The sequence below is a fragment of the Thamnophis sirtalis genome, unplaced genomic scaffold (assembly GCF_051295495.1).
Source record: "Thamnophis sirtalis isolate CommonGarterSnake01/CBP01778 unplaced genomic scaffold, rThaSir2_p1.2 scaffold_10, whole genome shotgun sequence".
NCBI classification, from domain to species: Eukaryota; Metazoa; Chordata; class Lepidosauria; order Squamata; family Natricidae; genus Thamnophis; species Thamnophis sirtalis.
The window spans coordinates 46,729,752-46,783,265 of record NW_028261390.1 but is presented as its reverse complement, the minus strand read 5'-3'; the positions used below and the strand labels follow the sequence as shown (position 1 = coordinate 46,783,265).

The 53,514-nt window shown below is 39.8% G+C and overlaps 1 protein-coding gene across 5 annotated transcripts; it reads right to left on the bottom strand.

The window, feature by feature from the left end:
• Positions 1–2,892: 2,892 nt before the first annotated feature.
• Positions 2,893–45,922, bottom strand: IRF2 (interferon regulatory factor 2). Of its 5 annotated transcripts, XM_014054753.2 has the most exons (10): positions 45,680–45,922; positions 40,632–40,727; positions 20,207–20,301; positions 18,794–18,893; positions 14,945–15,121; positions 13,537–13,583; positions 11,468–11,582; positions 10,210–10,374; positions 9,129–9,178; positions 2,893–4,224 (listed from the first exon to the last, which is right to left on the bottom strand). In XM_014054753.2, the coding sequence occupies exons 3-10, from the start codon at positions 20,291–20,293 to the stop codon at positions 3,922–3,924; spliced, it is 1,044 nt and encodes a 347-aa protein (XP_013910228.1). In that variant the 5' UTR covers positions 20,294–20,301; positions 40,632–40,727; positions 45,680–45,922; the 3' UTR covers positions 2,893–3,921. The 5 variants fall into 5 exon arrangements, with proteins under 5 accessions (XP_013910228.1, XP_087580659.1, XP_087580661.1 ...); XM_087724533.1 differs by lacking the exon at positions 40,632–40,727 and having other exon boundaries at positions 45,675–45,922; XM_087724535.1 differs by lacking the exon at positions 40,632–40,727 and having other exon boundaries at positions 9,129–9,175; positions 45,680–45,918.
• Positions 45,923–53,514: the final 7,592 nt, after the last annotated feature.

Below are 53,514 nucleotides of genomic sequence, written 5' to 3'. Positions count from 1 at the left end.
GCGTCACAGCTGATCATCGGAAATACCGGTTCACCTGAACTGGTAGCATTTGTTTTACTACTGGTTTGGGCAAACCGGTCCAAACCAGTAGCATTTCACCCCAGCAATGACTATGTAATGGTCATCAATAAAGACTGCTACCCAGTCTGTGCTTCCTCATTCAGGGCCACTGTCACTGCATCCACCATGGCCCACTGGCTGGGGTATAGGTGTGCATAGCAGTTCATGTGACTAACGACCTGGCATACAAACAGAGCCAAGCAGGGTCCCTGTCATATGTGGCCCTCAGGTGTGGTGAGTGCCTGGCCCATGGCTTCAGCTGCCAATAGTCTAGAGAGGCCCCTTCTCCCAAGGAGGCTACCAGTGATGGGTTCCGGATCCCGGGGCAACCGGTATGGTGCAACAGGACTGGGCATTCACCACATGTGCGTGCGCAGCACACGCATATGTATTCACTGCCTGTGACGCTCCAACTGCTTGGCGGAGCATTGCGCAGGCACTGTACGCATGCACGGATGCCCCGATCGGCTCAAATACAGGTAAGGATGGTGGGCGGGTGGGTGGGCTCTCCAGAGTAGTACCTGGTGCTCCCAGCAGGCACCAGTATGCCCGTACCGGGGCGTACCAGTCATATCCCACCACCGGAGGTTACTCCATTATATAACTTCTTATATTGGTGACTGCTGCCACTTTTGGCAATAACTAGCAAAATAATTAGGAATGAAATATCTCTGCATTCAGGAAAGTTTCCTTTATGTTTTCTACATATTAAGGAACACCAGTCTATTTCGCTTAGGATAAATTGTTCCATTGAATAAACGTCTTTAAATTCCCAGAACTGCTTTAATATATATTTTATATTACTAATTAAAAACAAATCACTGGCATAATAATACCCATTCCATCTCAACAGTATTTTAAGAAATTTGGAAGTGCAAGAATGTGTTGGCTAAAATCATGTGATCTATTAAACAACTTGATTTTGGCTGAGCATATGAATGACACAGCATGGCACATGCATCAGGTTCCTATTTTGTTTTAGCTGTATATTAGATGGAAACACTTATCTATGGTACCAACACTTATGGCCAGATGTTGTCTGCAAAGGAAGACTTACTTTCCAATTTCTTACTTATTTGTATTTTATTTTTTGAGTACACCAGTTTTTAATCTATCAACAGATAATTAATGCAAATGATAGCAAATCAAACTGAATTTCTTAAACCAACCATGCTTATTTTACTACTTTAAAAAACAAAATTTTATTTCAACATTCCCATTTGGGGAGCGTTAAAAACTATACCTTGAAATTTACACACAAAACAATCTGCAACCAGGTTTAATGTTTTATAGGAACATAGGAATTGACTTTGAGCCCTGATGCAAGTAGATTGTTCGGGTTAAAATGAATAGAAAAAAATTAGAAAAACATTTGAAACAATTGTTTTGTTGATATTTTTTACATTTGAATTAAAAATTGGTTTATGTAAAAACATATGTATTCAAAGAGCAATTCTTAGCCTTTGCATTTATGTAGATTTGCTACATCAGTATTAGGTTTTGAGGATTGAATAAGCCAGGGAAGACCGCATGATGACTGTGGACATCACAGCAAATGTGAAATCTTTAATTATTTTTAGAGAAGCATAGTTATTGATCTCATCGTCATTGAATCACACAGAATTTTGGTATTCTTAGTTGAAATATTGCAAGGTTTGGGGCAAGTATGGTCAAATCACATGAGATTTCAAACAAGAATGTTACATTGTGAAATTTTTGATACCCAGACTAAGAACAATCTTTGTAAACCACCAGACATTGTCAGGCCGCATTTGGGAACCATTTCATGTGAAAAATATTTCTGTGCATAGTCAAAAGCCAACACAGACTTCAAGTAACTATTTTAAAGAATTACCATATATTATTATATACAATAATAATAATAATCCTAACTTAGGTTTAAGCACAAGGTAGATCTGTTGCTAAATCTCTTGATGTGCACTAAGCAGAGAGATTTTTCAAAAGTAGTTATTGAATGGGAGATGTCCAATACTGTGTGAGCAAGCGTCTGGTTATCCTACTTTGCTACACACAGCCATGCTTTTTCCAAATTGGCCCTGGAAGTAACATCTGTTCCACCACCGATGCCCATTCATCCCAATAACCAGACAAAACCCCTTGCATGTTTTCAGTATTTCTAGGCTAAATATCTTTTCATAAAATGCATTTTCTATATTTGTCTCAAGTTTTTAATAGTCTTAAAAAATAAACCAAGTATAATCTTCAAGTTTGAAGGTGTTTTATGTCTGGTCTAATTTGTTCCTATTCTTGTATCTTTTAAAACATTTTCCGCTGTAAATGCCTGACATTTGTTTGCTGGTGTTATATGCTGTTAACTCCATTCTTTGATTAATCTCTTAATCCGGTTGTAGAGGATAAATGGAAATCATAACCAGCACCTTAACCGTATGGAACCTTTATGTTTTATTACAATTCAGAATTAAAGCTACCACGTTGTCTACCAGTTAGACATTAAAGTTGCTCTAACAACTGTCTAACAACCCTCAGTGTATGTATTTGAAATTCTGGAAGAAAATAATACATTGCCTACTTTTAGTAATGAATGAATTAAATATGAAGTATTTTATTTGAAAGTAGGCTGGTGAGGCCATTTAACATGTTTCATGTTTAAAAACTAGGAAATAGCATTCATTTTATTTCAGGACCTGCTGAATATAATTCTCTGATTGAATTCCATGCCGTTTTGTTAAATATTCGTGTTTGGATACAATTTTTGAGCCCGGGTGTTCATCATTCTCTCTTCATTGCTCAAGTTTGTTGCTCATCACAATATTTCTCAACTCACCCCTTATATGATTCGAACCATTTCATGAATGTAGACAAGTATTTATTTAAAAATTAGCTATATGTAATATTTATTATCAATCCACAGGATATTTTGATTGCTACATAAAACTCATTATTTCACTTTTACAAATTGTAAAAAAGAGAAAAAGATAGGAAGAGAGGGAGAAAATGAAAAAAGAAATGTGCCACAAAGATGTGATAGCTGCTGACAACCAAACACTAAATTGTAAAATTATAAATTTCCTGTAGAAAAGATAAAAAACTTGAAACAATTATATTCACTTTAGAATTTTACTTTGAATAAAATATTCCACTGTATAAAAAATAAAAAAGCTTACTCTGGTTAGAATTAGGGAAAAATTTCTTTAAAACCTAGGAATTTGCATAATATATCTGTAATAGATTTTCTTCTATTTGTACCACACAGATTTCAAGCATAGCAGATTAGACACAAATAAGACAAGCACTCTTCAAAACAATCTGTGAAATGTACATGGGAAGTTTTACCTTCCTTTTTAATTCTTATTTCCAGATTCCAAGGCTACATATGTCAGAAAAGCCCTCGGAGAGATCAAACCTGGAGCTTTAAATGTGCCATTAATTAATAAAAGGCCTTTTTTGCAAGTGCTATTTTTTTAATAAGGTGCGAAAGCAGACTGCAATATTGCTAGTGCTGCATTATGTACATATTAACAATATATTCTGCAGAAAAAAATATCCAGCGAGTTCACATTTTCTCTTTCCTTCCAAAAGTTTGGAGTTCATTATGGTGGCTGCAAGAAGTGAAGTGCTTCTCTTTGGGGGACTGTTGGTAGGGATACTTGAGGAAGCTTGGCAAAACACTTCTAAGTGAACCTCCATTCCCTGGGCTGTAATCTTGGAACTCCGACATTCTGATAATCAGAGTCCTGAGTTTAAGATGTTCCAATGATGGAGTTGATACACAGTCATATCCTGTACTATCCAGGTTTTCCTTAAATTTGTAGAGCTCCCACTAGATATGCTCCTCAAAGCCATAAGATGCCATCTGCCAGGAACATATCGGTGAATGGCTTAGCTGCTCTCGACTCTTGACTGAGTGATATCTGAGGTTTTCTTGATGACACTTGCCCGGTTTTCATGATCTGGAGGCCTGCTAGTGTAGCTGGTAGAAGCGGAGCAAACTATTTGTTGGAGAGGGTGATCTGGCAAAGAAGGCCATGAGCTGCTTTCTTTTTTGATGGTCACCTGGAGGTCAGGTTGGTTAGAAGTCACAAAGGTGGCCATACTAGGAAGTGGGTAAGGTGGATTCCTTGTGCCCAAATTGCTATAATATTGCTTCCCACCAATGTTTTTCTTTTGCCATTGAAGTTGACTCTGCAGAGAAGAATTGATTAAGTTACTTATTTTGTTAACTCCAATAGAGTATTTATTTATTTATTTAATTTATTAATTAACTGCAGAAGAACAATCCTGTGAGTTACTCTAATCCAAAATCACCCAGACAGCTCTTTGATCAACTGGTGACTTGAAACTTGGTCCGTAGCCCCTAGCCAAAAATCCAGTACCCAAGATAGTATACAGGTAGTCTTACTTCCTTAACAACCATTTGTTCAGCAACCATTCAAAGTTACAACAGTGCTGAAAAAGAGGATTTACAACTAGTTCTCAAAGCTCTGGATGTCATGGCTTCTCTTTGGTCATATGAACACAGTTCAGGTAGTTGGCAACCAGCACGCATTTACAACAGTTGTAATCTCCCACAATCACATGGTTTCCATTTGCAAACCTTCGCAGTCAGCTTCCGACAAGCAAAGTTACTGGGAAACTGGAAGGAAGTCGCAAGCTGCAATTGTGTGATACCATGCTTAACGACCAGAAACAGAAATGATGTTGTTAAATTGGCATGGTCATGTGACATTTTGCTTACAAATGTGCCTAATTGTGGTCTGTAAGTGATGATTACCTGCATTTCACTGACATGTTAAAAAAATATCTCACATTGCTCATGTCACCTGTTGTATAAAAGAGCAAACATGCCAACAAGGACAGAATTCTTGCAGTGGTGTGTGAAAGACAAGCTAGACTTTTCTTGCCTCAATTGTGCACCTTGTTGCAACAAGTTCAGTTTGTGCCATACAGATTTTGTTGCTTGGGACAATGCTTGTGTGCAAAGAAAAGGGCTGTACAGGCATTTCTCCTCAATGCATAAGCTAATGGAAGGACCAGCTGGATATATTTACTGACCCTAGTCCCAACATTGACATCTGATCTCTGGGCCTTTAGGGAAAGCTCTGCATGTGCATACATGGGCACTCAAAGAGTTCTAAGACTTCAAGGTGCCCAATTAAGTAGGTACCTTGTTCTGGCTTTCTATCAAACACCAGAATAAAGCTTCTATACAAATTGGCGTCACAGCTGATTAATGGAGAAGTATATGCAGGTAGTTCTCAACAACCACAACTGAGACCAGAATTTTCATTGTTAAGTAATGCAGTTGTTAAGTGCCCAATTTTATGACCTTTCTTTTGCCATGAATATTAAGCGAATCTCTATAACTATTCAATAAATCACGCAGTCGTTAAACAAATTCAGCTTTGCTCCACTGACTTGGCTGGTTGGAAGCCTGCTGGGAAGGTCATAAACATCACACAAACACAAAATGATCTTGGGATACTGCAACTGGTAGAAATATATGCCAGTTGCTCAAATTTTGAACACATAATCCTTGGGATGCTATGGCAGTTGTGAGTCAATTTCTTCAGTGCCACTGTAACTTTGAACGTTTGCTAAACAAGTGGTTGTAAGCCAAGGACTTGCTACAGAAAATTTAAGTGTTAGATCTCTTCAAATCCAGGTCTCCTTCCCATCTTATATCAAATATAGCAAAACAAATGTTACCAGCAAGGAAAAAAATCCAGCAAGGGCAAAGTGAAACTTTCCCCATTTGTAGCTGAAATTATTTTTCTCCACACTAGAGAAGTTGCAGGTTTCAACCTGCCATAGAGTTCCATCACACACCTCCTAGTTTACTCTTTTCTCATTACAGTAAGTTCAGCAGAAAGCAAGAATACCCAGCTTTGGCCCAGTTTTACAAAAAAGAGAAATGATCATTCAAAAAGCAGACAGATTTTTTTTTTAAAAAAATCAAAAATAAAGAGGAAAAACTACAATAATAAAAAGAAATATTTGTTTCCTGATTGTTTCTCAGGCAACTTGTGATAAGACTGGATAGAAATGTTATTCATATCCCAGGTACAATGTGTAAAAAGCTTTCCAGCATGGTTTAGGAGAACTTCCTGCCATTGTGTTCAAGCACATGTGAACTCAGGAAATCCAAAAGACACAGCTTCTGACTAAGATATAACAAAAACGTTTATACAAAAGTATCCTCCCACTGTAGCTTTGTATATATAAAAGATAATAGGCACTAAAACCTATGAAGCCCAAACTGGATGTTTAACTTTTCCATTAAGATTTTGTTGCTCAGTGAGTAAGAGGCCATAACTTTATCCTGGGGGTTGATTTCAATTGCAATAAAATCATGGCTGCAAAGAATGAGAAGAAGCAAGTGGAAGATATATAATGTATCAAAATAGATCACTCAAACCATTAATTCTTAGGATTGTCTAAAGTATTTAAAGGGCATGCTTTGCAAATGTGAAAACAACAGGATCCTTTGGAAGGCTCACGGGGTTCTTTTCCAAGGCTATTTCATGTTGACTAGGCACCTTTGTACCTCCATAGACAATTGGATTGCAAGGGCAAGGCAGCAGCTATTGTGTATGCATCCATCAATACAATACCACTCCTTCAGATATCAAAATAACTGCAACATCTGGAAAGTTTATATTTTTGCATTTTATTATGAGATGACTTATTGGCCCCATGTACTTTGCAAACCACTGATAGCCCATATAAGAATTATACCTTCGGTAGAGATTCACCAGGTTCAATGCCTTATATATTCAATGGCTAAAACTGCACTATAAATGAAAATACAAAAAGAGAAAAAGAATTTGCCTAGCTTTTTGTGTGTTGCATGTGGTACAAAAGTCCTATGATGGGGAAAAAAGACATGCAGCAGCCAGATAGGAATCATCTGCCCAATATCAGTCCCAGGTCTGTCCATCTGGTCTGGAAAATGGCCTCCTGGCTCTGAGCTAGATACATTTAGCTAAAGGTAAAGGTTCCGGTCACACATGCGTGCTAGTCATTCCCGACTCTAGGGGATGGTGCTTATCTGCGTTTCAAAGCCAAAGAGCCAGTGCTGTCTGAAGATGTCTCCGTGGTCATGTGGCTGGCATAACTAAACACCGAAGGTGCACGGAACGCTATTACCTTCCCACCAAAGTGGTCCCTATTTTTCTACTTGCATTTTTACATGCTTTCGAACTGCTAGGGTGGCAGAAGCTGGGACAAGTAACGGGAGCTCACTCCATTACACGGTGCTAGGGATTCGAACTGCTGAATTGCCAATGTTTCTGATCCACAAGCTCAGCGTCTTAGCCTCTGAGCCACCACGTCCCTTTTTTCCTTTAGCTACTTCAGCCTAATCTCCAAACTGGACAAGTAGGTATTTAGGTGGGCTTGGAATAATTCTATGTGACTTGCATAGTGCTGAACATGACCAAACCAGGTGCTGTAATGCCCCTAAGAAGTTGCTAATTCTCGCATCCCTTACAGAAAAGTCACTGCAGCCAAAACTACAGTGAAGTTCTCAAGGGAGGTTCTCGCTGGGTTCACACGTTGTGCTAGGCCAGTTTGCTTAATCAAGACTTGATGAATCAATCAAAATGGCCTGACCTCCCAACATACAAAGCCAAAACAAAGCAAACCACACTATGTGTAAACCTGCACTTTGCCTGATGATGTGGAAATTAAAGCTACGGATGGTTAAAATTTTGGGTATTTTCAAAGTTCAGCAGCAGAAACTTTAAAAAATCTCTGCTCCAAGCAGCCGGGGCTGTTAATTAATATACTTCTTGCATCTCTGCTGGACCTGCCATGATTGTTCAGTAGTCATAGCATTCCAGAAGCTAAAACATCATTTCCAACCTGATCCTTCTAAATCTACTGGAATATAATGTCCAGTCCATTGATGTCTAAAAGCTGTCTGTAATGATGAAGAGTTGCTTTTAATATATCTAAAGAACAATGGGCTGAAAAAAAATCATATTCCTTTTTTGGCTGCTGCTTATATATATTTGAGTTTTAATTTTTTGCTTGTTTTATATATATTTAATGCCTGTATTAAAGCTATTCTATCTTTTGTGGAGAGGAAAACCTGGCTACAAAATTCCTGAATATCATATTTTATATATGGGCCAGAAGGAAGATGGGGGAAATTATTTTGCCAATACTGTGGCTTAATAGGGACCATATTTGCTCTTTGATCATAAGCCACATGTGGCAGCAGGAGGGAAAGGGAAAATACTGCCCATTTTATTATTGATAAGAGTTTCAAATGGCTCTTGTTAAGATGTTTAAACCTATTCCTGTAATCTTTACAGAGTAATCTCATCAGAAACAATAATATCTTAGAAGACCAGTCATAATGGGTCAGCCATCACACTCTGGACTTCTCCTTTGAAGGAGCATGGCTTTATTATTCTACTACAGGTAGTCCTCGATTTATGACAATTGAGCCCAAAATTTCTGTTGCTAAGCAAGATCGTTGTTAAATGAATTTTTGCCCCATTTAATGATTTTTCTTGCCACAGTTGTTAAATGAAACACTGCAGTTGTTAATAATATGGTTGTTAAGTGAATCTGGCTTCCCCACTGACTTTACTCATCAGAAGGTCACAAAAGATGATCACATGACCTCAGGACACTGCAACTCTCTTAAATATGAGTCAGTTGCCAAGCATCTGAATTTTAATCACATGACCACAAGGATGCTGCAACAGTCGTAAGTGTGAAAAATGGTCATGTCACTTTTTCCACTGTTGTTATAACTTCAAATGGTCACTAAATGAACAGTTGTAAGTCGAGGATACTTGCATTTGCCATTTCTTAATGGTACAATCATTTTTATACTGCTTCTGCAATAAATTTAATGCAACTTCCTTCCTCATCTCTGTTACTATCACTGTATTAGTAGTATCTAAATGTTATTGTTCACTGTTTCCATCTGTCAGAAGACATTTTGCAAACCTTTACAAAGAACAGAAAGGATACTGACTTCTAAACATCAATAAACCAAACGAAACTCCTAAAAGCAATATTACAAAGCCTATTTGTAATATTAAAAGAAAACCTGGAAATGTTTTACTTACTTGTGCATTTTCTTCGTCACTCGGGATGCTATTTGTTGTTTCACTTTCTGCTGGACAAAGCAGGGATAAAAATAGGAATTCTTCAGAAGTATGAATAGCCAATATAAACAGAAATTAAATACAGTTATTTTTGTTTTAACAATCATCAGCTACACCTTCTCATATCCAAGAAATAATTCTATTTCAGTCTAGTGAGATTTATGTAAAACCAGTTAGTTTATATTAGCCATTGGAACAGAGGGCAAAAGTAATCTAAAATGAGTAGCCATAAATTTCTTTTTTAAAATATAGAATTGTTTGTATATGAGGGCCAAAAGCGAACACTACTACTATGTGTGAACTTGCTTCAGGGTCAAGAGGTTACTCTCAACTATTCCTGCATTTGCAGTCATGATTGTTCATAGAGACTCTGCACATTACATTGGCTTATCTGCAAGTAATGTTTTAGCTCCATACCCAAGAAACAACAACATTTATTTTACTTGATAATGTTTATCTAGACTTCTGGCTGCTTTTTTCAACTAAAGATACATTGATATCCGAGTAAACTGCTTTTTACCAGAACATTATTGGTATTTGGCTGTATTATGATATAACTGACAGATAAAATGCATGACAAGATTTTATGCACAATAGCAGATCAAGGTTAAATCACTGGTAAAACAGCTGCATTACATATGGTGGGTCCCAGACAGAGACTTAGATTTCACATAGGGAAATACAAAAAAGACCCTGATCTGAATTCCTGAAGTCCATATAAATGACAATAATTTCCATTTTTAAAGACAGATTAAACTATATACAAAAGTGAAATGAAAATTAAATGTTCTTCAAATTAGCTATTGTCTTTTAAGGAACTAACATTTTATTCACTGAGTTTTATTAAATTTAATTTCAAGTACTTTTAAGCTACATTCAATTTTAGTGCCTATATTTGATTTCAATGCAGCTTTCTTTCTTAGTATAAAATTGTTTATGTTGATTACAATGGTTTTCCCAGAGCACCAGTAAAATCTCTTCCAACTAACTAAGCAGAAAAGGAAATATCTGTTAAAAATTCTAGATTCACAAAGCTACTGACCTGCATAAGAGGAGACAGGAGATATTTGTAGTGGATATAGTTGACTCATGCAGCTGGGCTGGTCATCACATTCTGTTGTTACCTCTACTACTTGGCAAACGTCTGGAGGATTGGGAACGATCATGTGATCCCCGGAATCAACCTCAAAGTGTGATTCTCCTACAACTGGATATGACAGCAAATTATAATAATGGTGATTACATGCAATCATATGAACTAATAGCATATTTTTAGTGATTCTGAATGCATTATGGTTTATCGTATTTTCATACTATAAAATGAGAAAACGTCAGAGAATCTAGTTTACAAAATCCCACTATTCAAAGGGATGTTGTAGGTAAGGCGTATGGGCAGTGGGTATAAAAAATGTTGGTTTACTGGGCCATGAGTTCCTGACTGATTCTTTCTACATCACCACTCGGAGTCAATCAGCTTGCTGTGAAGATTTTACTACAATAGCACTTTAACCAGTTCACCCATACAGTATGGGAGGGCATCTCAGAACTTTGATAGTGGATGAAGTGCCTATGTGTATGCCATCACTCTGCTAAACAACTAATTCCCACAACAGAAGCCCCAAGGGAGGGAAGTATGTGTCCAAAGTGAAAATTTTCCCACTCAGGTCAGAGTTCTCTTTTCAGCCTGGATGAGAAAAAATCTGAAAATCTTATGTTCAGGGCTGCTCATCCAGAGCCTGCTGATCCGCAGCCTTATTTGTGCTCAGATACTGTGGAGCTTAGGGGGACTCATGACTAACTCACTCTGATGGTTTTAATGGGCCTGCTCTAAACAAGACTAAATCTATAGACCAGTGTTTCTCAACCTTGGCAACTTGAAGATGTCTGGACTTCAACTCCCAGAATTCCCCAGCCTGGCTGAGAGTTGAAGTCCGGACATCTTCAAGTTGCCAAGGTTGAGAAACACTGCTATAGACAAATAACTGCTAGATAAAGGGTTAAATTTCTTTTTTCACTTCTACCATTTCCCAGGAGTTTTGTTCAAGATTCCTAACTAAACCAGGACTAATTATTCTGTTGCTATGATGCATTTGATATATTACTGTTCAGTATGAAAACTGAACTTTAAAAGCCAAAATTCTTGCTCTAGAACAATGTTTCTCAAACTTGGCAACTTGAAGATGTCCGGACTTCAACTCCCAGAATTCCCCAGCCAGCAAATGCCAAGGTTGAGAAACACTGCTCTAGAACTTTGCCACACAAGGAAAAGAGTGTACCACCAGTCTACTGGAGCTGCTTACCTACAATGTTTATTGTACTGTCGACTTCAGTTTTTATTGTTGAAGACAAGCAGTAATTAGGAAATTCTGGACTTGTTCCATTACTCAGCTGATAAGAGCACTCCTCTGGTTCTTGCTAGAAAGAAAGCAATGGAAATATGATTGGTAGGCACTCAGAAATATATGACATCTCCTGATTGATCATCAGCTAAACCTATCCCATACCATTTATTTGGCATTCTGCAAGCTGAAGCAGACTAGTGCCTCATACTGTTCAACTTTAGAACCAAAACACCAGCCATTTTATTCATAAAAATAGTCTGCATTCAGAAGAGCAATGCACAGTTTATTCTGAGGCCTTCTAAGAAATATGCTTTGCATTAAGAAATTAACCTAGGTATTACCATCTCCAACAACTTTTCTTATTAAATATTTGTCATAGCCTCCCAAATAAACTCAAGTGATTCTTCTAACTAAAATGCATGATCTTAGAAAATTTCTACTTCCTGCAAAATCAAATCCATAAAACTTAATTAGGCACTCTTGGGCATCAACGTCAGTGCAAAAACACCTGAGTCTGGCACCCACAAAATGCCCTTTGATAGTAATATATGTTCTTTGTTCACAAGGCTCTTCCAATCTCAGGAAGTGAGAAATGCACCATGTACAAGGAAGAACGGGGAATCCCCATTCTTAATCAATTTGTGATCATATATTTGGTAGTCCAGGTCAAGAAAGAATTATGTGTTTGTTTTCATCACTTTGGTTTAGTTTTTTAGTTCCATATCTTTCCAAGGAAAAAGAAAGTAATAGAAATAAAACCCTCCATTTTTAGATAGATGGAGCAGGAAAAAAGAAGTTATAACTGATTTGGGTTTTTCCAATAAAATAAACATCTGCTGCCTGAAGAGGAAGCTTCTTGCCTCCGCATATGGCAAAACTCTATATTTCTGTTTCTGTTCCTGAAGTCTGCAAACATACTATTGAAACTGTGTAGATAACGCCTATCAACATTGGAAAGTGCAGTCAGATAATTGCATAGGATGTTACTAATGTCACATGTGCAGACAGGAGGAAGGGAAAAGTCTCTCCCCTGTTAAATTCCTTGTACAGAATATATTATGAGAATTAACCTTTCAAAGACAAAACCAATTATGTAATGCAGCAGCAGCTGGCAATTATCACTTTGTGTCCTCCTAGAGAGATTTGAGTGCTACACATACTTTTGTGATGCCATAAAAACGCCTGGGATAACAGAACAGATGGTGAATGAAAGACCACCACCCATCATGATGCTATTTGCCATGAGTTCAGTAACTAGAAATCTGGATAACCAAGAAAAATGACAATATTTTTCATGAGCCAGCAGAATGGTCTCAATCCAATGGTTAGAAACATATTTTGATAGAGTGTCTTATAATACAACTTACTCCAGAAGTTGTAAATGCTCCAACACTGGAAGTTTTAAAGAAGAGATCAGATAACCATTTGTCTGAAATGTTATAGGGTTTCCTGCCTAAGCAGGGGGTTGGACTAAAAGACCTCCAAGGTCTCTTCCAACTCTGTTATTCTACTCTACTCTACTCTACTCTACTCTACTCTACTCCACTCCACTCCACTCCACTCCACTCCACTCCACTCCACTCCACTCCACTCCACTCCACTCTATTCTATTATTACAACCTTTAAAAAAAAAGAAGCAGACAATATCTAATTCGGCTACATTTTGGTTTTCATTTCAATAATCATGGATGTGAGAAAAGGAGACTCCTTATTAGAAATGCAGTATTGGAAGAAGAAAATTGTATTTCTTCCTGTCCTGTGGGGGAGGGTAAAATGTGACCATCCTCTCCCATAAACCATGCACCTGAAAAGAATCAATCTTCACCTTCAATTACTTACAATAAAGACCATCTATATTAAGCATATTTTCCATCTGGGTCAACTATTATATCTGAATGAAGTTAACTGAATAAAATGTCTGTTTAGTCCTTTTGATAAAAAGGGTTAATAATATGAAATAATTTTTCAGAATGTTTTTAATCCAGAAACGACATGTTCTTTAGCCTTGAAATGATAACAAAAAATACCTTAATTTGTTTAATTTTATCTTCCTTGTCAGACTTTGGTTTCTTTCCTGTAGAAATGCAAGAAAAAAATATTTACAGTCATTTCCTGACAAAAATTAAGACCATTATTTGCAAATAAAAGATTTTCACATGAATTTAATAGAATAATCAGGTCAATAATACCTGAAAAATGCTACTTATTTAAATCATACTGAAAATATATGAAGACGCACAAACAGAACTGACATTATTCTCCAAGATCCCCCCCATCAATGAGGATTAGATTAGATTAACAGAGTTGGAAGGGATCTTGTAGGTCATCTAATCCAACCTCCTGCCCAAACAGGGTCCCACCATTTCCGCAAATGGCAGTCCAATCTCTTCCTGAAAGCCTCCAGTGAGGAAACTCCCACAACTTCTGAAGGCAAGTTGTTTGGTTGATTGTTCTCACTGTCAGAAAATTTCTCCTTCTTTCTAGTTTGAATCTCTCCTTGATCAGTTTCCATTCATTATTCCTTTTCTGGCCTTCAGGTGCCTTGGAAAATAGCTTGACTCCTTCCTCTCTGTGGCAGCCACTTAAATATTGGAATGGGATCCCTCTCTACATTTGGAATACAATAGCTGGTATTATTGTTTTTCTTTTCAGTTTCTGGAGTTGTCTTCCAAAATAATAAGATATTATGCTTTTCTAATCACTATCTGCCAAAGCAAGGGGGGGGGGAGCTAGTTTTCTGCAAAATCTTGTGAGATTTTTTTCTCATTTCCATGTTTAATTATTCAGGTCAGGGAGGTTAGCGAAGTACTAACCAAGTAGCAAGTATCATGGTTTTGAGCCTTCTGTTTTTCTTTGACACAAACTGATATTATTGATATATCAGAAGGGGATGAATGCCAGGGTCCTTATCATCATTTACAATGTTTTCTATTTTGACTAGCAATGAAAGACTTTTCCCCATTTTCTGAAAAGGGACTTTAAAAAAAACCCTGGGATGCCAGGAATTAATTCAGAACTGTCATCTGCTGGACCATGTGCAATTCTCCTTTTCTTCTTTGATTATCAGTTTTAAGAACATTAAAAAAACAACCCATGGAATTTGATGGTGTCATAGGAAGTGCTGACAGAGCCAAGACCATTTGTGCTCATCCATACAGATGAAGGGAAGGATATTTCAGTATGGAAATGAGGACTTTAAAGACTTATTTTTATTTTTATTCTTCTTAGGTGGTTGCATTCACTTAGTAGATGTGCCTGTGACTATGCCTGCCTGTTGATCCACATGTGTCTGGTTTCCTAAGTGTATTGAGGCTTAAGCTTTGTTTGTTTTGATCTAGTGGAAATTCTGTGGAGTTTTGATATATTGGGAAATCTCTTAAAAAGCAGTTAGCTGCTGTCCCATAAGTTACGAATTATCACAGTCCTTTCATTTACCTTTCTTAGAAGGCCTCTCAGATAATGGCAGCATCCGATACACTCTAAAAGCATTGTTCCCTTTCTTGATGCTTTTGTCTTTAACTTCTTCTATGTCTGGCAAGGAGTTCATCGCACATCGAAAATTGGCCTTCCATGTCTTTGGATCTGCTTTATCGACTCCTGGCTGGTACTTTCCTAAGCAAAAAGGGAAGAAAAAAATTATTGGTAACCGGACTTTATCTTGAAGTGGAAGAGACTGTTGTTGTAACACCGGTTTAAAAATCAATGATTAATTTGACAGTGGGGGAAGGAAATGCAGTACAAACAAAGGCCACAGAAAGACAGGAACTGTGAAAAAGTGATACAGGATTTTTCTTTAATTTAAAATATCTGTGTAGCAGTTTGAATAAAACTGTGAGGGGAACTTGGAAAGGACCCTGGAGATCTTCTAGTCCAATCTTCTGCTCAAGCAGGAAACCCTATACCATTACAAACAAATAGTTGTCCAATCTCTTCTTAAAAACCTCCAGTGTTGGAGGACCTCAGGAGGCAAGCAGTTATTGTATTTTTTGGAGTATAAGACGTGTCTTTTTCCCTCAAAAAAGAGGCTGAAAATCTGGGTGTGTCTTATACACTGAATACAGCATTTTTGCCTCCTGAAACCCAGCCCCCTTCACCAAAATGGCTGTGCAGAGCCTTTAGGAGCCTTGCAGACTGCTCCTGGGGGCTGGGGACAGAAGAAATGAGCGAAAAGGGTGATTTTTGCTCAATTTTGCCCCTCCCACCCCAGCCACCAGGAGCACTCCTGGCTGGTTGCTAACAGCAGGGAGGTGACACGGGACTGGATCCAGGCGGTTGTTACCGCCTCCCTTCGGGAGGGGGTATTTTCCCTCCGCACTTAAAGCGGCGGTGGTGAGACCCGTCCTGAAGAAACCATCCTTGGATCCAGCCGTTCTTAACAACTATCGTCCAGTCTCCAACCTCCCCTTTGTGGGGAAGGTTGTTGAGAAAGTGGTGGCCTTCCAGCTCCAGCGGTCCTTGGAGGAAGCTAGCTATCTCGACCCATTCCAGTCCGGCTTCAGGCCTGGTTACAGCACAGAAACCGCTTTGGTCGCATTGACCGATGACCTCTGGAGAGCCAGGGACAGAGGCCACGCCTCCCTCCTGGTTCTCCTTGACCTCTCAGCGGCTTTCGATACCATCGACCATGGTATCCTTCTGCGACGACTGCGGGAGGTGGGGGTGGGAGGCACTGTCTTGCAGTGGTTCTCCTCTTACCTCTCGGACCGGTCGCAGTCGGTGTTAGTTGGAGGGCAGAGATCAACCCCTAGGCCCCTAACATATGGGGTGCCGCAGGGTTTGGTCTTATCCCCCCTACTATTCAACATCTACATGAAACCGCTGGGCGAGATCATTCGGCGGCACGGGATAAGATACCATCAATATGCGGACGATACCCAGCTGTACCTGTCCGCCCCGTGCCAACTCAATGAAGCGGTGGACGTGATGAACCGGGGCCTTGAAGCTGTTAGGGACTGGATGAGGGCTAACAAGCTTGTGCTCAACCCGGATAAGACCGAGTGGCTATTGTGTTTCCCTCCCACTAATTTGGCAAGTGTTCCATCTCTCAGGCTGGGGGGTCAAACATTACACCCCTCATACAGGGTTCGCAACTTGGGAGTCCTCCTGGACCCACAACTGACCTTTGACCACCATTTGTCAGCTGTGACCAGGGGGGCATTTGCCCAGGTTCGCCTGGTGCACCAGTTGTGACCCTACCTGAACCGGGAGGCCCTCACAACAGTCACTCGTGCCCTTGTGACCTCTAGGCTGGAGTACTGCAACGTGCTCTACATGGGGCTGCCCTTGAAGAGCATCCGGCGACTTCAGCTAGTCCAGAATGCGGCCGTGTGAGCGATTGTGGGTGCACCTCGGTTCACCCACATAACACCTATCCTCCGCGAGCTGCGCTGGCTACCTGTTGATCTCCGGGTGCGCTTCAAGGTGGTACTTGCCACCCATAAAGCCCTTCATGGTAGTGGATCTGGATACTTGAGACACCGCCTCCTGCCAATTACCTCCTCGTGACCAATTAGATCACATAGATTAGGCTCCTCCGAATCCCATCTGCCAGTCAGTGTCGACTGGCAACTACGCGGAGGAGAGCCTTCTCGGTAGTAGCTCCGACCCTTTGGAACGATCTCCCCGTGGAGATTCGTACCCTCACCACCCTCCAGACCTTCCGCACAGCCCTTAAAATCTGGCTATCCCGTCAGGCCTGGGGCTAAAGATTGTAACCCACCCCCTCCCGAATGGTATGAATGTTGTGTTCTTTTTAATTATGTATTGTTCTTATGTGTCACTGTTTGTATCTCCTTCCCCATGAGTTGTAAGCCGCCCTGAGTCCCCTCAGGGAAAAGGGCGGCGTATAAATAAACTTTAAACTAAAACTAAAAACACTCTATAAGCCTCCTAAAGGCTATGCATGCCCTTTTTTGACACAAAATGTGCCCGTTTTCACAAAAAATGGGCCATTTTTGGGAGGTCTGCAGAGTGCAAACACTTAATTTGCCTCTTCAAAACCTTGGTGTGTCTTATACTCCAGTGCGTCTTATACTCCAAAAATATGGTACATTGGTCCTAATTGACAGAAAATTTCTGCTTAGTTTTAGGTTGGTTCTTTCCTTGATTAATTTTCATCCATTGCTTCTTCTCCTGCCTTCTGCTTTGGAAACTTTCAGGTGCTTTGGAGATTTTCTAATATAAGTCTATAACACCATTGGTTTAATCTACCAAAAACGATTCCTGTAAAACATTAACTGATCAAAAACATTGAAGAAATATAAGGGTTAACTGGGCGGCACACTGCCAAGAAGGGTTCACCATTAGCTGAAGATGCCCTGGTTTGAACCTAGGTTGTTCCATCACCTCTGTGGATGTGGTATCAATTGACAACCACTCCCAAGGCAGACTCCCTGGAGCCCATTGAACCAGCTCCACCCTTACAGATATGCCCGAGTTCAACTTCTGGAGAAGTTGACTATTTTCTGCACCTGCCCAAAGGCCAAATATAACAAAATGCTTTTTGTGGGTCACAAGTGTATCCCCCTATTTAAGTGTGGTAGTTCTTAAGACGTGGAGCCAAAGGGCCGAATCACCTTCAGAATATGGATAGGGGGAATTTAGTTTCATTTGGTTTCACAACTCAAATATTTGTGATAGAGGAATGAAAACCAAGACCTTTTAGACTCTACAGCTACATAGAGTTCAGTGGCTCTCAACCTGGGGGTCCACAATGTCATCACAGGAGATCCGTGAAGGCTTGAAGAAATGTTATGATTTAAATGTAATGAGTTAATTTTGGTGATCCATGGCCACAAAAGATATTTAAAGGGGGTCCATGGTGAAGAAAAGGTTGAGAATCACTATTCTAGACAATCAAATCAGCAAGTTTCTCATTGGTAGTCCATATTTACTCACACATTGTCCCAGAAATCAATTTTCAGGAGCAAAGCATACGGACACATCTGATATTTAAGTGACTTTACTTATACTTCAAGGACTCTCTTTCCCAGTGTTTCTCAACATAGCCAACTTGAAGATTTAGGGACTTCAACTCTCAGACTTCCCCAAGCAGCCATGCAGGCTGGAGAATTCAGAGAGTTAAAGTCCACACATTTTCAAGTTTCCAAGGTTGAAAACTACTGCTCTATCCATTTGAAACAGAGAGGGCACTTTAACTTATTCTACCATGTTTAGGGTACTAATGAGTTTGATCACACAGAACAGCAAAACAGAAAGTAGTATCAATGAGAAAAATAGAGAAATTCAATAAGAAACCGACCCAGTAAAAATAAGTTTCCATACCAGTGTGAATGGCCCAATTCCGAAATAAAGGAGCATCTTTCTCGACATCCCACCCGTGACGTGCAGCATGCATCCAAGGAATCTGAAAAATCTTCTTTTCCTGAGAGGTAGAGATCAAGAAAAACACATAAAGAATTAGCTCACAAACGTAAATCTTAGATACTTACAGCAAAGCTAGACAATCACTCAGGATCACCAGAATGTTAAAGGACACATCTCTGGGTGCTGTCAGGCTCTTTTAGATCTCTGAATATATTTTTAAATATTTTACTTTTTGAATGGCAATGTGAGATTCTGCCTATAGCATTTATTTGTAATATTGCTGTTTTGGTTCACATACCACAACCAGCATTCTTAAAAATGATCACAGTTGGTTGCAATCTACTTTTTTATATTGGGTTTAGAAGAAAGACAGAGGGAAGCTGAGATGATGAGGGTATTCTGGGAGGGCAAACAAGAGAAGATAGAACTTTTAAAGAGGTGTTTTTCAATTTGGACTTCAATTCTTAGAATTCTGCTACTGGTTGGGGGGGATTTTGGGAGTTTAAGTCCACACATCTTAAATTACCAAGCTTGAAAAGCACTTATTTAAATCTTTAAAAATGAGGATGCTGATGAGACAGCTTTTTATCATTTCAAATTGTAGTACTCTCCCAAAATAATATACATGATGCACAAATCAATTAATATTACAATTGAGGTACTGTGTGTTATTACACTTTCAAAAACAACATTTTTAGATTTTATAGGCTACTTGAGGGAAGACTTTTCTCTACTTCCCTCTACTTAAGGGGAAAGATTTAGCAAATCCCACTGGTCCATTTAATCTATCCCAAAATTCATAGATAAAGACACAAATGCTATAGGAAGTATCATTCAGAAAGCCAAATTAAAATCTTCCTCCTTTTTTATAGAGATCATATAACTGGATACCTCCTTGTTTGTTACATAAAAAGGGGAGGCAAATATTCTAGTTACAAGTGAATCAGGTGACTGGCTTATCTCTGCTTTATAAAATCAGAATGATAAACAATGGCTTGACCGAAGTGAGCACAGTGTTTGTTATTAAGGCTAAGCAAAGCATTGGAAATGAGGGCTTTGTAGTGTGCTACCATAAGTAAAGCTCCCCTTTCCTGGAGAATTAAAAGCCGCCATATATTTTGGAAGACTCAGGTCTGCACAGAAGAAATTCTCTTTGTGCATGGACGGACGGACAGACAGACAGACAGATCACACGAAGAGGCAACCTTTTAGGCAGCAAAGAACAAAACAAATTGTCCAAAGCATGAGGCTCATTCATTTTGCCTGTAGTAGCATACTCTACAAAACATACTTTTGAATACTCTGCAGCCTTGCTTTAGAAAAGATGACCTGGTTTATTTTTCACTGCTTACAAATGCAGGCTCGCCTTACCTGATTTAGCCATTTCAGCCCTGGGATTTTGTTTGAATTTATTTGTTCCTCTAGCCATGGCCGCATTCGCATTCTTTCCACAGGCATTGTTTCCTCTGCAAGAAGAGGAAGTACTGATTATTTTGAAAGCCAAATTCATATTTCCTTTTGATTAAATACACAAGCCAATGAATGCTTAATGTTTTGATGTACAGTAAAACAATATCAACAGATTGAATCTTGGTTAATCTTTCCTGAATGGTTATTTAGTTCTTATGAGCATTTACTTTACACTCAATCAGTGAAATGTCTACATCTCTTGACAATTTTCAACACTCCTTCAGCTTAAGAATATCTTCATAAAAAAAGAAGAATCTTTGAATCTTGCTGATCTCAAAGGAAGAGCTAAGTGTACCCCCAACCTTTTTCCTAAGACATCAGATACACTTTTGGTATAGAAATGTATACACACATAATTGCAGGGGTAAAATGCCCTCAAGTCTGCTACCGGTTTGCTTCATATGTGCATGCGCACCGCAGGCACTAATTGTCAGAACTACCGGTTTGCCCAAACCGGTTCAGGTGAACCAGTAGTTCTGATGATCAGCTGTGCCTCACGATTTCTAAATCATGCGGCACAGCTGATTGTCACAAAGCTATTCATCAGAACTACCAGTTTGCCCGGTAGCATTATTTTACTACTAGTTTGGGCGAATCTGTAGCATTTTTTACTAATGGTTTGGGAGAACTGGTAACATTTCACCCCTGCATAACTGGGAAAATATGTTAAAGCTAAGACTGGTAAGGTTTCTAACCTTATACCCTGTAAGCTTGAACATTCACTGGTAACTGGGAGTTATCCAAGGAACTCAAGTCAGTGTGGTCATTGGTGAATTAATGTTGGAACAGATTGTTGGACCCTTTACGCTTTTCCAAGAATACATCAACCTATTTTTATTGAATTCATTGAGATTAGAATCATTTATCAGGTACTATAAACCATAACAGTGTCCAGAGAGCAAACATGATCATAAATTATGGACCTGCAATATAATTCATCAGTAAAACGATACCATGGTTGCAATATATGAATCAGAAATGTCATAATGGATGGAGGTTGTCATGCTTCGACAAAATAAACTGATATGCTGGGCTATGCTGAATATAGAACTGACCTCACACCAGATCAACACATACAGTTGGAATGTAGACAAGTAAGATTTCAAGAATTAGAGCAATACCTCCAGTGTTTTCCTTGTTTAGTCAAAAAGACATCAAACATAAATTAATTACTAGAACATTGTTCTAAAACAAAACAAAAAAATGTTTTCTGCTGGCTTACCATTTTATACATTAGTTCCACTACATCAAATAGCTGAAGAGCTTCAAAACAGCTACTATTCCTAGATGGTTCACATAGGAATGCTTAAGGCAGGGGTTAGAAAAATGCAATTCCTCACAGGCTGTCAAATTACACTTCCTTTCAGCCCTAGCCAGCATATCCAATTCCAGGGATAAAGAGGTAGTTTAACAACTTCTGGAGTACTATATGCCTTACTACATGTGTTTGGGGGCGGCTATTTTCAGGAAGGCACAACTAACTGTTTCACATGCAGTGCTAAAGTATTAATTTCCCCTCCTTTAGAGTGGGCCTGAAGAATCAATTAGAAATTTCCTAAAGGTGCTTTACAAGAGAGAACTGGACTTTCTTTGTTTTGTTTTTGAAGGTGTTTCTCTTCTCATCCAAGAAGCTTCTTCAGTTCAGAACTGAAGAAACCTCTTGGATGAGAAATGAAACATCTTCAAGGAAAAACAAAGGAAGTCCAGTTGCCTCTTGAAAAAGCACGTTTGGGACAACCCATGATTCACATGACTAAGAATCTCCTTAGAAATCAATTAGGAAGTTACTTCTGCTTGTAAACTAGCTGAACTTTCTATAGGAGGCTATGTTTCATTTAAACTATGATGATTGCTACAAGATTAGGATCTGGCGGTGATTTATAACTTGGCTTATTAGTAAACTGCAGTTTAAACTAACCAGAATAATCACTTTGGAGGAAGCCTTGCTAAATTAAAACAAAAGCAAAGTTTCTAATCTTTCTGCCGCAATATCTAGAAAATAGAGGCGTGCAAGGCCAAAGCTTCCTGTTCTCCATGCACTCAAGTTAGCCAGCCTTCCTTGTAGTTTTGTTGATGTATGTATGTATGTATGTATGTATGTAATACAATAGCAGAGTTGGAAGGGACCTTGGAGGTCTTCTAGTCCAACCCCCTGCCTAGGCAGGAAACCCTATACCTGGGATGGCAAACCTATGGCACGTGTGCCACCACTCAGACCCAATTGTTAGGGCATGCGAGGCGCTGCCCTGCGTGCTGCCCTGCTGAGTTCACCCTTTTTTAAATCCATTTTTCACCTTCCCGACTCCAGAGGCTTTATAGGAGCTTGGGGAGGGTGAAAAGAGCCTCCCTCGCCCCCTCCCCCCGGAGGCCCTCCGGAGGCTTCATGAGCTTCCCTGAAGCCTCCAGAGCGCAAAAGGGAACAGACCTCCGTTTTTTTTTGGAGGGTCATTTAAAGTGCTCCGGAGGCTTCAGGGAAGCCTCCTGAAGGTCCCTGAAGCCTCCGGAGGGCTTCCGGGGGGCGGGGAAGGCTGTTTTCGCCCGCCCCAGGCTCCTATAAAGCCTCTGGAGACTGGGGAGGGTGAAAAAAGCATGCAAAAAATGAGGGGAGCACCTGTAGTGCGCGCATTGCATTATGGGTGCGATACGCCCACACACGACCCCCCCTGCTCTCCCCCCACTGATGGCCCGTGAGCCAAAAAAGGTCATCATCGCTACCCTACACCATTTCAGACATATGGCTATCCAACATCTTCTTAAAGACTTCCAGTGTTGGGGCATTCACAACTTCTGGAGGCAAGCTGTTGCACTGATTAATTTTTCTAACTGTCAGGAAATTTCTCCTCAGTTCTAAGTTGCTTCTCTCCTTTATTAGTTTCCACCCATTGCTTCTTGTTCTGCCCTTAGGTGCTTTGGAGAATAGTTTGACTCCCTCTTCTTTGTGGCAACCCCTGAGATATTGGAACACTGCTATCATGTCTCCCTTAGTCCTTCTTTTCATTAAATTAGACATACCCAGTTCCTGCAACTGTTCCTCATGTTTTAGCCTCCAGTCCCCTAATCATCTTTGTTGCTCTTCTCTGCAGTCTTTCTAGAGTCCCCAAATCTTTTCTACATCGTGGCGACCAAAACTGAATGCAGTATTCCTAGTGTGGCCTTACCAAGGCATTATAAAGTAGTATTAACACTTCATGTGATCTTGATTCTATCCCTGTGTTTATGCAGCCTAGAACTGTATTGGCTTTTTTGGCAGCTGCTGCACACTGCTGGCTCATATTTAAATGGTTTTCCACTAGGATTCAAAGATCCTTCTCACAGTTACTACTATTGAGCAAGGTGCCACATATACTGTACCTGTGCATTTTCTTTTTCTTGCCTAAATGTAGAACCTTACTTTTTTCACCATTGAATTTCATTTTCTAAGATAGTGCCCAATGTTCAAGTTTGTAAAGATCCTTCTGTATCTTAAGCCTATCTTCTGGAATGTTGGATATTCCTGCCATCTTGGTCATCTGCAAATTTGATGAGTTCCCCATTTATCCCCTCATCCAGATCATTGATGAAGATGTTGAAGAGTACTGGGCCTAAAACAGAACCTTGAGGTACTCCACTGCATACCTCCCTCCATGTAAATGCAGTTCCATTGAGGACTACACATTGAGTGAGGTTGGTCAGCCAGTTACGAATGGTGGTGATGCTGTCTAACCCACATTTTTCTACTTTGTCTTGTAGTAGGTTATGGTCTACTTTATCAAATGCCTTGCTGAAGTCCAAGTAAATTATATCAACAGCAGGTCCACTAATTTTGTCACTTTGTCAAAGAACGCAATAAGATTAGTCTGGCATGATCTATTTTTGACAAACCCATGTTGGCTTTTGGCTATTCCTTGGTTTACTTCTAGGTGTTTACTAATTCATTGCTTGATTATCTTTTCCAGAATCTTTCCTGCTATCGAGGTCAGGCTGATAGGTCTATAGTTTCCTGGATCTATTTTTTTCCCTCTTTTGAAGATGGGAACCACAACAGCGCTTTTCCAGTCCTCTGGCAGTTTCCCGGTGCTCCAGGATCTCTGAAAGATATAGTTCAGTAGTTCTGAGATCTCATCTACCAGTTCCTTCAGAACCCTAGGGTGTAATCCATCCGATCCTGGTGATTTGAACTCGTCTAGGGTAGACTCACTTAACATTTTCTTCCCTATTTCAACTTGAGTTCCTAATCTGATTTTTATGGTGCTGTTTTTGATAAATTTGGGAGTCCTCCTGGACCCACAGCTGACTTTTGAACACCATTTGTCGGCTGTGACCAGGGGGGCATTTGCCCAGGTTCGCCTGGTGCACCAATTGCGACCCTACCTGAACTGGGAGGGCAGAACAGTCACTCACGCCCTTGTGACCTCAAGACTGGACTACTGTAACGCGCTCTACATGGGGCAGCCCCTGAAGAGCATTCGGAGACTTCAGCTTGTCCAGAATGCAGCCGCGCGAGCAATTATGGGTGTACCCCGGTACACCCATGTCACACCTATCCTCCGCGAGCTGCACTGGCTACCTGTTGGTCTCCAGATACGCTTCAAGGTGCTAGTCGTTACTTTTAAAGCCCTACATGGTATTGGACCTGGGTACTTGAGAGACCACCTCCTGCCAATCACCTCCCTACAACCAATTAGATCCCACAGATTAGGCCTCCTCCGAATACCATCCGCTAGCCAATGTCGACTGTCGACCCCTCGGGGGAGGGCCTTCTCTGTGGCTGCTCCGGCCCTCTGGAACGATCTCCCCGTGGAGATCCAGACCCTCACCACCCTTCTGGCTTTCCGCAAAGCCACTAAGACCTGGCTGTTCTGGCAGGCCTGGGGCTGACGAGTTCCCGGCCCCACTTAAACTGTTGTGACTGTTGTTTTGTTTTTAATTTTGTGTGTCTTCTGTTCTGTTTGTATTCCCCTTCCCTTTGGTTTGTTAGCCGCCCTGAGTTCCTCGGGAATAGGGCGGCATACAAGTTGAATAAATCTAAATTGGACTGTTTTTTTTCCCCTTTGTGTAAAGACAGATGCAAAAAATGAGTTAAATAGTTCTGCTGTCATGCGTGCCTCCTTCAGTAACCAAGAAAGAAACCTCCCAACTCCATCGTTTATGGAATTAAAAGTACTTTTACTAGTTATGAATAGATAGCAGCGAAGTAAAGCAAGATCTGAGTCAGAAAAGCATGAAATCATACATATCAAACATTTGCCCAGCCCCCTCCCTTCAACAACCCCCCACCCCATTGCCCAATCTGCAACTTCCTTAGATGTCATGTGGGTTGCATCTCCAAGAACCACCATCAGATTGGTATGCAGGACAGTTGGTCTTGACCAGGTCCAAACATTGGCCATCAGCATGCACAGAAGATGGTGAGAACAAAACTCCCTTTTTGACCATCACTCCTGTACCATATATTCCAATCCCAAATACCATGCCCCCCTTCCCATTTCCATGGCAGCCAAAAACAAGCAAGCGAAGCAGAGACTGACATCTGCTTTCTCCCTGTTGCTTGTCACCTTCTTGCCATTTTCTCCCAGCAATGGGCCAACTGTTTCTTTAACTTTTTTCTTGTTTTTAACATGTTGGAAGAAGGTTTTTTTTTTGTTATTTTTTACTTTTGTGGCAAGCCTCTCTTCACTGAGCCTTAGCTTTCCTCACCTCATCTTTACAGGCTCGGGCTATTTGCTGATATTCTGCCTTAGTTATGTCCCCCTCTTTCCACTTTTTATATTTATCCGTTTTGTCTTTCAGTTTGTCAGAGAGTTCTTTATGCAGCCATACTGGTTTCTTTTGGGAACTGTTATTTTTCTTCTTCATTGGTATTGTGGTAGACGGGGCTTTTATAACCTCATTTTTCAAAATTTCCCAAGCTTCTTGAGTTGTTTTTCCCTTGAGGATTCTCATCCATGGAATCCTTCCCAAGCTCTCTCTAAGTTTATTGAATTTAGCTCTCTTAAAGTCCAATACTCTAGTTTGACTTTGTTCTACTACTTGTGTTTGCATAATGTTGAATTCCAGTATTGCATGATCGTTTGCCCCAGGATTCCTATGTCTTCAACACCTTCTATCATTTCCTCTCTGTTAGTGAGAATTAAGTCCAATATGGCCGATCCCCTTGTTCCCTTCTCTACCTTTTGGGAAACAAAGTTGTCTGCTAGGTACCTATTGGTGCAGAGTTTGTTTCCCAGTTGATGTCAGGGTAGTTAAAATCCCCAATTACTATTGTGGTGTGCTTCCTACATACCTTAGTTAGCTCACTAGCAAAAAGTTCATCTACTTCCTCTGCTTGGTTGGGTGGCCTGTAGTAGAGACCTATGACAATGTCATTCCCCCCCCCCTTAATATTGACCCAAATGCATTCAAGATAGCTCTCATCATTTTTGTGCTCTATTTCTGTAAAGATGTAGTGCAACTCTACCTCCTCTTTTATTTGGTCTATTTCTTTTAAATAATTTAAATCCTTCTAGCTATATGTTCCAATTGTGGGTTTCATCCCACCAAGTTTCTGTAATGGCAACAATATCAACAATATGATATTGTTACTTAATTTCTCATTTACTTAATTTCTAATTCACCCTTTTTATTCCTCATACTCTGTGCATTGGATAGATATTTGAGTCCATTTTGACTGACTCTGTGTTTACTGCCTACATAACTTGTGTTATGCCTGACTGCCCCTATTTTCTTGCCACTTGTATGATTTGTGCACATGGTATGGCACTCACTATTAAATGCCTGGTTTTGCTTGACAGGAGGACTGATCATCTTACCCGCACAAACATCTGTTACATGCACTGATAACCCTATGAATTTTAGATTGCTGGGGACAGAAATGTTCTGTATCAATTAATTATCTGTCCCTGCTGTTCAGTTTAAATGTTTATCCAGAAAATCTGTGAATTTAATGCTCAGTCCCTTTGTTGGATGGGTGCAAACCATCTCTTTTGTATAGTTTTTCATTGGACCAGCTGCAGGTATCATGACTAATAAAACCAAAGCCTTCCCTTTTACACCACTCCTTTAGCCACACATTAAACTCTGCTACACACTGGCCCTTCCCTTTTTGTTCCTTATATACTGGTATAATCTCTGAGAAGATAAGCCTACAACCTATGCTACTAAGTTCATATATACATATAGCTAAATCAGAGCTTTCCCAGAAAAAGACCCAGATTGCACAGTCCCGAACTGGATAAGGAAAGAGGAAAGAGGTTCAGGATAACCACTTTCTAGAATTTCTCAGGATATATCTAGTATCTTATAGCTTTAGTTTGGCAAGATTCTGTCAGGTGTAAGCAAATAAAGGATTGGGCTGTCTCTGGGCTCAGACAGAAACAGGCAAAATGGTTCAAATGACTCAAGCTATTCAAGGCAATTGATACATTTTTTGAGTGCCACCCAAGTTTGTTCTTACAATACAAGTAGATATATAAGTTATTTAAGATACGTAAATACATAAATAAATGGTTCTCTCATCCCTTTCCATACCCTGAAAACTACTTGAGAAAAGTGTAGTTACATAAGTTAAGCAGAGCATCTCAATACCTTCTCTTCAGGTCGGAAGAATTACTTGAGACAATGTCATAAACAAAGTTGTCACAAGTGGGAGAAACCCTCTTTATGTCCTTGGAGCATTTCCAATGATCTCATACTACCATCATCAACAATTTGCCACTGATATGCTGGAAGAAGGAAAACATCGAGTTGATTAGCAAATTCTGACAATGAGGGTTTCGAGCTTTGTTATGACTATGCTTTGGACGAAAAGGAAGAAGAAGAGGTTGCCACCCAGGCCATGGATTGTGAATTGCAGCAACGTGAAGGACCAGCTAGCTGGGTTTGGAATCAGCAAATTCAATGACCTGAAATGCAGAATGGTTTAAGGGTAAAAAACAAGAGTAAGAAAGTGTAGTACTTGCTGGTTCCCTGTGACTTCCATGCCAAGGCAAAAGTTGAAAGATCCACCATATGCTTTACTATACATGAAATAAATTATCTACTTTGTTAAAGCAATGGTGAATCTAGACAGCATACTAAAAAGCAGAGACATCACCCTGCCAACAAAAGTGCATATAGTCAAGGCTATGGTTTTTCCAGTTGCAATGTATGGCTGTGAAAGTTGGACCATAAGAAAGGCTGAGCACCAAAGAATTGAGGCCTTTGAACTATGGTGCTGGAGAAGACTCCTGTGAGTCCCTTGGCCTGCAAGGCGATCAAACCAGTCAGTCCTAGAGGAGATCAACTCAGACTGCTCTTTAGAAGATCAGATCCTGAAGATGAAACTCAAATACTTTGGTCACCTAATGAGAAAGAAGGACTCACTGGAGAAGAGCCTAATGCTGGGAAAGATTGAGGGGAAAGAAGAAGGGGACAACAGAGAATGATGTGGCTGGATGGAGTCACTGAAGCTGTAGGCGTGAGTTTAAATAGATTCCAGGGGATGGTAGAGGACAGGAAGGGCCTGGAGGAATGTTGTCCATGGAGTCGCAATGGGTTGGACACGACTTTGCAACTTATGACAGCACTTTGTCATAAAAATAAGATTGTCCCTTTGGACTGGCACCAGTAAAAATAGCTTCCACTCCTGCCTTCTTTGAAAAATTTGTGAAACCCTACTTTCCCCTCAGCCAGATGTTGCATTTGGACTGCACTAGAGGACAGCTGTGCTTTCATTCTGAACTGGCCTTTCTAATCATACTTTCCATTACCTTTTCAAGCATTTATAAAGTGGAACATATTTCATCTGTAACATGAGAAGTGGGCCTTGACAAATGCATATACTAACAAGAGTATTAAGGCAACTGTGTCAAGAAAGACCCAAAGCTTTTACAGTTTTTATGCAACAGCAGCTTTAGAATGTCTTCTTTCTGTACATAAAAAACTTGTTGCATAAGCTGTTTCCCCAGAAAGGCCTCCTCTGTTAAAATTCTTTCTACCAAACAAACAAAATCCTGTCATACACAAATCCCAGTAATCAATTATTTGCACACTGATTAAAGAAATTATAGTCATGCAGCGGTCCCTTACAACTTCCCAAACCCACAAGGAAATCCTGCTTGCCAAAGCCTAGTATTTCCTAGTATAACATAATGGGAAAATATTGTCTTATTCCTCGTTAACAAGACAAATTCATAAAGCAGAATTCTGGCTTATTAACCAACAACAAGCCTTTATTTTTTGATGTAAATATGATGAATAATTACAAGTTAATGTAAGTTAACACTCTGAATCAACTCGGGAGCACAGCTAGAAGAGGGACATAGAAATTCAAGGAACAGGACCTCCAGGGGTTTAATGTAGGACTTTATTAATTATGAATACATATTCAACAACACCTGTTTCTTTAAAAGGGCTCTAATTCATCAATTTCCAAAAGAAATATTTCGATATTCTAGATTCATACACATCCTGTCATGGCTACTTGTCTCCATGCATTTGTCATTAGGTAGTTATTAATCCCCACAATGGGCATTATAATTTTTAACAGGTATTCCCATTACATGGAAATAATGTGAAATCTTTGTTTTTAATTGTAATAAATTAACTATAAAAAATTATGCACCTAGGACAAATGCCTTGGGTATCCAATCACACTTGGCCAATAAAGAATTCTATTATTTTATTCTAATATCTGGAAGGAGAACTCTTATCAAAAGAATGAGAGGCAGCATATTCTTTTTCTGTAAAGGGGAGGGGTCAAATTCCTGATATTATAAGTGTTCATATGAAAATAACTTTTTAAATATGTGGGGAGCAACCACATGAGTTGTATTTAATTCAAACTTTGATTCCCATCCTGACTTTAACTGGCATTTGTAATGTTGCCTCCAAATTGTATGTGAAAGCCAAGCGAGTCTTCAGGGCAAATAAGCAGGGTCATTCTTGCTTGATCAATTAATTAGACCCTTTTGTTCCCAAAGGACAACCAACTGGCACCAAACAGCTGGTGAACTGCACCACCTCAACAGTGGCATTGGATATCTGGAGGCTTAAACCGCAGCTTAGGTTAACAGATACATGTATTATTACATTAAGATTATATTGGTAGCCCAAGGGAGGTATCCTCTAGGAATTTGTCAAATGTCCCTTTAAAGCCCTATATAAGACGTTACCTATTTCATATCTTGCAATAGTGGAACAGAAACTTGGGGGGGTAGTATTTTCTTGTCTGCTGACCCCATTATAGCTATCATACTTTTTGAAGCTTACTTAATATCCTTACCTAATATGAATGAGTATATTTTGCATGCATCTAAAGGGCTCTAGGGATTTCAGTACATTCACCTGCCAAATGGATATTGTGACCCAGGTAAAACATAGAGTGCATTCTAAAGTGAGGGGAAGTTGAACTGAAGAAGCTTAAGCTACCTTGTCAAGTGACAGCTGTACAAAACACAAAGTCAAAGATGAGACTCTGCTGATTGCTATAACTTCTCTTATTAAGCGTCCCTGCCACCATTTGCATTCAGGGTGTGAGATATTAGCATAAATGCAAACTAGACAAGGATTCAGGTCAGCCCTATAATTTGTCAACTTGCAGTTTCCCTTACTAACAAAGAGATTACAATATAAGGCAAGGTTGTTGTTTCATGTTGGTCTCCTCACCTGAAACAAGCCTTCTGGAACCAGCTCTAAGGGCAGTCATTAAAATGCACTGTTCATGGAGTTCTTGCCTCTGAAGAAAATCAGCAGTGGTGGCTACAGAATTCATTCTTCAGTAATTGTGGCCCAGTCTTAGAAGGAGATATTTACTCGCCTGGACCAAAAGATCCCAGAGCAGAAAAACCATAACCCCATATGCACTTTCCTGAAGAGTAATTTATTTTCCTCTTTCTCCCCAGAACAAAAGAGTTTAAAGAGCAGTTTTCTTTTCTTTTTGGCTCTGAGATGAAGGGAAGTCTATCTGTGTTTCGGTTTTCTGTTTCAATATTCATTTTACAGAAGTTGAGCTGATGCCTTTTATGGAAACTTTAGCCCCCAAACTCTACAAGTTAGAATTGAAGCCTGAAATCCAAATCTGACCAAACACACCCATTTCCACAAAGCACAATATCAACTTAATAGAAAATTGATAATGGACAGAGAAAAGGTAATTCAATCAATTCAAAGAAACGTTTCTTTGAAAGCTAACACAACCACCTATTATAGAGACTAATCTCAGAATTTGTTTGCACAGCATACCAATACATAAGCGACTGGTATAATCTATGTGGTGTGACGTTAGCCATTATGATTGGTAAGCTATGGTGTATCACTTTACCCAGCAACTAATGGTTAACAAAATAATGGTGTAAATCAGCCACAACACAAGAGAACATAGGATATCCATTCTTTATCCATTCAAAGGCATTAGCTAGGAGCCTAGCAAATTATATCTGTTTGATGTTCTAATGCACATGACATCACTTGTCCTGTTGCCAGCACCTATGTGTCCTATTTCCTGCTGTCTGCTCTCCCTGCTCTTCCTACAAAGATACACACATTTATATATGTATGTATGTATGCATGGTTCTCTTGATTATCTCTATACCTACAATTCAGAACAGAAGGCAGTACCAAGATATGTCTCTCAAGAGACTTCCCTATCTCTCAGCTGCAAGCTAAAACATTTTCTCTAATGACTCAGCAATGCAGAAAATTCTACCTCATCAACAGTCCCATGCAGTAAAACCCAACAATAATACATACAGTAAGATAGTAATGGAGAACAATAAATATATTCCTAAAAGAGAATGTTCAGTTTCAAATAGAATCATTATCCAATTCTGTTTAATAAGCAAAATTGTGGCACCAAGAGGGCGGCAGCTACTTGCAACAAAGAAATAATCACACACCAGAGCCTTGGAACAGGCTTGTGATCTTGTCTGACAGTTACATGATGTCTTCTCCTCAGTATGGGAAAATAAAAGCACTGAATGCCCAAGTGTCAGATCTGTGATAATTCTAAGGAGACCAAGTACATATAAAACAAACATGAATAAAATAAAAATGTATTTACCAGTAATACTTTCTGCTGGGCTAATTTAATACCTCCAGTGGACACAAGCCTTCTGTTGCATTAAAATAAAATTTGCTAATAAATTTTACACCGAAAATCATCACCTAGGACTTTTCTTTGATGCAGGCTGAATTTATAATCAGTTGAAATGTTCTTCAACTAGTTTCTAAAAATACTATTTTATATCATACTTCTATTTATTTTCTTGTATTGAGTTTGAATCATGTTCTAGATAGAAACCTAAAAGTTATTATTGGTGGGTGATGACATATATCGCTCCAAAAGGAAGAGCAGATGGTGTAGCCCTAACATGAAGTCCGATGCTACTGGGTTCTATAATAATGTTGGTTACGTATATGTGGGTATCTGGCTTACATTAAGAGGCTAATGGTGCTTCTGTATACGATGTGGTATGATTAAATTGTCTGCACTCTTCACAATATTTAACTGTTCAAAAGAAAGGGGAAGTTTGAGAGAGTTGCAATGAATAAAGCAACTTGCTCACATTCATCCTGAGATGTTACATTCTCACTGGGCTGTAGTGCTTCTTCTGAAAAGTTCTAGTTTTTGTTGCTATTTCTTTTGCGAAAGTGTTTCTCTAGGACATATACCACCTCAAGACATCAGGTTTACCTGTTGTGCCCTTCAAAGCTTCTGGTGCAATTTTCAAAGTTTCTTCAATATTTAGCAGTTTCTTAAATATTCTTCAATATTTAACATCAAATTTTAATTTCCAATATGACAAAAGGAGATAATCATTTAATATACAGAGTAACAACTGAGCCATGATGGTGCAGTGGTTAGAATGCAGGCTAACTCTACTAACCGCCAGATAAGTATAATCAAGCATATTGTGATTGTACTTAAATACAATGAAATTGGTTAGATCGAGATCCGGTGAAGAGTTTGATTCTGACCGGCTTAAGGTACATTCAGTATTCCATTTTCTGGGATTGGTAAAATGAGAACCCAAATTGTTGGGGAGCAATATGCTGACTCTGTAAACCACTTAAGAGAGGGTTGTAAAGCACTATGAAGCGGTGTGTAAGTTTAAGTGCTATTGCGAGCTGTAAAATTTAATTATCTCAAGGTTCTCTTTTTCCCATATCCCTACCTCCTTTCTCACATGCAGCTCCTGCCCCTCACTCATGTCCTGTCTAAAAAAAGAATACTCCTGCTTTAGGATCACTACTTTTTCACACATTTTCAACAGGAAGCTGGATAGCAAAAGCACTCACTGTAGATTGCACAATGACTCAAAAGTAAACTATTAATAAAATCAGTGGAAACTTTTCTTTGAGTCAGACCAAATTGGGAAGTCTCTTGCTGGAAGAATTTTTAAAAGCTTGGAAAAAAAAGTTTACACAAATTATAAGCATCAAACAAGTGTCTTGTCAAAATCAGAAACACAAACTGAAACCAGTGAACGGAAGAAATAAGAAATGAAACTGAACTGGGTATTATACTTAGATTGGTTTTGATTCTAATCAGCAGCTGGAAAAAAATAAGTTAAACCAAACCGTAGCAGTAACTGTTTGACAACTGCCATCAGTTTTTTTTGTTAATTTTGACATTGTTTCAGTTTTATTTAGGATTCATTAACCTCCAGGTATTTTAAGATTACTTTTGGTCCTGTTATGTATACATCTTCTATAATAATTGCTTTAAGATCAAATTATAAAACTCTCCAAAGAAGTGTTGGGTGTGTGTATCATAAGAGGAAAACTATAGGCAGTTCCAATGTGCTTTTTAAAGAGGCAACTGGACTTTCTTGTTTTTCTTTGAAGACATTTCACTTCTCATCCAAGAAGCTTCTTCAAGTCTCAGAGCTGTGAATCTCTATAGATATTAAACTACAGGCAGTCCTCCTTTAGCAACTGCTTCCTTTAGCAACTGCCTCCAGTTACAATAATGATGAAAAAGTAATTTTGCAACCAATCCTTGCATTTATGACCGCTCGGTACAGCAAAGGAAAACTGAAGTAAGACCATAAGTACAGTCACAATTTCATTTAATGACTACTTCATTTAACAATCAAATTGCCAGTCATAGTTGTGGTTCCTAAAGCAGGAACATCTGTATCTCTTTGTTAAGACACAGCCTTAAAAGCATGAGCACAAGCCTCCACTTTCACAAACTATGCAGGTGATAGTTTTTCTTTCAAGAGAATTTGGATTAGGACCACCTAAAAATCACATATACATTTATTTCTCCTCTGCCTGACATTTAGATAAGATGTTTTATAAAAACATCTCACTGCTTTTGTCCCTATTGTTGGTGTGAACTCTTTTTATAAAAAGCTCTGGGCAGTGAGAGCCTTTTATGGAAGATAGTCTTAGTTTCAGCTCTTCATAAGAACTGAAATAGAAGTTTATTTTTTTATCTGCCACATACACACAGGAATAATTGGCACAGTAGAAACAGAAAATAGAGAATAGGATTTTTTTTAGGATAGCAGTGATGGGCAAACCTGTGGACATCCTTGACAAGGAGCATGTTTATAATAACAAATGAATATTAAATACTAAACTTCTTTTTTCCCCATTCCAAAGTGGAGAATATTTTTCTGCTATGAACAACAGTAATTTTGTGGTTGGCAAATACTTTGATTAGTACTCTCAAATTCCCAAGTATGTAAGTTTCTTACACCTGCTTGATATGCCCAGATCCCACCGACTTGTTTCTCTCTGCTGTATTGGATCCCATTCAATAATGGCCCAGGCAATGACCTCCGTTCAGCAATAATAGTTGCAATGGCCATTGTAAAATAAGCAGCTCTTCGTACTTCTCAAGAAAGGCTCCCAAGTACTGCAGAAAGAGAATGCTATAGAACTCAAGTGCCCACCTGCTTCAGTGTGTCATAAAACCTCCTTTTAATCATGGTATATACTTTCACAGAATTTGAATATACTTAATATACTTTATACTTTCACAGAATTTGCATAACAGGCATGCAGATTCAATGCCAGGACTTATTGAACTTCCTACTGAGAAATATACATGACAATTTACAAACCAATAAACATGGAACTACTCTGGATAGCATCACTTTTGCCCATTGTCCAAGCAGTCACTAATTAAGAACTCTGACTTGCTTTATTTATTTATTTATTTGGAATGACAGATAAATACAATTATACAATAATATTTCAGCATTGTTTTTAAATAAAATCATGGTCACATAGTAAAGGGACACTCCTTGCCTTATCAACTCAGCTTGTTATCCAATGTGATATGACTGACAACTGCTTCCCTATCCCAAATGTGAGTCCCTATTCAAAACTTGTTCACAGTTATCCAAGTATTTTGGGAAGTACACAAGCTGTCCGCACTTCATCTATAGATAGCAATGGGCTTCTTTCCTCATTCCAACACCATAGATTATACAGTATACTCCAGTGGATCAAAGATACAGTTAGAATCTACAGTTTCTTCTGTCTAAGCCATACAACCAAACATGGCCTCAAAGCAACAGTGCATCTGAGATGGCCTGATAGACAGACACCATTACTGCTTATGTTGGAACATATATTTATAAGCCAAAACCTATTTTCTTAATATTATGATATCTAACACTTGTGGAAACTGGAAAAGGCTTGAACCCAGTGTGGTGATTCAGCATATAAATATTTGGTACTGTATAGGGCAGAAACCACTTGCCAATGCAAAGTCATATCAATATTCTCTGCAATAAATGGTTGGGCATGTTGAAGCAATCGACACAAAATATGAATAGACCCCTAGTGCCAGAATTACTTATTTTTCTGCAGCCAACACTAAAGTTTAAACACAGTTTACTTTAGGGTTGACAATTAGGTTTGAGGAAAACCTGATTCAGTCTCAGTTTGGCCACTCACACTTTCTCGGCCCTAGGAAGTAGGAAATGGCAAATCAGTCCGGAAATCTTGCCAAGAAAACTACAGGGGTCTAGGCAGTCACCAGGAGTCATGACTGCGTGGAAGGCATCAAAACACCAAAACAAAACTCCACAAAACATCACTGACCACAGTGCTTGTAAGAGACTAAATGAACTTTTAAAGGAATTAGACTTGCATGTTTTTTTCTAATTTATAGAAATTCTATACCTTTCCAACCTTTGCACAAGCTATCATTTGCATCAGCATATGAACTGAAAGATCATGGCTAGGATTTAACCTACAAAGTAGGACTGCAAACCAAGATTTAACCATGTATGTGAAGGTAAAACAGGTAAAACAGCTAGCAATGATTGTGTTTGAACTGAGCTACTGCTCAGTTTCAGCCAAGCAATAGCTCAGTTTCAGCAGCTCAAATAATTAGGACGCAAAATATTTAGGCCTGAGTTAAGGACTGACAACTGATTTTAGGTCCCAAATCCTGTATCTGTTCCACTATACAGTATTAAGTAAAGTTCTGCTGCTGCTTTTCAAAAGTAAACCATTAGAGTGGAAACAAAATTACTCAATGCCACTCTGAAGCAGACAAAAGGCCAAAAGGCCATTAATACTTATTACACAATCTAAGCTTAGAGCTTAATCACACCTTCTATAAACAAATATACAAAGATGTCAAGGGGAATTTTACCTGACAAGGTACACTGGACTTCCTCCTGATTAAGCAGCTATTCTCCTACTTGATGATTTTTTGCTGTTGTTGCTGCTCTTTTGCAACTGAACAGGGAATTTCTGATGTACCTAATGACTCACACTCCCAGAAATTATGTTCAGACAGCTTAAGTTACAGTATTGCTTCGTAAAATTTGGAACCAGTGTACTCAGCTCCTTCATGTAGATCTTTTGCCTTTTTGTGAGTCATCAATCATCAATTCCCTTTATAATATTTATTAAAAATATAAACTCTTGAGCATATAGTCATGGCTGGCTGAGGAATTCTGGGAATGGAAGTCACACATCTTAAAATTCCCAAGTTTGAAAAACACATTATTTTACATTCTGGGCAACAATGTAGGAAGATGGAAGGTTTTGGGGCCACAATTGTTAGGCCAGCTGATTAGATTTTCCCAAACAGCTCCTGAGCCGCATGTGGCTCTTTGACCCCCCTCCTGTGGCACCCTGCCGACCCGGTTGCGTGACCTGTTCTCCACCCCAAGACACTGGCCCAACCCAGCCAGTGTTTGACACCAACCTCGCTAACATGAGGGCTGCCAGGATGGGAATGGGATCTGGGAGGAGGTACAACGGAAAGGGGACAGGTCCACAGCCACAATTGTTAGGCCAGCTGATTAGATTTTCCCAAACAACTCAAGTTTAAGAACTTAAGGGACAATCTTATGCATATACGTTTGACTACGTTCAAATAAAATCAGTGGACTTTGTCCTTCAAGTCTCTACAAACACTGTGTATTCACTGTTTATTCTATTCTATATTTTTTTCATATCCTTCAACTTTTACCAAGAAGTGCCAGCTATAACTGTAGAAGAAAATAGAATATTTTTGTTCATCATCCAAAATGATGGCACAGAATTGGACAATGATTTAATAATAAAAAACATCATACCACAAATATTGCTTTATTTACCACCAAAGACAGAAAAAAATGGAAGTAAAATATAGTAACTTGGAATAAAAGAATTTAAAGGAGATTTACAGAATGATCATAAGATCAGATTCCAACCCAACGTGTCTTGATGGCAATCTCAGATGAACAGAATTTAGCTAATCTTACAGAGGTATTGGTGACCATTATGCTAATACAAAATTCACACTCTCCTCTTCAGACCAGCACAAGCGCTTAGTAAGAAAGGGATTAGTAGCTTTAAGCACTATATGGCATAAAATGTATGGTTCAAGGCTTCTGTCTTTCTGCTTGTTTTTATTTGATCTCTATTCAGGTAGTCCTTGCTTAGCAACCCCAATTGGAACCGGCACTTTGATTATTAAATGAAGCAGATGCTAATTAAAACTGCAACTGTGCTTATGTTATTCATAAGCCGCGGCGGTGCAGTGGTTAGAGTGCAGTACTGCATGCTACCTTTGCTGATCACTGGCTGCCAGCAGTTTGGCAGATCAAATCTCACCAGGCTCAAGGTTGACTCAGCTTTCCACCCTTCCGAGGTCGGAACCAATGAGACCCAGATTGCTAGGGGAAATAGGCTGACTCCGTAAACCGCTTAGAGAGGGCTATAAAAGCACTGTGAAGCGGCATATAAGTCTAAGTGGTATTGCTATTCAGCTTTCTTTGCTTTACAGACCTGCAAAGGTCATAAATGCATGGATTGGTCATAAAAATTTTCATCACTGTTATAACCATGAACAACCACTAAACAAGGCAGTTGCTAAATGAGGACTACTGCAAAGGGCCAAAGATCATGGAGAATTAGATTGAGCAATCCTACTATGCTTCATCACTGGCTACTCTTTTTTTGGGGTGGGTGATGGTGGTGGTATCAATCTATCAAGAAAGATGGAATGAACCATGGATCCATCCTGTAAGTACTTTTAGACAGTAAGTTTTAAACAGATTTCCCAGACAGAAAGCCAAACTCAGGCAAAGAAGTAACTCCTGAAGAAACTGTACCGTTAGCATCAAGGAGCCCTGGATTCACCACGTGCATCTATTGCAGTGTTTCTCAACCTTGTCAACTTGAAGATGTCCGGACTTCAACTCCCAGAATTCCCCAGCCAGCGAATGCTGGCTGGGGAATTCTGGGAGTTGAAGTCTGGACATCTTCAAGTTGACAAGGTTGAGAAACACTGATCTATTGAATAGGTGATGCTTTTCATGGCAAGAGTCCAGGCAATACCCAATATTCATTCTGCAATCTGGAAATACACTGCCTAAATTTGATAGAAAAATGACCTATTTTCTACATGCAGTTAGAGATGGGAGTTTCCAAATAATGGATAAAGAAGTGGAAGGCCATCCTTCATCAATGCTGATTTGCAGCATTACTTCAAGATCTGCTATTCAAACCAGAGGCGGTAAAACATGCAGAATCCAAGTTTGGGACATGCTTACAAATTTTTCTAGGGGTGCGAGCCTATCTATTTCCATTTTGTACAGAACTCTCACCTCTTAAAGGCATGAGACAGTCCTATAATTTATTCCATTCACATCAAAAATTCGTATCAAAAATACATTCAGAATTACCATCTTTCCCCGAAAATAAGGCAGGGTCTTATTTTCTTTTGACCTGTGAAATAAGCACTTGGCCTTATTTTCAGGGAGGTTTTATTATTTTTGAGGTGCAGGAGGCGGCGAAAGTGATCACCTCATGGCTGCTGCTGTGTTGCATAAGGAGGGCTTATTTTCAGGGGAGAGCTTATTTTAGTGCATGTGTTCAAAAGCCCGATTGGGCTTATTATCCAGGGAGGTCTTATTTTCAGGGAAACAGGGTAGAACGGCACTGCTTAGAAAGTTATTTTATTGTGTCTGATTACTGGAGATTGCCCTAATAAGTTCAACAGTTTTTTTTGGCAAGGTTTTTTCAGAAGTGATTTGTCATTGGCTACTTCAGGGCTGAGAGCATGACTGGCTCAATGCCACCTAATTGCTTTGTACCTGGGGTGGGATTAGAAGTCACAGTCTTTTGGTTTCTAGCTGATGCCTTAACTGTTCCATCAAACTGGCTCTCAGTGCTGTGAATAGTTTGCTATAAAGAATATTAACAATATGTTGACAGGATGTTTTGTTCTTGCATTAATGGGAGAGAATGACTCATTCGTTTATGTCAGTTGCTGCCCGGATCATGGTCTTAAAGCACTTCTTGTACCTGTACTACTGAGCAGTTTTGAAAGTACTGGTACATATTTTCTAAAATTGTAGGAACCAATATAAAATATGCCTCATTAATAAAAAATATTCCAAATGGCTTATAATTCAATATCATTGGCATTCAAAATTCTGTGAATTCAAGTTTGTTTCTATATTTACAAGCAATTTCCACTCTGTTTCACAAAACCTGATGCTCTATAAGTAGGATCAAGTTGATTAAATCTCTTCACATGCTCAATAGTGAATATGCTTTTATTCTACTCCATTTCCTTCTTTGATTCAGAAGATTCACCCACACATAGGAATGCATTTGTTTTTTGTTTAAACAATAGCCATTGTTTTCAATATGCCAAACTTTATATAACCTCAAAGTTCCCAGTTTTTCAAACCAATAGCACCTTTAATAACTGCACCCACATTTAGTAGGTATAGAATTTTCATTTTAGCCACTCCACAGAGATTAATTTACTTACACTGCAAAGACTTCAAGAGCCATTTCCAGAAAGATTGCTTATTTTATACAGATGGACAAAGAAATATCACATTAAAATAAACATTTGTTAATCAATTGTTAAAGCATGCAAAGAGTCTCACACATTTTAGCTGAGTTTGTCAATCATCACGAAGTTTATGGATGCCAGTCTTGCTCCATCCATAGGGCATGGAATCTTGTCACTGTTTCCATGCTTGGTCTTCAAAACACAAGAAAAACCCATTATGGCTTCTCTTTTCTCTCGTAATGCAGTATAAAGACTGTTGCTGCAAACCATTTAATTAAAAGCTTGAGAAGAAGCTTGTCCACACATTTGTGCTAGGCTTCTGATTGTTTCTATTTGCTTTGCTCTCCAAACCACCAAAAGCTGACATACCCTGGGGTATGTACAACATCAAATGGCAAGTAGAACTGTAAAATCCAGAACTTCATGTCCCCATTAATGAAAAACTAAATGTGACTTCAAAGTAAACCATTAATATCGTTAAAGTGAGACAGGTAAAAAAAATCAAACTATTTCCAATTGATGTTTGACTCAAAGTAAATCAGAAACGTTCTGAGCCGAGGTGGCGCAGTGGTTAGGGTGCAGTACTGCAGGCCACTTCAGCTGACTGCTATCTGCAGTTCAGCGGTTCAAATCTCACCGGCTCAAGGTTGACTCAGCCTTCCATCCTTCCGAGGTGGGTAAAATGAGGACCCGGATTGTTGTTGGGGGCAATATGCTGACTCTGTAAACCGCTTAGAGAGGGCTGAAAGCCCTACGAAGCGGTATATAAGTCTAACTGCTATTGCTATTGCTATTGTTCTTAAAGTAGGAGATGTAACTTCCCCATAAAATCAGTTTCCCACAGATGTTTTAGGGTGGACTGAAAACCGCCCCTTTGCTACCTTTACTTCTATTTACATCCCCCCAAAAGCATCAAACGCAAGAAGATTTCTTCCTCCAGTGGGTAGAAATACACAACAGGTGAAAGGAAGGCAGATCTGGTTTTAGCAAACCAGGTATTGGTATTAATTAAGAAAGAGTAGAAGATGTTGTTTTCAAGATTTTTTTTACTATCTTGTAACTTATAGCTCATTTGTTCAGCTAATTATTTGTACTTTTATCAATAAGATAAACTATTTAGCTTGGAAATTATTATTTTTTATATAGAACATCCTCTAAATTAAAGTTTTATATCAAGAGATTAGATACTATTTTGATTCATGATGACATTACTGTAGATATTTCTCATGAATGCTACTATTTTGCTACAGATTTTCCTAAGAGTATTCTAATATATATTCATTCTGTACCTGTGTTTCCCTGAAAATAGAAGACTCGGTCTTATATTTTGGGGGCTCCAAAATAAGCAGTAGAGCTTATTTTTGGGGAAACATGATTTCAGGCTGATCACCTGGGTTGGGCACCCCGCCCTCCTGATGTGCGCACAAGAGGAAGCAAACACACATGGGGACCAATGATATCTGGCAGGAGCTTCAGCCAGTCGTTCCCTTGGTTGGCGCACTATGAAGCTGTATAACTCGCACAGCGCAAATGAGTTGATTTCCTATTCAAGCAACAGGGGCAGAGGTGCGGGGGGGGGGGCAGGAAAGCCAAACATGCAGCGGAAAAGCCAAGTTGGTGGGCCGGAGTAGCTGTCTGTCTGCGGGAGACTCATTTTCATGCAGCAGTACTGGCAGTAGACGGAAGTAGAGGTACAGGATGGAAAACGGGCAATTCGGATGTGCTGCACAGACCACAGGCAAGCCAAGAGACGTGAAGGCAAGCCTCCTGTGGCTGCCTACCCACTCTGGCCCACCAGCTCTCAGCTTTCCTGTGACTCTTACATCATGTCCATATTGCTTGCATTCCCCCCTGCATCTCTTCCTCCATCTGCTGCCGGTGCCACTGCACTAATATAAGCTTCCTCTGGCCAGTTGCCGCTCTGGCTCAACTCTGTTTTCCCACAGCCAACACAGCACATCCAGATTGTGTGCCTCCCCAACTCTGCCTGCTGCTTGGACAGGAAACCAATGTTTACTCTCTGCCTCCTGTTCTGGCCACGTCTACCCCCTTCACTAGGGCTTATTTTGGGGGGTAGGGCTTATATTAAGCACATGTTTTAAAAGCAGGCTGTTTTATTTTCAGAGTAGGTCTTATTTGGGGGCAAACACAGTATTTAAAATACATATATTTTATGAATTTTATATATAATGTCTACATATATGTACATACGTAGGTACATACATACATATATAAAAAATATATTTGAGCTGTATAAACAAAGTCATAGCTTAGAATTGCTTAAAAATTATACTTCTATTTCATTTTTGTATACCCATGTATAGCACATAAAGCTTTATGTTCAAAGAGTAAAGGAGCTTAAGCTAAGGACGTAACTTAAAAATGTTTTATGAAATCTAAGAAATACAAATGAAGCTGCATATCTTGCCATAATGCCAGAAGTAACATGTCTTCTTCCAACAAACAGATTAAATCCGCCTTTTCAATTTTCAAATTTCAGATGTATTCATTTCATTATAGTTATTTCATAAGTTGTCTTACTGATGTCAATAAAACACCAGAATATTTTCTACATTGAAACCATAAATGTTCCTTATCTTCCAAACAGCCTAATCTTCCTGAATAACCTTTTCTACCACAAAGAAAAAGGCAATGGTACTCATTGCAAAATACAATTTGGAAACCAGAAAAAATATGGTAAATTATATGGCTTTGTTCTTATGCACATCAATTCATAAGAAAAATTTATTGTATTTTTAAAAAATTACAGAACATTAACTTTAATGTTCCATGCCTTTTAATCTGTTTATGTATAGTGTAGTAAGGAAACATATTAATACTAGATTTTAATCGCTGCTTGCAAAACTCAGGATGACCTATTTTTTAAGACTCAGTAGTCTCTAAAAAAAATATTTGTTTCAAGTATAGTACTGAAAACAGTATTTGTATGGATTGTGCTACTGGCATCCCCAAGGCTGCTTCCATTCACATCATTGGCAGCCCAAACCCACCCAAGTGATTAATTGTGGTAATACTGTGTGTGTTTCGAGATATGTAAAATTATATGAACAATAAGATCTGTCATTCCCTTCTTTTGGAGTCTTTTTCCAATCTAGCCAGGCATTTTCTAGTGGTCTTCTATTCTTGGTCAAACCAGGCCCAACCCTGCTTTGCTTTTTGAGGTACCTAACTCAAGGTGGCAAACATACCAAATAAACCTCCCTCCTCCTGTTTTCCCCACAACAACAACCCTGCAAGGCCTTCTTTCATGCCTAACCAGGACTAAAACTCACAATCTCCTGGTTTTTAACCAGGTACCTACACCACTGGACCAAACCGTCTCGCACAAGTGGCTAAACCCTCACAAATGTGTAAGACTTAAAGCACAGTGAAAGATACCCCACATCAATTCAATCAGCATAAAAAGGTTTGATTTAGTAGTGCCACCATCAGAATCCTTTAGAGCAGTGTTTCCCAACCTCGGCAACTTGAAGATCTCTGGAGTTGAAGTCCAGACATCTTCAAGTTGCCGAGGTTGGGAAACACTGCTTTAGAGCCATTTCTAAAGGACCTGTTTTCGGAAAGAGCTGAAGCACAAAAGGACAGTCCATGCACCTGATCTGTGAGAAGTGAAACGTCTTCAAAAAAAACCCCTGAAAGTCCAGTTGCTTCTTGGGGAAAAAAAGCACCTTTGGGACAACCATGACCTGGATGACTGAGAATTTCCATAGAGATGTGTTCTAGGTACCAGATGTACAAGGCTTTAACATCTACCATATTCTCAGCCGTATTTTTTTCAAAAGGGGAAGGAGCCTGAAATTTAAGACACTTAGGAGGCATCAGGCTCGGGAAGACTTCCACACTCCCCACTCGAAAATCGTCCGATCATCGCCTGGGAGGCGTCGGGCTCCCTTTGGGCCCTTCTCCATCCCTGCTTCCTGGAACCCGACGCAGCGCGCGAGCGGTAAAAGTATCAAGCGGGGCGTTCTAACGCCAACGATCCGTTCCCCGATTGGCCAGACGAGCTTCTACGTCACGACTTGACCCGGCCGCTGAGAAAAGGAAGTGACCCAGCTGGCTTGTGTAACAGCCGCCTTCGCGGGATATTGGGGGGAGGGGGGGCGCATTATGCTGACACGGCGGCCCCTCCTGGTTCTTCTCCAAAGCACCAATGACTTGTTAGGAGAAAATGACCGTCTCTTCCCCCTTCCCCTCGGCAGGGCTGCCCCGATCGGAGCTGCTGCCCTCTTCCTCTCGGTTGCCCGCAGCGAAGGTTGATGCGGAGCCTGCCGGGGAGAGGGGGATAGCAAAATGCTCCCTTCCCTAAGATGCCCACTTATGCCCCCCCTTCCGTGCCCTCCTTTCCCTTGCAGCACATACATCAAGGGGAATCAAACGAAAAAATCTTCCCCGCCCGGGGCGCTCTTGGCAGCGCCTCCCAACAGGGCCCGATCCCGCCATGAACGGGTCCAAAGTCCTGCAAGGGTGGGGACCGAGAAGGCCAATGTCTCCCCCGACTCGCACGCCTTTCCCTGCCCGAGAAGGGAAAGCAACGGAGAGGGCTGCTGGCTCGCGGGCTCACCTCGATTTCCCGGTTACCAGAAAGACTGTCCGCCTGGCCAGTGGGTGGCAAAGCAGCGGCCGTGCCGCAACTCCATGAGCCCGACTCCGCTGGGGTTGAAGGAAAGTTGCAGGGGGGGGGGGAGAGATCCCCGCCTGTCGAGAACCGTCTCGGCGGTGACATTCCGAGAGTTTTTGCGCACTCCCAAAGCCCAGTTCACTTCCCTTCAGCTTCTCCGCGCCCTGCCGAGGCTGAGAGGAGAGCCAGAGGGACTCTCGGTTTGGGCTTTCTGCCGCTGACATGTTTCGCCGCCGCGCCTGCCGTCCCCACCCCAGCTCCGTCCTCGATTTCGTAGCCTGAAAGAGAAAGGCGTCCTTCCCGTGGCTCTCTTCCCTGCAAATCCAAAAGTGAAATTAAAAGCCCTGCTTTCTCTTGCCAGTAGCTGCGCCTAAAATCATATGACCCGCCACGGCCTTTGCATTTGGGTCCAGCATAGGCATAAAGGCAAAATCAGATGAAAGAAATGTGTACCGTCATTGGATTTTGGTAAAAGAAGAAGAAGATTGCTCTGGATTTACCTTACCAATTATGTGTTTCCCGGTATTTATGTAATTCCTCAAGGTTGTCACGGTTGCCAAGAGACGCAAAATGGAAAGGAAAACCGGCGGCGGAATAAATCGCGGGAGCAAAACTAAAAGTTATTCCTCCTCTGTATTTGGCGGGGATTAGTCCTGACGCCAGATCGAAAGCAAAACAAGGCGAGAAGCAGCGAGGAGTCCAATCTTGGAAATTCCTCCTCCTCCTCCCTTCCCTTCTTCCCCCCCTCCCTTTCTCCTCCACCTCTCCGAGGCCTGTTTGTGCAGAAGGGAGGTGGGGGCTGGAGTGAAAGAGGTGCGGAAGTTGGGCGCAGATGCTCATTGGCGGGCTCGGCCGCTTTCATCATTTCTCAGAAAAGCCGATTTCATTTTCACTTCCCTTCAGCAACAGCGACACCAGCACCGGGGAGGGGGCGGAAAGTCGAGGACGAGGGCGAAAGAGAAGTTTCAGTTCCTTGGCTTCGAAAAGCGGAGAGCTCCAAAGACCTCGGCCCCGCCGCCCCCTTTTCAAAAATATCGGGCAGCTCGCTTCCAAACGCGGGGAGGCTCTGTCTCTGGAGCCGGGAAAGACCTGGGAGCATCTTGCATTTCCCTTACACGGAGGAGGGAGGTCGCCGGAGAATCCCGAATCTAGCGCTGCACCTCTAGGCGTTTGGTTGGACAGAAAGGATCTCGTTGGTGTATCGCTCTAGAAAGACCTAGAAAACCATCCTGTGCCACGATTGTGTGATTGGGCTGGGATTTTTTTCAGGGGTGAAATTCAGCAGGTTCTGACAGGCTCTGGAGAACCGGTAGCGGAAATTTTGAGTAGTTCGGAGAACCGGCAAATGCCACCTCTGGCTGGCCCCAGAGTATTGGGATTTTGCGCTATCCTTCCCTTACCACGCCTACCAAGCCACGCCCATAGAACAGGTAGTAAAAAAATTGAATTTCACCACTGGCTTTTTTGCTAGGAGATCCCTGGCTTCCTCACCTAGTGACTGGCAAAGAAATTTAGTGTCCCCCCCCCCCACAAGTTCTCCTAAAGAAAAGAAATGCTTTCAATTTTTCTGCCAAAGGAGAAGAGCATTTCAAAGCTCTTATTCAAAGTGGAATAAGTGAGAGGTTTTTTGTTATTGAGAGGGCTTCTTGAAGGATTTGCATGAAGATCCTGGCTTTTAATTGCAAAGTTATTTCTCCAGAGGTCTGCAGCTTCTCTGGCTTTATTTAAATCCTGAAGAAAGACACCAGTAAGGAATTTCTGCTGTGGAAGTTTTTCAGTCTCAGTTCTACCATCATCGCTAAAATAATAATAACAATCTCTTAAAACTTCTTGCAAATTGTTTGATCAATTTTCTCTTCCCTTGATCAGTTTGGAGAAACTCATTGAGTTTTGGTATACACCAATTTGATTGAGAATTTTTACAGGGCATTTCTATGCACCGCCTTAGACACTCAGGTGTGAGATGTCTGGTGTCAAAGTGCTGCTATGGGAAAAATGAGTGAGACCAATGTTTGCATCATCTTGTTGTCATCATAGTCAATAATAGCCTGGTGAAATCTAGTCTTCCAATTGCTATATTCCAATTCCCACAAGCTATGTAGGATATTGGTTTGGCCAATATTCCTGGTAACCACTTCTGGAGAGGCAAATAACTAAACCCTTAAGGATTTGCTATTCAGTAATTGCATTTATTTTTTTAACAATAAGAGTAATCTTAATAATATATAGGGATTGTGCATTTATTTAATTGTTTTAGTATTTAAAAAAAGAAAAATATATAATGTAAAGGAAATAATATCATGTGCACATTGTGTTACATACAGATAGTCCTCAACCTATGACTTGATCACCTAGTGACCAAAGCTACAACAGCCTACATGGGGGCTATTTAAAATCTGGATTCAAAATTCTGATAATCGGTCCTTTTCCTTGTAATCACATGACTGAATCTCAGGGGCTCTGCACCTGGGCCGAATTTATGCAGCATCCCAGAGTCATATGACTTTTACAATGGTTTTACTGAAAAACAGTATTTATGTCAACTTTTCAGCAACCAGGTTTTGATTTGCTTAATGACTGCATCATTGCTTAACTGCACGCCCCCCAAAAATAAAAAAATCTTGTGATCAACTCATTTTACAACCATTATGACTTAAAATTATAGTTATAAATCAAAACTACCAATATAAACAATAATCTAGTTTTTAATCACATCATTAGACCTTGACAAATAGAACAATCTTGATTAGTCTTTCCCTTGTAGAAGTAGTCAATAAGTTGGAAGAGAACCCATGTCAATAATCAAAAAGTTTAAAAATGGGAATAGACCATCTTTCCAACATTTAGGGAAAGGGTTTTTTTTTGCTAACCTCTCTCCATTCTCAACCCCACTAATAATTATTCCCTTATGAGTAAACATTTTTGGTATGTAACTAAAATACATTCATATCTTCAAACATTACTGATTTTATAACACCATATTAACTAACTTATAGATGTTAAATTGAAATGGAGCAATAGAAGGAAATAGAATAGAAGGAAAAGCTTATATCATTTGAGTAAATGTTTTCTCTTCGATTTTATACTTGCTACATAATGCGTTTAACAGCATACTGTATTTAAATTCCTCTGGGATGTCCGGTAAAAGTGAAAACAAATACTTGGCAGATTTAGTCTCATTTTATGATCATGAGGGAACATACTCAATATTCCTATATACAGGTGAAACTCGAAAAATTAGAATATTGTGCAAAAGTTCAGTTATTTCAATAATGCAACTTAAAAGGTGAAACTAATATATGAGATAGACTCATTACATGCAAAGCAAGATAGTTCAACTCGTGATTTGTCATAATTGTGATGATTATGGCTTACAGCTCATGAAAACCCCAAATCCACAATCTCAGAAAATTAGAATATTACATGTAAGCAATAAAAAAAGGATTGTACATAGGACAATATCGGACCTCTGAAAAGTATAAGCACGCATATGTACTCAGTACTTGGTTTGGACCCCTTTTGCAGCAATTACTGCCTCAATGTGGCGTGACCTGGAAGCTATCAGCCTATGGCACTGCTGAGGTGTTATGGAAGACCAGGATGCTTCAATAGCGGCCTTCAGCTCTTCTGCATTGTTTGGTCTCATGTCTCTCATCTTTCTCTTGGCAATGCCCCATAGATTCTCTATGGGGTTCAGATCAGGTGAGTTTGCTGGCCAATCAAACACAGGAATCCCACGGTCATTGAACCAGGCTTTGGTGCTTTTGGCAGTGTGGGTAGGTGCCAAGTCCTGCTGGAAAATGAAGTCAGCATCCCCATAAAGCTCATCTGTGGAAGGAAGCATGAAGTGCTCCAAAATCTCCTGGTAGACGGCTGCGTTGACCCTGGACTTAATGAAGCACAATGGAACAACACCAGCAGATGACATGGCTCCCCAAATCAACACAGACTGTGGAAACTTCACATTGGACTTCAAGCATCTTGCAGTGTGCGCCTCTCCATTCTTCCTCCATACTCTGGGTTCTTGGTTTCCAAATAAGATGCAAAAGTTGCTCAGGTCTGTTTTTCTTTAGCCCAGGTAAGACACTTCTGACGTTTGTTGTTCAGGAGCGGCTTGACAAGAGGAATACGACATTTGAAGCCCATGTCCAGGATCTGTCTGTGAGTGGTGGCTCTTGATGCACTGACTCCAGCCTCAGTCCACTCCTTGTGAAAGTCCCCATCACTTTTGAATGGCCTTTTCCTGGCAATCCTGGCTGCAGTCATCCCTGCTGCTTGTGCACCTTTTTCTTCCACACTTTTCCCTTCCACATAACTTTCTATTAATGTGCTTTGATTCAGAACTTTGGGAACATCCAACTTCTTTTGCAATTACCTTTTGCGGTTTTCCCTCCTTATGGAGGGTGTCAGTGATGGTTTTCTGCACAACTGTCAGGTCAGCAGTCTTTCCCATGATTGTGATTGCTACTGAACCAGACGGAGACCATTTAAAGGCTCAGGAACCCTTTGCAGGTGTTATGGCTTAATTAGCTGATTAGAGTGGGACACTTTAGCCTAGAATATTGCACCTTTTCACAATATTCTAATTTTCCGAGATTGTGGATTTGGGGTTTTCATGAGCTGTAAGCCATAATCATCACAATTATGACAAATCATGGCTTGAACTATCTTGCTTTGCATGAAATGAGTCTATCTCATATATTAGTTTCACCTTTTAAGTAGCATTACTGAAATAAATGAACTTTTGCACGATATTCTAATTTTTCGAGTTTCACCTGTAGATACCAATTGCTTTATTAATATTCAGTTCTTTAGTTTACAGTTCTGCCAAATAATGTTATTTATCCTGCTTGCATTTAGAAATAAGATATCAAAGTATCAAGTTGCCAAAAATATTTTCTGAAGTCAATGCTAAATATATACAATATGATTTAACCTTTAAACAATAAATCATGGGAATCTAAAAGTACTAATTCTCCAAAGTATATGGAGAACTCTGTGAAGCAATTAACCTTACCAAACATGCAATAAATATAAAGTTTGCTATTTCAGAGAAGTAGTACAGGTGGTCCTCAACTTACAACCACAATTGAGCCCAAAATTTCTGTTGCTGAGACATTTGTTAAGCATTTGTTTTGCCCCATTTTGTGACCTTTCTGGACATAGTTGTTAAGTAAATCATTATAGTTAAATTAGTAACATGGTTGTTAAGTAAATCTGGAGTCCACATTGACTTTGCTTGTCAGAAGGTTACAAAAGATGATTGCATGACCCCAAGCAACTATCATAAATATGAGTCAATTGCCAAACATCCCAATTTTGATCACATGACCATGGGGATGCTGTAATGGTCATAAGCAAGGGAGCTGGTTCGGATTGGGAAACCGGTTGTTATGATTTTGCACAGTTTGGAGAACCAGTAAAATCAACCACCGGCTAGCCCCACCCCGCCCTGTCCTATATATTATCTTCCCTTTGCCATGTGGTCTAGACCGGCCAGCTAATCCCCGTGCCTTGCCTGCTCTCCTCACCAAAGGTAAGCATGCCACCCACTCGCCTTTCACTTCGGGTTGGGGCCAGGGACATGCCATTCCCTGGCTCTGGCCTTGCCCCAGAGCCACTACCTGCTCACCGCCTGCCTCGGCTGGGTCAGAGAATGCGCCATTCCCTGGCTCCAGCCTTGCCCCGGAGCTGCAGCTCACTCACTGCCCACCTCGCCCAGCCTTGCCCTAGAGCCACCTCCCGCTTGCCGCCCACATTGGCCAGGCCACACTAAGCCGAAGGGCTGCCGGGGGAAGGCGACGTGGGCACAGGAGGGCTGAAGCGGTTTGGGAAAAGACTGAATGGTTCTTACCTGTAAGAAGTCCCATCCGGAAAGCGCTGCAGCAGAGATTGTTTCAATGCTGTTGTAACTTCGAATGCTCATTAAATGAACTGTTGTAGAGGACTAGCCATAATCTCTTCCCCCCTTATTTTTAAAATAAATATGTATATGATAGACATGTATATGGTTGCCTTGAAGTTCATAATCTAATGTTACATTATTTGAAAAATGTGGCTAGTTGGCTGATCTCTAACCAGAGTATGAGAAGCTAGTTAGATGCTATAATTGTAGATGCTGAGTCTAGAAAATAATGTCTTTTTATCAAAGTCTATTTTGATTATGGCATCTATGTACAGTTACTTGAAATGAAGTTTCTGCTGGATGTTTATATATCCACCCTGGAAATGTTCTATGTACAGGGCAAATGTTTCATCTTTTTAAAATCTGAACAATTATTTGGAAAGACAGTGTTGCTCCGTAGAAGAGCAGGAACCCCAGATTCTAGTTTTCAACGTCCATCATAGAAGAACATTAGGTTACTTTCGGCAAGTTTCTCTCTCTCACCTTAATGTGCCTCACAGGATTGTTGCTGAGGAGGAGCAAGTATAATATGATGCCTTAAGTACTTGAATTGAAGGCAGGATATAAATATTATAAACAAACTATTATTAAAAATACACAACTATTTGATTAATTAAATCACATTTTAAGGCTCTTTCAAAAAAGCTTGGAAGGCAGGGAAGGCAGCTGTTTTAATACACCACAGAGAATGGTTGTGTTTGTCAAAGTCTGAAGCAATTCTTCACAATAATTTTCAAAATACATTCAATTAAAGTTTATAACATTGGTTTGTGAACTTTGACACAATTATATATCTGTTTATTTCCAAACTATTTCCACTATTTTCAGCAAGATTTCAAATACAAATTAAAATTACTTTAATTGATCTAAATGTGTTGCAAAATATAATTTTAGGACAAGGATGTATGTGTTAATGTGTTCCTCGCGATATATTGCATCCAGCGAAATATAACTAATGTCAAGTATATCTCATTTCATTCTTCCTGATGTCTTAAAATCAACCCACTCTAGAGAATTGAATTGAATACTTTATTTGGCCAAATGTGATTAGGCACACAAGGAATTTGCCTCCGGTACAGAAGCAGTGCACATGCAAAACAACAACAACAATAAAAGGGGGAGTAAAGAAGATAATAAGGATACATAAAAATATTACAAACACTACATGGGTTATTAGACATTAGACAGCACTGAGCAAATTAGTTATTCAGCAGTGATGGCATGATGGGGAAAAGTGTCCCTATATCTAGTTATTTGGACAGGGAAGGAATTGAAACAGTGTATGTCCAGGATGTGAGGGATCTGCAGATATCTTCTCAGACCGCCTTCTGACCTGCCCAAAATACTGCTCTTTTATGGAAGGCAGTCTAGTTGCAATCGTTCTTTCTGCAGTCCTAACTATCCATTGGAGTCTGTACCTGTCTTGCTTGTTGCTTCACAAAGCAGACAGTTATAGAAACGACAGGCTCATAATTCCTCTGTAAAAATGTATCAACAGCTCTTCGAACTGTCTGAACTTTCTGAGTTGATGTAGGAAGAGCATTCTTTGTTGTGCCTTTTTAATGAAGTTTCTAATGTTGAGTGTCCATTTGAACTCCTGGGAGATTACAGAACCCCAAAATGTGAAAGACTCTACTGCTGATACCAGAATATTGAATATTGGAAGAGGTGATAAAATAGAAGGGCTTCTCCTAAAAACCATCTTCATATTTATAATTTTAAACATGATCATCTCCAGATTGTTACAGCTGTACCACAGGGCCAGTTGTTCAACCGCCTGTCTATCTTCAGGCACTAATTAAGACTCGATGAGCTTACTTTGTGCCATAGAAAGCAGCTGCAATTTCATAAATATGATAGCTCTACAACTATATGATGGTAAGCATAATGAGCTATTATTTCTTTGTATGCAAGTTTCTTCATGACCATATTTTTCTCTGTATATTAGTTTCGTTTTTTAACTTTCATTTGCCTTGAATTTTAGGAATAAGACAAACTCACATTCATACATATATGTTGCAGAATTAATTGGCCACTGATAATCTCCCACCAATCGTAATATATTGTGTCCGCCTTTTATTTGTATTATTATTATTATTAATTATGTATTATTATTATTATTATTAATAATAATAATAATAATAATAATAATAATGCTTTTAATTATAATGCTGGTCTGTGACCATAATAAAAGTTGATTGATACATTGGCCAACCTTATTTACAACTTTATGAACTCTCCAGATGATTGCTTCTCATCATATTTCTCCCTTTTTTTTCTTAGAAAAAAAAGATTTTTGTTGCTTTGATTACAGTTGCTGAAAATTGATGGCACAGCTTCCTGAAACACATGAAAACTAGCAATTCACATGAGAACTAGCGGAACTAGTGGATTATATAAATATTGTGTTATATCATTTAATCAGTGTAGCAATT

What these genes read in the sequence shown, in the direction of transcription:
- IRF2 (XM_087724533.1), bottom strand. Translation starts at nt 20,293, where the DNA reads ATGCCTGTGGAAAGAATGCGAATGCGGCCATGGCTAGAGGAACAAATA. An exon ending in TGAGAGGCCTTCTAAGAAAG is followed by an intron (nt 13,584 to 14,944) that starts GTAAATGAAAGG and finishes GCATTTCTACAG; the next exon opens with GAAAGAAACCAAAGTCTGAC. An exon ending in GTGACGAAGAAAATGCACAA is followed by an intron (nt 4,225 to 9,128) that starts GTAAGTAAAACA and finishes TCTTCTCTGCAG; the next exon opens with AGTCAACTTCAATGGCAAAA.